General features: G+C 46.0%; 1 protein-coding gene across 3 annotated transcripts; it reads right to left on the bottom strand.

The window, feature by feature from the left end:
• Window positions 1-17,347: 17,347 nt before the first annotated feature.
• LPAR4 (lysophosphatidic acid receptor 4) lies at window positions 17,348-52,211 on the bottom strand. 3 transcript variants are annotated; one of them, XM_059824420.1, is made up of 2 exons: window positions 52,152-52,211; window positions 17,348-19,499 (listed from the first exon to the last, which is right to left on the bottom strand). In XM_059824420.1, the coding sequence occupies exon 2, from the start codon at window positions 19,344-19,346 to the stop codon at window positions 18,300-18,302; it is 1,047 nt and encodes a 348-aa protein (XP_059680403.1). In that variant the 5' UTR covers window positions 19,347-19,499; window positions 52,152-52,211; the 3' UTR covers window positions 17,348-18,299. The 3 variants fall into 3 exon arrangements, with proteins under 3 accessions (XP_059680403.1, XP_009812687.1, XP_059680402.1); XM_009814385.2 differs by lacking the exon at window positions 52,152-52,211 and adding an exon at window positions 31,629-31,943; XM_059824419.1 differs by lacking the exon at window positions 52,152-52,211 and adding an exon at window positions 30,590-30,703.
• Between the last annotated feature and the right edge of the window lie 19,026 nt (window positions 52,212-71,237).

The following is a 71,237-nucleotide window of genomic DNA, read 5'->3' as shown; positions in this document are numbered from 1 at the left end:
GCTATTTCCTCAGGCCCTTACTACCTTTACTAGCTTCATTAGACTAGGCTATAAAAAAAGTTGCTCATGCTGCTTTAACTTATCTTCCCATTCCATGCTTTATGTTCTGGACTTTTCTTTCCTGTCTGTCCTACATCACTGCTCTCTTCTGCCCCATTACATCTGCTCTCTAGCTAGCTCTCTCCTTCCCTCTAGTTCTTACAGGTGTCCTTCTACTCTACCTCTTTTTATTTGCCCAAGCCCATCTTGCCCCTTCATGCCTTTCTCCCAGCTGACTGCATGTCCCCTTTTCATCTCTGGCTGTTGTTCCTTGCATCCTCCACTCCCCTGGGGATGTGGGAGGACTTCAAGCTCTGCCTCCTCTACTTTTTAATTCAGTAGAAGCATTCAAGCCATCTAACCAACCTGTGTTAGCTGATCCTGACCTCAGCACTGATTCTTTCACGCAGGGTAACGCATTTAACTGGGAAAAATCAAGCTAAGGGATAGGTTGAGGAGAGATACGTTTGGGGGGCACCACTTCCCAGGCAATATCCAGGTGGCTTTCCAAAGGCAGGTAGAGGGTTGCCCTCTACTTTTCCTTTGGGAAAAAAAGAGCAGGAATTTGCACGTGTTCTGTACTGCTTTTGGGAGAGGCATCCCAAGTCCTGAAGACCCAAGGATGTTGGACGCAAGTCTCATCAAAGTGCTTTCAACCCTGAAGAGGTTAATTGAAGAGGCCTGAGTCCTAATGACAATAAGTGCAAAACTACAAGTGATTCCCAGACATTTCCTGTGGAGTGTATTGACACAGTGTTCCTGCAGCAGGATGATCAGCAGAGGAGACAAGTCGCTTGTGTGTTCTGGGAATTAAGTCAAACAAAGCACCAGTGCTCCCATGTAGCTTTGGCCAACTTCCAGGTCTCATTGGTGGGAAAGAAGTATTAATTGAAACTCATCAAAAACCTCTTACTGGCATTGCTAAAAGGGGTCTCAGAAACAGTCCTCCTCCTGAATTCTAGGGCTTGATATTAATCTTTCATCTAACTGTATAATCTGCAAAATAAATATGATGGTGGACACATATTAGAGAACATGAGCTTATGTGATTTGCAGTAAAGCACAAGATATATCCCTGAAAATCCCTCTTTGCCCAAATCTAGAATTGGTGGACATCTCATCTGAAGACTGCAGCACACACCCAGGGTGGGGAGTGGTGAAATCAGAATCTGATCTGTCTTCAAACAGTACTGGTGAAATTATGACTTGTCACCTACTGAAGCTTTGCTGAGCAAAGGTCAGAAGAAAGTCTTGGAGATAGGGATGGGCAGGAGCTAGGTGCTAGGGAGCAGCCCTCCCTCTATGCAAACAGCCCCCTGGGTGCTGCAGAGATCTAGGACAGCTGCAAGGAGGGTGCGGTTTGGGTGGGAGTGGGGGTGTCAAGTCACCCACCCATCTTCAGTCATCAGAGAATCTCCAGACAGATCCTGGATGGAGATGAGTTTGCACTTAGGGTACGGGGTGTGCTGCTGCACAGCAAACAGGTTCAAGCAAGTAGCTGGAAAAAGGCATTCTGCAGGAACTGGTGTTGGGTGCTGCTGCTCAGGGAGAGCTCAGGTGCTGAGCAAAGCAGGTGCCTTGGCCCTGTGTAATTTCTGAGCAACTCACATAGTAAATTAATAGTTGCCTTCCACAGCAACCTGTAAGCTCTGTGGAGCACACGCCACAGGGAGTCTGAGGCCTCAATCAGTTTGATGGAGAGGTGTCTTGAAATGTAAACTTGTAGTAATAACAGGTCAGTGATGTTCTGCTCAACAGAAAGCTGTCATGGGATCTCAACTGTCTTGTGCTTGGTAATTATTTAGGAATTATTGTATATGTGCATGTAGTGGTGGGGAGGCAATTGCCTGCCCTCTTAGTCCAATATCATTGTGGGGGCCCTCAGGAGAGCAACTGGGCCTTGCTGCCTTCCCTGGTACTAGCAATGAAGTGTTTATTCTTCCTGAGCTCTTACAGTAGCATATACAGTCATTTCTATAGAAGAAAATAGGATGAGCTGGTGGCATGGATCCTTTTTGAGCTGGGAAACTTTGGTGTAGGAGTTGATGACACCAGTGCTGCTGGGCCTAGGAGTCTCTACCCTTTTCTTTGTAGTGCCTCTGAGAGACAGTTTCAGTATGTGGTAGATGGGGACTATAAAAAAAAGTTGCTCATGCTGCTTTAACTTATCTTCCCATTCCATGCTTTATGTTCTGGGCTTTTCTTTTCTGTCTGTCCTACATCACTGCTCTCTTCTGCCCCATTACATCTGCTCTCTAGCTAGCTCTCTCCTTCCCTCTAGTTCTTACAGGTGTCCTTCTACTCTACCTCTTTATTTGCCCAAGCCCATCTTGCCCCTTCATGCCTTTCTCCCAGCTGACTGCATGTCCCCTTTTCATCTCTGGCTGTTGTTCCTTGCATCCTCCACTCCCCTGGGGATGTGGGAGGACTTCAAGCTCTGCCTCCTCTACTTTTTAATTCAGTAGAAGCATTCAAGCCATCTAACCAACCTGTGTTAGCTGATCCTGACCTCAGCACTGATTCTTTCACGCAGGGTAACGCATTTAACTGGGAAAAATCAAGCTAAGGGATAGGTTGAGGAGAGATGCGTTTGGGGGGCACCACTTCCCAGGCAATATCCAGGTGGATTTCCAAGGGCAGGTAGAGGGCTGCAAAGCTGGTACCAGGACTGATTTTACCTTCAAAAGTGGCATAAAACTCTGTAAGCAGGACCTGCCCAAGAGTGGGTGACATCTCTGTGCCTGCAATGTGGCAAGTGCACAACTGCAGGCCACTAAGGAATGTGTTCCTTTTCAGGGTCACCCTCCAGATGACAGGCACAAAAGTGTTGGATGGCCCTTGTACCTGATCCTGTCTCATCAATCCTGCAATGTGCAAGGAGAAGCATCTGCCCACAGATACCAGCCAGCATCACCCCCGTGATTACATCCCACTTCTTGCTGAGCATCGTGCCTTTGGATTAGAGGTAAGGAGTCTGCGCCCAGCTGCTGATTATGCAGATCTCCCTTTTGGGTGTACCACGTTTTGATTGTTCACAGAAGCTGAAAGGAAAAGATTTTTCATGTTCTAGAGTCTTACTTTGAGATGGCCTACTTGGTATTTTTATTTGCCATGGTGTCTAATGAGCCATGCCAATGACACTGAAGAGAACTGGGGAAGGCATGTGAGAGTATGCTTAGAAACAGCCCTGGGCCCTGCACCAGCCAGGTATCCTAACCTCGGTTCTCACTTGAAATGTGCACCAGAGCTTCAAAGACCAAAGAGAAATACTGACATTACCTATAAACTAAATTCTTGATATTTTGAAATAATTGCACAGCTGTTGTCTCGAGCTCTAACATGAAATCAAATGTGTCAGCAGTGGTTTAGCATCGTGTGGCCAGGCACATTGATGGCTGTGGTAGGATGACTGCCCACCTGAAGTGAAACCCAGCACACCTGGATATTCACAGCCAAATCATGCCCAGCTGCCTCCTTCCCACTGCTAGATTTGACTGAAGTGTTGGGTTTTTGGAGGGCAAGAGCAATGTTGTCAGCATTCAGCTCTGAAGGTGGAGGCCACGGAAGTGCTTGTGCATGAAGCCCCAGTGATGGTACAGGCAGTGGTTTGCTGCTTCAGGTGTCCAAACTGCAGGAGTTTGCAGACTCTGGACATTATGCCTTGTTTTGTTGGTTTGACTGTAGAATTCAGTGTCTGGGCTTTTTGTTGTTGTTTTAAGGAGAAACTGTCTGTCTCATTTCCATGGTTGAGGAAAAACATCCTATACAAACAACTCCAATTCTGATACAGAAATATAGTATGCAGGGAACAGGCATCTCAGCATGACCCCTGAGCTAGGGCTCACTTCTTCCAAGTCCGTAATAGCCCAGGGCCAGCTCAGCAGAGAGCTCTCTAAGGCTGATTTTTTCCACTTTGGTTTTGGGGGATGGCTTTGGGAAGGTCTGGACATAGGTCTCTGAAGGGTGTGTCAGGGGTGGGTCTGCATCAGTCCTACCTGCGTCACAGCTCTGTCTGCGCTGAAGCCACTGGTGGGGCTGCGCGTGTTCAGCAGCAACAAATGAAGGTGTGCAGCATGAGGAGCAGATTTTCCTCTCTTCTGTATATTTCTAAATAAACAGCATAAATGGCAGTCCTTCAGCTAATGGGGAAAATCTAGACTGTTTAAAGGGAGATTAGTTTCTGTGTCAGCAATCTGTCCTGCCTCTTCATCTGTCAATCAGTGTGACTATAAAAGATAACTGCTTCAACATTAGGGACTACAGCAGAGAAAATGAACTAAAAATGTTTCTGCAGAGTTCTCCAAAGTATACACCCCCGAAAATAAAGCCTCCTTTGCTGTCTTGCCCTACACCATCACCAGAAAGCTTGCCTCTTCCATTAAGAAACAGTGTTTTAAGGGATGTGTGGATATATAGGGCACACAGTGAGAGCAGACCAAGAATTTGCACATCCTAAAATGAAGGATTTTCACATTGGAGGAGTCTTTATTTTTAAATAGATCAAGCTTAAGAATAAACCCAGTTCTTGTGTGTTTGGCATCAGATTTCCTGCAGAAGTAATAGCAATAAGGTATTTAAATAACGACCTCTCCCCTTTGCCAGCTTTCTCTGCTATCCTGAAGCTAGCTTAAAAAGAGTTGCTATGGAAATTCAAACTTGCCAGGCCATATGCATAGGATTACAGTTTGACTATGAATCACGAAACAAAAGGAACTGGATGAAAAGTCTTTTTATCTGAATACACATCTTCAGCAGTGATCACTTGTAATCAAAATTCCTTCCCTGAGTTCCAGCTGGAGACACAAGACTGCAAGCCTGGCTGCAGTGCAAGAGGAGCTAACACAAACCTATTTTTTGCCGCTATGGCACTAGGAATAAATAACCTTTTTTAGGATGGTCTCCAGAATACCACTGGAGCTTGCTAGCTAACACAGTCATTCAACTTCTGAATTATCTGCGTCTTTCTGTATTTAAATTTATTCTGTGTTTCTTTAGTTAAAACATTGTTTTCCATTTGGGGATGGAGCTTCCTTTCTCACTGGCTTTTCATGTTCCCAGTGTGAGCAGAAGAGCATGAATTGGAAACCTGCTACCTACCACCAGCTTTTTTCCAGAGAAACTAAGTGGCAACCTGGCAATCTCTGTGATCGTTTGTTTTAGCCGAATGCTTCCTGAGGTCTGAAATTGTGTGAAAAGCTGTGACACTGAGCTTCATTACAGAAATGACTGGGGGGATGGAGGTTTTGGAAGAATTCTTTTCCTTAGTCCTGTGATAACTGAAACGGGAGGACTTTTTCCATGGTGTGAGGTTGCAATCCGACTGTTCTGTTCCGTGCAAAGTAAGATGTGACCTTGAGCTGCACAATCTGACTCGATTTGATAAGCACCTCGCAGTTCTGGCTTAGAGAGTGTTATAAAGCCGAGACGCGCAGCTTTCATCAGCTCTGTAAGGTGCCTGTAGGCCTCTTGCAGAGCCCCTGGCTCTGTATGTGGGGCCAAGCACGTTAAAAATCAGCTAGTTAAATTCTTCCTGTGAATGTGTCCTTTAACATATCTCTGGAACTTTGTGAAGTGGCTCAGCCCATCCAGTGCGATGTCAATGATACAGACAGATAACAGGCACTGTCTCTGGTCTTTATCTGGAGCAGTCATGCATAGGCTATTGCAAAAAGAAAAAAAAGTAAAAATATGCTTGATACGTTTTCATGAGAGAGCACTGTGGAATATGCTCTTTCACTTTAAACTCTGCAAGAGAAGGAAGTAAATTTGATCTCTGGTCCTTGCCTAGAGCCTTGGGTTTCTTTCTGTAGCAGTCAAGTGAGACAAAGCCAGTAAAAATATATCCTGTTCTAACCATTGGTCTCACCCTGCTCCAGCTGCAACTGTCTGCTTTAGCCTTCCCAGATGAAATTTTACTGCTGGAGCTTGGGCTATGAAACTGAGCAGGTTTTATGAGGAACTGCTTTAAATCTCCTGTGTTACCCATCTCTCTCCGGGTGAAATATTTAGCAGAAGAGCAAGGGAAAGAGCAGTCCAGGAGAGAGGTGTGAGAACACTACCAGCAACGGCTGCTGAAAAAGTCAGTGTTTGCTCACAGAGCCCCATGTGGTGTTTGCTTAGATTTCCTGTTTGAAGCACAGATGACTGTGGTGTTGATCACTGTTACCAGATAAAGATTGTTTTTAATGGTGACACAGTATAGCTAAGAAATACTGCATGAATCGGGGCAATTGTACTGTTTGTATATAGACTGGTTCTTCTACAGTGCTTAATGCTTCCCACATCCATTAGGAGCAGAGGCCATGTCCTTTCTTTTCCTTTCCTGCATCCAGAGAGCACCTTCGTCTGAGCCTGGGACCCTTAACAGCTCTTACTTCCCAAACAAATATCTCATCAGGATGGGAACTCTTGCCTTGGATTGTCCCTAAATACAGACAGAAAGATACAGAGATAGACCGGGCCTCCTCCTGAGAGCTCCCACGCATAAGAACAGTCATTCTTGAACGGAAGGGTAATTCCAGCTCTAGCTGTTAACTCCACACACAACAAGTTTCATTGTGTAATCAGGAACTTGTTCCATACATCTGCTATATAGATTCGCTTGTAGCATTTCCTTTTTTTACCGAGATGTCCTTTTTGTACTGTGATACTTCAGTATGTACTTTCCTGTAAGTTCTCCCTGTTGCTGTGTCTGTACTGCAGCACGTTTTCCCAGTGCCGGGGCTGGGCATTCGGTTCCCCGAAATCCCTGCCAATTCTCATCTGCGGCTCAAGTGACTTGCAGCGAATTTCTCACAAAGACCCTTGGTATCCTACACCTCTGTGCACGCCCCAAATACTTATATTTATCTTTGCCTGATTAGGGCTCATCTGCTGCAGAATTTCTGCAGATGTTTCTTTATTTAAACCATGCTTTATGAAGGGAAGGAAAGGAGAGACACATGCAGAGGAAGGAGGTGTGTTTCATAGCATCGCTTACTCTGAAGCGACTCCGATGCCAGGAAAATGTGCACATTGCTCATAATTTTTGTCTCATTTGTTCTTCTCTCCTACTCCCCCCTCAAAAAACAACAACAGGAATTCCTTGCTTCCTTACTTACTAATTAAATCTCTGTCTACAATAAACCAAGAAGGTCTATCACTGAGGCAGTATGTGGTCAAATGATGGTTGGAACTGCTCAGCAGGAAATTTGGTAGGAAAATACGACTTCAGCAGCTTAGCAGGCTTTATTTTTAGGGCGCGTGAGCTTGTTTAACTCTCAGATGCAAACTGCCAAGCTTCTATTGTTGTCAGATGGCTCATGTCCCACCAGGCTGAGTCAAACTGGTGACTCACGGGCAAGGAGGAATCGCTTTGGCAATGTGTTGCGATTTTCTTCCCTCCTCCAGCCTAAGATGTCGAAGATGATAAAACCTCCAGTCTAAGATGATAAAACTTGTTTGCAAAACTAGTTTCCAGCTTGTTCTGGTTAAAAAATCCTGTTTGTAATCAAAAAAACCACTGCATTGCAAAATTGTTTGAAAAGCACCTGACGTCTTGAAGTTGGGTGCTCGTGCAGTTGGCGTGGGCTGTCTCTGCTCGTGCTCTGGGCTGGCCAGGTGCAAGCCAAGCCCTGAACGGAAACAACGGGGCCGTGTTAGCTCAGCGTTGTTCCTCAGCCAGCAACCCCTGCCGAGAGCTGGGATTTATTAAACCTGGAGCACAGTGCTGTACTGAGGCAGGGACAGGGATTTCAGGTGCGAGCTGGCTGGCATGTAGCCAGCTCGGCAAGTGGATGTAAATCCTGTGGAAGATTCAAGTCCATATGTTATTTGGGGAAATTCATGTTCTAATTCCAGCACACAGCATCTCTCCCTCTTGCCTCTCCCTTAGCCCTGCTCCTCCCAAATCCTTACCCTCCTCTGTAGTACAAGCTACTCTTTCTAGAAATCACTAAATTGGTTCCTTGAGATGTATATACATGTGGGATTATCTTGGACTCCTTACTGCGCTTGCTTCTTACCCTTCTGCCCTTTTGGCATTGTGTGCAGTTGGATACCGGCTGGGATACAGCGAGGACGTGTTTTCAAGCCATCGCTCATAGAGATGAGAAAACCTTACGGCATTTCTGGTGGTTTTGTCTTACCATGTCCGCTGAAGCAGGTCGGGGGTCTGGTGCCTTGCAGCAGAGCAGCAGCTGAGCAGCGTGGGGGCATGCATCACTTCAAGTACTCCTATAGCTTACACCCGGGTGTGCAGTTACTCCTGGGTCAGTTTGTGTGAAGCAGCACCGGAAGGCAGTGAGTCTGACTGGGGCGGGGGGGTTAAGGTTGTTTCTTCAGGCTTACAGCACCTTGCAGAGATCTTGCCAATTCACCCAGAAGTTATTTGGAAGGAACCAGACATTTTTTCTGTTATCACAGTCACCAAGAGGTGTTTGGACCTAATGAGTTGTCGCCTTGCCCAGTGGGTGTGTCGTTGAGACCACTGGTTCCCCTACACATGAGCTTTCTCCTCTGCGTTAGTGTGCACTAGGCATTGCTGTCTGGCAGCGGTTCAGGCACTGAGGACGTGACCTGTCGCTGTCAGCGTTGAATTATGCTCAAGCATGCCCCTTAGAATAATTAACAAGTCTCTCTAATACAACATCTTGTTCTGTAGGCCTCGTCAACATGGAAAAAGATGGATGACCTTAGCAGAAGGTACAATTAAAAACTTATTTAGTAGCCTACTACAGTGTGACACTTCTGCTTAGAGCAGGCTTATATTGGTTTAACTTCCAGTGACTTGTGTACTGAAGGGTCTGTTATGAGTTCATAGTTTGGTAACTATAGAAGTTTGTTTTCTGTTTATTTTACTTATTGTGAGTTTCTTACTGTAGCATGTCCTTGAGCCCTTCACTAAAGTCTTAGAGCACACAAAGTCTGAGGTTTTGGTGTCAGACAAATCCACATGTGATTTTTAAAATCCCTAAATAGCCAAAGTGTCCAGTCCTGCAATTTTTACATCAAAGTCTGTCTCAAGGCCATGGCAGTCTGTCACATACAAGGACTCCTCAAGAACTCAGGCAATTGTTCTTGCTGCCTGACAGAGGTTATCCCGATTTTTTTTTCCTCTTTGGCCTTGTCACTGATACGCACACTCAAACTGTCCTGCTTTGTCTGACAGGAAAAAAAGTAGTAACTGTTCCGCCTCAGCTGCAAGCTTGCTGATAACTGCAAAGGATGCTTTTAACAGTATTGTTTTTCTTTTCCAAGGGTGTGTTGCTATATCAGCAGAAGGTACTCTGATGCTATGAGAGCTGGAGTACAAACCCAAACAGGTTAAGGTAACTAAATAAAAATGGAGTATGAGTCAGGCTCAAAGTAAGGAAGGCAATTGTTTGCTGGGGGATGTATGCAGCCAGTTAGGTTATGCACTGTAAATGATGTGTGCAATAGGTTCATCTCTGTTTTGAACTGTGAAATAGTGTTTGAATAAACTACAGGTATGCTGCCTATGTGCTGACCTCTAAGGATGCGATGGCTTCGGTGAGGTGCTAGTCTTATCAGCTAGGGAGTTTAAATGTTCCGGTGTTGTATTTAAGACTTCACATAGAAATCAAAATCCACCTCCACTGCACACCTACCCTTTATTCTGGGAGCAGGGCTCTGTGATGCACTGACCTGCAAAGCTGGCTTTAAAAGCTCCTGCCCTCCCCTCAGTTGTGCCGGCACAACTGTTGATGCAATAGAGCTGTTAACAGGAACCTGGTTAAATGATCCAGGTTAAATTTTTGAGGGGAGGTAGTGGAAATAAGAGTTATGTTTAAACCAATCATTGCAGTGATCTGGTAGACAATGTGACCTCCCAAGCAGTTGTTGCACAGCTCAAGGGTAGTGGAAGAGCCAGAGAGGGATGTGGGAAGAAAAGCAGGTGGCAGCCTCCAAAATCAGTTTCATTGTCCTCCACCCCCTCAAAAAAGATAAGGATAATTGAACTGTGAACCCTGGTTTCAGAGGGTATCAATTAACCAACATGAGATGTGTTTAAAGGGGGAATTGTAGAATAAATATTTGGGAATGAGTGACTGCTGCATGACAATGTCTTACATCTACCTCTCCCTTCCTCATTTCTACCTGTGGTTCCTAGCTGCTATGCTAGTTTGTGATGATGAGGTAATATATGGGAGCAAGACAGGAATCTGAACTGCCGAAGGGCAACCGTATTCACGGCTGTACCAACATCATGACAAACAGGTCTTACCAATATTCCCCTTTCTCTTGGGTTGAGATGGCTCTATTGCACAGGTATGTCGTCTTTCACTCACACAAGTGGGAGTAGGGTTGGAAAATGAAAAATTATTCTCATGAGCAATGCTGAAAGAAGATGCATTTCAAATTATATAACTTGCAATGCAAAATCTTTAGGTTAGTGGAGGAATTCTGGTAAGAACCCTTGGCCCCTTGCTCTGTGGCATCCTAGCTGTACACATGCCAAGCAACCACTGCCAGTGGTGAAAACAGCATAACCAAGGACCAGAAACAGAAAATGCCTTCTCCAGATATTACTGCGAGAAGAACATTTAGCAGGATGTGATTGTTGGACTTCAGAATTAAATCTGTTCTTTGATAAATCTGAACCCTTTTCCTGCACAAATCTGAAAGTGAATCAAGGTCTCCACAAAGTACTTCCTGGGTACGGTTGCAGTCAGGTAGTTACAGGCCTGGCTTTTTATACTGGTTTTAAGTCATTTCCCATACTTGATATTGCTCATGTGCAGGAAATCTTGTTTCTCTTCTGATAGCTCTACAGTTGCATGAGTGAATCTCAGCTCAGTTGTAACCTCAAGCTCTATATGAGTGGCATTGATCACACCATTTATACCAGAAAATAGTCTCTCACTAAAATGCCTTTACTGCCTTACCCAGAGCAGCATGGTCAGCATCTGACCTTGCCAAATCAAGCCCTATGCTTACACAAGACTTTGTCGCTGTGTTTTTTCAGTTCAGGTTGTGAGTGTGTTACTGCGCAGCTTCTGCACGAGGCTGTGATGGACAGTGACGGAACAGGCTAGAATTTGTAAGGTTAATAATGACAGGATGTCACTATTAGAACATAGGATAACTTTTTTAACTTGCATGACCTATGTAAAATTTGTAAAACTATTTCCCAGCCGAAGACTCTACACCTGTGCAGTAGAAGGCAATCCTCCCGGTGATACCTCAGTGTGCTGATCTGATGCTGTGCCATGGGATGCCTCTGTTTAAAGCACTTACCCCAGCTCCCTAATACAGCTAATATTGATTTAGCATATGAAATAACACCTCCACTGCCTGTCAGCTGCTAAATCAGCACTGTTGCAAGGTGCCATGTGGTTCTCAGTCTCCTTGTGTAAGATCTCAACACTTACTTTTGCTGAGATGGCTTTTCTGCCATCTCACTTCCAGAGATAATGCAGCTTGACACCAGCTTTGGAAACAGCACAGTCCTTCCAGTAGTCAAAAGATATTTCAAGATTAATTTTATTCTGTTAGTGTGAGGACACAAACTTTGTACTGTGGTTGAGTTTGAAATTAATGTGTAACAGCCAAAACACCAAGTCTAGAAAGACATTTTCCTTTTCCCTTAGAGAAGGTATCTACCCTCACTTTCTTTTTGGGTTGAGTATGCTGTGACAGTAAAACTCCTTCCAGCAGGGCATGAGGCGTAGGGAATGTGAGGATGAAAGCAGGACTGCAGACGGGCGTGCTGGCGAAGGGAGGGCGGCTGTGGGAGGCACAAGCAGGGACAGAAGGTGTTTTGGCAGCCCAGGCTCTGACTTCATCATCCTGTGCGGGAGAGAGAGAGATGGGAACTCAGGGAGACAAATTTATTAAAAGAGGTTCAGTGGCAACTGCGTCGGTCTTATCTGTCAGTTGTGGTCTTAGGATGCTGAGTCTTGGGAGTGATCTAGTGAATGAGTTCCAAGGAAGTGTTCCTTGACTGCAGAGACGATTGAGGTTGACGCTCTGCCCCAGAAGTTGGGGGATTTGTATAAAACAACAAATAGGAATGGCCAGTTTCCGATGCTTATGGTTTCCAGGAAATTCTCCATGTGTGCTGGATGTACTCAGAGTTTCTTAACAGGTCCACAGAAAAACGTAAATTTAAATATTATTCCAGTTAATATGTGTATTTATAGAAGTTAGAGTAAATGAGTGCACACACATACTGTTTTTCTGGAAAAAACTTTCCTTTTTCATTATGCACACAGATATGTGAAAGAGCAAACAGTGCAAAACATTGCTAAGTTCTATACAATATTTACATTGGTCAAAATCCCCCAGGCAGAGAAAAGCTAGCATAGGGTTTTCTTAGGTACTGGACAGTTAAGTGTTCTGGGAAAACATATGCACAGTGATCCTAAAGAGAAACCACCCGACTCCTTGCTTCTCCCAATGTTTTAGGTTTGTGTGTCCTGTTGTTTTTTCATGGAAGTTAGATTGAAGAATTAAAACCAAGAACAGCCAGCAGTGTTAAATGTTATTTTTAACTGAAGTGACATTTTCCGGAGAAAAAAACCAGGAATAGCACTATGCTTTACTTTGCTGTGAAGTGTCACTATTTTATAGAGGTTAAAATCACTGTCTTAAATGACAAGCTTAAGACTGTATATTTTCTGCCCTCCCTTTCCCCCACCCCAGCAGGCTCCAAAACTCGACCAGCCCTTTTCCCTGCGGGGAACCCCGGCAGGCACAGCCCTCTGCACACACCCACGTCTGCTCTATCTAGAGCTCTGTCTGCCAATCTTTTACACTTATGTTGGTGCAAGCTTGCTATGTTTCACATCTACAGCAAAAAGCACAGCAAGGGGCAGAACGAGCCCTTACTAATATACCCAGATGGTGACAGAACAAACATGAAAGGGAGAAGATTCCAGCAGCTGGAATTGGTACCTAGAGAAAAGGCTCTTTGGCCACTGCTGTGGGAAGTAGAAAAGGTGTTTTGAGTAGATCTTCCTCACTCTCTAGGTGCTTTGAGTGCATCGTCTTGAATCTCCCACAAAATTGATTTTCTAAACAAGACCTCTCTGTAGGACAGCATCTCAGGGGGTGATTTGAGTTACAGTCCTTAGGAGTGTGTCAGAGAGAGAATGCACAGCTCGTACCCGGACAGGACTCTCAGGGGTAACTTTGAGGTCAGCATTCAGAAGTTAAAATTACAGCATTTCTGGCATTAGGGGGGAAACAGGGCTTGGACTTCTAATCTTAAGAAAGAGGCAGAGCTAGTCTTCATAAATTAATGCTGAGCAACATAATCTGCTTACTGAAATGAGGACTGTTTTGTTTCTGTTCTTAAATCCTACCCAAAGAACCATTTGCAGTCCGTTCTTTCAGACACAGCAAAGCTTTGGGGTTATCCTGTGCTTAGGGTTATGTTTGCTCGGACGGCACAGCGAGAACCCAGCCTGGCTTTCGGTGTTTTCCTGACCCCCTCTGCAGCACGGTCACCTTCACGCAGCCAGCTGCCGAGCGGAGCTGGGGACATGCAGGAGCCTGGCAGGGCTGCTTCCAGCCCACATGCCTCTGCCTCTTTTGCTTGGACTTTGAAGCCTAGGTTGATGACAATTTGAGCATCTCCTTACTGTGCTCCAAGGTGTGCTGTGGAAAAAGCCTCGGCTGCTCCTCTTAGTTCCCTCCTATTTCTTCTTTCTCCAAATAAAGCACTGTGTAAATATGCTTTCACAGGCACCGTTGTTGTCTGTTGCTGTCCCTGTTGTGAGACAGCATTTCAGAGATAGTATTTCCTGCCCATTTTACAGCAAATCCACCCACTGGGAATGACATGGAGTGTTACTGGGGAGCAATTTAGGGATACCAGCCTTTGAGAAGGTCATCAGAGATGCCCTACAATCTTCTTGGTGCGATAGGTTCCCTTTTCCTTCACCAGCTGTTTGTCAGAGGGATATACAGCATGTGTTTGCTGGGTAGAGAGTGGAGAGGGAGAGCAGAGAGTCTCACTCCATCATTCATGCAGCACTAGAGGGAGAATTTCCTAAAAATGTCATGGGGATATTTTTAGAGAGACCTGGAGGCTGAATCCACATAGCAGGTCTGCAGTGGGCAAGCTTAGGAGGAACAGAGCCTTGCTCTGTGATGAGCAGCCATGTACCTTGCACATGCAGCACAGAACTTTTCATCCTTCTTACTTACCCAAGGAACCAGTACACGACTTACGTGACTTGTGCTGCCTCCTTGCCCTTGCATTTCATAACTTGAGCCCGGGTAGTTAGCACTGATTCTACAAAGCTGGTGGAGATTTATGCTGTCCCACGAACACTTGGCACCTTTCATCTGATGCAGAGCCTGTTGTGTTACTAAGAAAAGCCTGCTGTAAGAGGAGGGGCTTCCATGGTGAATGTAATACAAGGTCCTGCTTCCTCCTGTCATGACACCTACCATGAAAACTCAGACTGGCGTGGCATTTTGCATAGGTGTGCGAATGCAAAGGTGAGTTTGGGCAGAGAGGTTTTCGTATTGTTTTTCAGAGCTTTGGCTTTCCAGCAGGGCAATGAGCTGCAAAGTGTGTGGTGAACTGGTAGTGAATGAATCGCATACGGAGGACTGGGGAATAAGAAAAGTGAGCTCGCTGGGAGCAATGAAATCCTTGATTAATGCTGTGTGTTCAGCATCTGAGAGGATTGCTGGGCCCCGTCTCTCAGCTTCAGCTAGATAAAGGCATTGACTTCTAATTAATTTGATTTTTGCTTTTAAACTCACAGTTCTGGTGTATGCTTTTGCTGACAATAGCCCTTTGTCAGACAGGGGAGAAGGAACACTCAGCTGCACCTCAGCCAGAGAAACTGTGAATCCACTTTTCTTTTACCAGCATCGTTCCTTCCAGCTTGGCTTTACCAACATCTGAAAAATTACTTTTCCTCTCTCTGAATGCATAATTGGTTATTTATACACAAACCGTAGAGCATTTACTTGGTATACCTGACCTAGAAAAAAAGATTAGTCAAGAACTATCCTACCAGATGTGAGTGTCAGTCAACATATGATCTCCATATAATTTATAAGGTATTAAATTACAAAATAATGAATCTTTTCAGTTAGCGTTTTGGCACATGATGATAGTATTACATTTTATGTGAGAATATCGACCACAGCTCTTGCCCCATAAAACTGCAAACAGAAATTTGTAAGCATTGGCACTAGTTTCACTTAGAAAAAGACACCCATTATGCTCGGATTACAGTTAAGCTATGTATGTAGAGCCTGGAGGTTGTCCAGTCACACGCAGTTCTTTCCCCCCTCTCTTTTAACATTTCCTTAAGAAGGCTAGACAGTGGTTTCTAGGTTAGATTTTTTTTTTCCTTGGATTTAACTAGAGGAAGGCCTGCGAAGCACAGAGCAGAAGGTCTTCCAGGATTCTTGCAAACAAGATATTCCTCTGCTGTCAGCTCTGAGGTGCTGGGCCAAATCCTGCTCTTGCTCACCCTGGAGTGACTGAGCAGCCACCATGTGTGAGAACAGCCCTGTCCCACAAAGCTCCCAAACCCATGTAACTCGGGAATCTCATCTTTCTGCTGCTTGTGGCAAGTGGAAAGAAGCAGCTTTAAAATAAGACTTGCAAGCTGACCATTAAAAGGTTGGCCATTGACAGCAAGCTAGCATATAAACAGGTTTCTAGTCTCTTTGTAAAACTGAAATAATAAGGGGGTTTGTCTCGGAGAAGAGCACTTACTCATGTACCATATATTTTTTTTGCAAGTAGGAAGAGGGTTTGAAATGCACCCCCTCAGCTTTTTAGTGACTCCTTCCCACTCTCATTCCTCCTCTCTCCCATCCCTAAAAACAGAGCACTTGTCTCATTAAGTACAATTTTTAACAACCAGTTGATGGTAGGGCAGTGGAATGGGGGTGCCCCACCTCTCCCGCGCAGCTTAGGATGTGTCAGAGTTGTTGATGGTTTCACAACCCCCTCTTCTTCGCTTGACAGCGCTGCGGTGTGAAGGACGGTTTGCTGCATACGGAAAACCCTGCCTGTATCGAAGCCTGTAAAATCCCTCTTGGCTCACTTTGCATTTTGATCTGAAGTTATGGAAACAGCTTCTCTGAAATATATACATTTTATGGCAAGTGTTGAAACAGGCTCATCAGCCAAAGGAAATACAAATTTTAAAAAGCCCTCTAAACAGTTTGCTTCAGGCCTGCCCGGGAAGGAAAGGGGCATGGGAGTGGCTTTCACTTTGCATATGGTTAAATGGCAAATACTGATGCTTCTTAAAACACAGCTCATTCCTTCTGTTTGAGACAAACTTTCCCCAGCTGCTGACAAATCCACTGTAATTGGCTGTGCCCCTGTCCTGCCACATCCATCTCATTCCACCGCTGAGTCTGAATGATCTGTCCTTGTTTTTACATCTTGGTTCTGCTCCGAAGTGGTGTTGTCTGAGGGTTTGATGTACAGCAAAAATCTCCCAAGCCAGTCTTGTGTGCAAGTTTCTAGTAAATATAGCTGTAACTTAAACCTCTGAGGTATAATAGTTTGGCTGCTCTCATACTCCCTGCATAAATGAGTTGATCGTATGCTTTTCTGCAGTAAAAGCCAAGAGCCAGGGGCAGTACATTAGTGACAGTCATCTTAGGGCTAAAACAGAATGATCTCTGGGGTCTGTCTTAGCCTTGGTAAGCGACTGACTTTTCAAAGTGAATGTAGTGCTAAATAAATATTCCCTTCAAAGCATAACGTTTTTTGCAGCTGCATTCTCTTCACACTTTAAAACCTCTGATTGCTTTAAGGAGTAATCACACTTGATGTGTAGCTCTCAGTATCTCATGAGGTTTGATCTGAGAGACTTAAGGTAAACAGTTGAGTGGAAAACATCTGTTCAATTACTATTTTGTCTGTCTTTTTTTCGGCAACATAGTCCTAGAAGTAGCTTTATGCTGTACTGTGGAAAATGTAGATTACTGATCTAACAAGTAGTGACTTCATACTTTTTCAAGTTAAATTGGTTTTCTCATTTATGTGTCTTGCACTTAAGAACGAATCAGCCTTTAAGGTCAGTATAGCTTCAAATATGAAACAACGGCTGGAGAAATGAACTATCTAGCAAAATGCAAGGACATACAGGTAGTTAACTTTCTATGTATTTATATAATCTGTATCTACAAAAGGGAATGCGGGATATGTAATAAATTAATTGAAAAACAAGAAAACATTGCTGTAACCAACTAAGAGTGCAGTTAACTTGTTTTACTTACTCTTCTTTTAGAGTTACTCTGAGACCCTTTAGTTTAATTATTGACTGTATAACAAAAACCAGAAGCAATCACTTACAAGATCTTCTGTTAACTGGGTGCTCTGACACCAATTGTCTGTATCCAACCAAGCTCTTTGAGGTCAGCTCTCCGTGGTTCTTCAGCCCTTCTGCTGCACACAGTTTCCAAATAAGGGATTTGGCCTTGCAAGAACTCTGGGGTTTCAGGCCCTTTCTTTCAGCTGATGTTATAGTCTAGCCCTTACCAGAAATAGTCACATATAATCTCCTGGTACATAACAGCCTAGGGGCAACAGAGCAGGAATGAGCTCTTTACTTCTCCCTAGGGGTGGCATGTTGAATAACTTAAGAGACAGCTTAATCTGACAAAAACAAAGCTTCTTATTTCAAAACTGCATTATTAATTATTCTTTTATCTTATTTTCTCTTCTGTCACCAAGTAACTGTTTTGCCTATTTTCAAAACAATAATTTATGCTTCAAACCTCTCCATACAATAAATTCAACATGCCTGCATCTAGTAAAACCAAGATGTATACCCTTGCAGTGAAATAAGAAAAAGCCAAAAGTTTTTATTATGCCTTTTTAAGCAAACATACATACTGTGTGAAGTTATTGAGTTAACATATGATGATGCATCTCCAGAAGGCATGAAATATTGGCAGATATTTCTAAGAAAATTAAATTTCCTATTTCCCAACTGGTCCCACGTCAACTGCTGGGGAAAATAATACCAAATGTTGGCATCTTCTTTTTAAAGAAGCTGTTCTGTTCCCTCCTCAGTTGGTGCATACGTTGTCACCCATCCATAATCTCCAAAGGGAGATCCATTGGGATTTTTATACTTCATGTTTGCCTGTTGTATCTGATGGGCCCATCCCAGTATAAGGATTTGTCTACCTGTGTAGTTATCCCCCAGCAACTTTTCTTTATTAACACCATGTGTGAACCCACATATTCTGAAACAACTATTTCACACATGGTGTTAATCAAATGTTAATGGGGAATAACTCCATGTGTAAACATCTCACTAGAAATGTGATTCAGATGTTGGGTCTCCTCCATTCGTAATAGCCTGGTCACTTATTTCATCCTGTGGTGCTGGTAGCGCAGTCTTTGTTAGAGGTGTCTCTGTCTTGAAAAGAGAATCCATTTTTATCTGGGTTTTTATGTTGAAAGACTTCTGGAAGGACTCTGATGTAAAGTAATAGATGAATGGGTCAAAGCAGCAGTTCATTGTTGCAATGCACAATGTGATTGGGTACATTGTCCTTGCAAACCTCTCCAAGGAGCAATTTGCTATCGCTTGGGATCGCACAAGAGCATACAAGAAGAGTATGGAATTGTAAGGCACAAAGCACACAACAAAAATGGCCACGTGTACAATGATCATTTTCAATACTTTCTCTTTGTTTGTCCCAATCTGAGACAAGGTGGCAGGTTTCCGGAGAGTCCTGAGAACTAAAGATGAGCATGTGAGGTTGAGTAGTAAAGGAATTATGAATCCTACCACTTCAATAAATATAGTGATCTTGGACAGATAGGTTTTCCAGATACGTTTGGAAAAACCTTCAAAACAGGTTGTGCTGGTGTTGGAGATGTTGGTTGTGGAGAACAATGAAGCTGAAATTCCACCGCTGAGGACCAGTATCCAAACACCAGCACAGACGATGGCAGAATTTCTCCTGGTCCTAATGGTGCGAGATCGGAATGGATAGACGATAGCAAGGAAACGGTCAACACTGATGCAGGTGAGGAACAGCATGCTCCCGTAGATGTTAGTGAGAAATGCTGTACCAGAAATCTTGCACAGGCTATCTCCAAAAGGCCAATGCCTGTTGAAGTTATAAAAAATTTTAAAAGGCAAAGTGAACACAAAAAGCAAATCTGAAACAGCCAGGTTTGTCATGAAAATGGCTGTTTCACTTCGCATTTTCATCCGAAAGCAGAAAACAAAGAGGGAGGCACAGTTAGTAATCAAACCAAGGATGAAGACCACGCTGTACACGGCTCCATACAAGTTGTACTTAAAGGAATCATCTGTCAAACAGGTATGATTGTTGCTGTGGTTTCCCATGCCAAGTTTGTGATGTGCTTCCAAAGAACTTCAAAGTCTACTTCAGTGACATCCATAAAATAAGGCAGCAATCTGTCCTCTTCCTGAAGAAACACATTCCAGGAAGGTTGCTTGACACCTTGCTACCACATCTCCGTCATGAATCCTTTCATCCTAAAGGAGAGAGAAATAGATGCCATCAGTCTTGCAATCTGCTATCCCCTAAAGTGTCTGTGCAAGAGAGCACGTACTCTTTCCTTTCCAAATTGAATGGATGTGCAAACAAGACCAGTAATTAGTTTTCAAGGTAGTCTTTATAAATTCCACTGTTATTGGGATTTTTCAAAGTTGAACACAGCAGTTACTGTACTCAGCCTTCCCTTTCCTTCCCCCATTGCTCCCTCGTCCTCCTATTGGAACGAAGGAGAGTGATCCCCAAGTCCAACTTTCCGCTTGGAAAGGTTTTTCTTTAAAATTTGAGATGGAATTGGCCCAGTGTGTTTGGAAAGAAATTAAATCATGGACTGGCGATATTGCCCAGATATAGAATCAAATGGTCTGAAATGTTCACCTAAACTTGTGACAAAAGGAGAAATAAGTTGAAAGTTCTAGTGTTTGCTTTGAACTGTGCAGAAATGAAAGTTCTATGTTTTTTCAACCTTTTTTGATGTAAAAAGTATCTAAAAACCCCCAACCTTATATTGACAAAGTACTGCTTTATCTTTCTTCTGCTTGAAAATAGGAGCATCCTTACGCATGTTTTTCAAGGTGAAAAACTGAAATGTTGTAGTTCAGAAATGTTTTTCAAAGATACTTTCCGAAGTTATGCTGTCACTTTTGGAAACTGTTGTATTTTTTTTTCCTTAAATATTTCTGCAAAAATGGTATTACTTTCAAAAGGACTTTTTTGCAAATGTAAAATGCTTTGCAAAAAGGACTCCTCTAAGCTGTACTGTCGGCTTCATTTCATTTCTACCCTTTGTCAAGGGTCGGAACCTGAAATTTGGGAAATCTCATAAACTCTGCTCTCGTAAGAATTTGTCCCAATTCAGCAAGCTTTAGAGAAGTGTAGAGGTGAAGTAAACTCGCTGTTTGTTGGAAATCAGTGCTTTCTGAACTGTATTGATGTTCTCTTATTGCTATTCTAAGTAGTGTTTTTAAGGCCTGTGAGAATAAGCAGTTGGGAAGTCTCCCTCATTGGAGCAAGGAGGGTTTGTGCGTTAGAACGTGGGCAGGGCAGTCAGTACGTCTGGGAAATGTGGAGTAAAGTTGGACAACTAAAGGAAAGACCTTTACTTTGAAAAATTGGCAAACAAATATGAAACGAAGTTTGTAATCTTGTAATCTATGACACATCTTAGTAGCTACAACTGTGGGGTAATTTAGAGAGATTAAACCCTTGTGAAGAGTAGGATCCTTTCCAGAAAGTCATCCTCTGACAATGTAGTTTCAACAGCAAGCATGTAACTGAGCAAGCTTGTGTTAAAGGTTGAAATGGCAACATATAAACAAATAAACTGGGGAAGAAAGCATGGAATCAAGACAATTTGGGATGCAAACTGATCAAAAGCAAATATTTTCCATATGTTTTCCTCCTGGAAAAGCTCACGCTGACAATTGTTCTTGCACGCAGGCTGTCAGTGAGTCAGCTGGTAAAATGTCAAGTGTTGAGAAAGATGTAATAGCCATGACTTTGCCAGATGGAAGGTGCAAATTCTGCCCTCACCTGGGAGTGCCCAGACAGCTGCAGGCTTTACAAAAACCAGTGCTGTGACCCAGAGAGCAGGCAGCACCTCGCCTTTGCACCTTATAGATTAGTTGGACGTAAAGCAAACTAGCAGGAACGGAGGATCCCCAGAACTCACTTCCCAGAAAGATGACTTTCAAATGACTTGAACCTTTTGACATCCAAAAAGATGACTTTGAACTACTAGGTCTCTCCTGTTAGGGAGGGTTTGCGCTGGCTGCAGGCCGGGGCAGTGTCCAGACAGTGAAGTGGTGCTTCACGCTGGTTTGCTGTGCATGCCTTGAACTACCAGAATTCCCTGTGATTTTCATAGGCAGCTTCAGTACACATTCTTCACCCAATTCTTCCTTCACCCAGTAAATTCTTCCTTCGTTTTGGTTGCATTTTGAGTTGTACATTTGCTATGATATCCTGCATTAGCAAATGTTCAAACTAGGAGTAAATAATACCCTTATCTGATTGCTGTTGATTGTGTGGCCACAACACAGGAGACCAAAGCCCATGCTGGGGCTTTCTCTAGAGCACGTAGTAAGCAGACGCTTCATTATGCAAACTGTACAGGGCTTTGGGGACAGACGGACAGAGTAGGGAACGGGCTGTGTAGGGGAGCAAAATGTTCCTTGCGCCCCTTTGTGCTTTTGCAGTCATCTCGGTGGTTTTCCTACTAAATTCATGGCTAAATGAATGTTATTGTAAAATGACCTAAAGAGAAGCATTGAAACTTACAAAAAGGACAGTAGTAAAATCTCAAAGGTGCACTTTCTTTGACTATGTGGTAATCAAAATAAGCGAAGGTCTTACCTACAAGTCAAAATGCCTTTAAGCAAGAACTTAGTCAGATACAAAATCACACGTGAGCTCCAACAGGAATAGCTGCACCTCTTAGCTTAACCCTCAGCCTAATGTATTAAATTCTTGGCTTGTAACTCCCTTTCAGTAAAGAAAGAGACTGCATGTTATCTCCCTCAGGGGCAATTTTTGTTTATACTGACATGTAACCTCCATAAGTAGACCCTTTTCTTCTGCTGTGTGTAAAAACCAAGTGTGCCAGACTCTCCCGGTCCAGGCTTCACATCTGGGTCCTAACTGGGGAGGTTTGAGAGGGATTGAGTGTCCTGTGAAACCTTACATAGCCATGTGCCTGAGAGGTCGATGGAAACCCCGCTTTCCAATCTGTGCGCACAGTCCAGGATTTTGGCTATTCCTCAAAACGCAGCCTGACGCAGCAGGTTTGAAAGGCGGCTTTGAAATGCTTACCTTTACTACTGACACGTGTGGTTGTTGCCAGCAGCCTGACCCAGATACTCGTTACACAGGAGAAAAGATGCTCGATCACTTGATTCTTCTTTTCCTGCTCTACATCAGACAGCCACAAGGTCAAATACCAGTTTTTCTGGTGTATAAGTCTATGGGAATTGCCTGCCAGCAATTGTCTGGCTAAGTTATAGCCTTTAAAATATAGGCCTGTGCTGTTTACCAATCTAATGCCGAGGTGTTTAAACAAGCTGACAAGTTGCTTTGAAACTCAGACACGTGCTTTAAATTCTGCAGCGTGACTCTACAGATTTCGTTTTCTGAATGTAAAATTCACTTTCCTTCCTTTCCACTAAGGATTAAAGCAGTAGGATGCTCTTCACGTTCGCCACTGCTATTGCCTTGCTGGGGAAAAAAACCTTAGCAATACGTTTTAAAATGCTGAGTTAAGTGAATATAAAGAAAACCACTTCACTGTTCTGTATCTAAAGTGGGGGGCAGTACAGGAGGGGAGGAGTGTATCTAGCTGTTGTCAGAAGTGGTACCATAACAGAATACACAGCCTGTTTAATGTGGTAATGTTGAGAATATTCTCTCTCGAAGCGGGGATGGTACAAGCAAACCTGCAGCAGCTGTCGCTTACTCATGTAACCCTGTTATTCCTGGAGTTAGGAAGTGGGGTTCAGCAGAGAAGCTGATAGGGTTTGCTCCCATTTTCCTTTTATTGTAGAGATATCCCCCCACTTCCATGTGCTGAAAATAAAGGAAAACCTCTACGTATTACTTCCTATGGTGCACGAGTACCCTGTTTACAAGCCTTTTATTTCTTCCTCCTGGCACCTCAAGAAATCTTCACAACAGCCAGCGTGCAGCTTAATTCAGACCAATCATTTGTTAGTAGAGAAAATTACTGCAGGTAAAAAGCATGCTTTAAAATCAGATTCTGTAATTCCATTAAGCCCATTCTTTCTGCTTCGTCCATGTCCCATTCTCCACAAGTCCATCAAACTGAGGTCAGAAAAAACAGCATGAAGTTTGGGACTGACATTTTTGCATCTTCAAACTTTTTCTCATACAATGTGTAAGATGAATGTAACTTTATCAGTCTGAATATGTAGGACATCCTCTGTGTGTTCATTTAAATAACTAAACACTGCAAAGCCATTTCTTGTGAGGTCTGGTACAGATCAAATGTGAAAACCTTTCACATCTGGAGGATCTCTTTCTAGATTATCACCATGTGTACTCAGGTTATCTCTGTCTTGTGAGACAAAGGTTTTGTAGGTACAGAAGCCAAAAACTGATTGATCAAAAGGTGGGGATCCTGGGGTTTGGGGGGGTTTCTCCGGGTTTTGTCCAGAAATGTCTCTAGGTTATGGCAGCACTTGTTGTGTTTTGATATGCTGTCAGACCCTGACCTTGGAAATAAATAAGTATTTTCCTTGGGCACAGCATGCGCTTTATGCCTTCTCTCGACAAGAACTACATTCATTCAAGGATTTTCACCTCCCTGTTACTCACCCAGTCGGTACAATGATGGTATGATGTGTAACTTACTCCCACCACTGAGCCAAGGGTTACGGCTTTACAACTACAAACTCTATAATTTCTTCCATTTCTTGGGGTTTATTCCCCTCCTTCATTCCACTTTAATTATGCAGAAGGCTCAAAAAAGGTCGGGGGTGAGTTGTTTGGGTTTTTTGAAGATTTTTGCACAGATGATAATTCTGCATAAGGCTGTAGCACTGGGATTCTTCCAGACTAAGTACTATAGGTAAGGTGAGGCATGCTGCAGCTATTTGAATATGGACTTAATAGATAAACAAGAAGCTTTTTGTACCTGAAAAAGTAAACATTTCTGACAGTTCTGTGGCAGTGCTAACGTGGAATTGTAACACCACCAAACTATCATTTCTAAAGGCTTACAAATGTTCTCTTGAAAACCACGAAACGTGAATTCAGAGAAAGCAAAGCAGCGATGGCAAACACAACAAAACCGTCTCACCACCGAGTTCCCCTCTGCTTTGCCGCTCTTGCAACACCTCGGTGCCTGCAACGGGATCTCCACTTACTTTCTCTTTTCAATAAAAGTTTCACTAGCTATTTTTGGTTGCAAAGAACTTTGAGAGCATTAACTGAAAGCCGTTACAAGAACAAACCTCCAGTTTGGGGGAATCTGGTAGCTGGCTTTTCCTTTTTCGAGGCTGACAGAGCAGTAACTGTGATGCTGGCTCCATTTTCCCAGTGCCAGCGGTGAGGACTTCTGGAAAGCTGTACCTGCGAGAGCAGGCGTTGCTGGACCCGGCTGCTGTTCCAGGGAAATGGCTGGGGAAGGGAAGTGGCTTGGGACGCCAAGTTTGGGGTTGGCTTTTAAACCAACCAGCTTGCTGAGTTGCTGTGAGCTCTCCGTCCTCCCCAGAGCTTCTGGCAGTTTCATGGTAACCTTTGCCTACGTTTCTTCCCTGGTGTGGCAGGAGCAGGAGAAAGGGTGGGATTAGACAGTGGGAAACAAAGCAGCTGCCTGTAAACAAAGCACTATTGACTATATGAAGCGATGGAAAGTAGAAATGCTTTAATCTCTTTCATTTACTAATCCGAAGTGACGTATTTGAGAACAGTAGGAAAGAAGTAGACAGAAATGTGACTTTGAAGTCCAGTAAAGGTTTCTGTAGCTTCAAAGAGCCATTCTTCCCTGCGTTTTATCAGAGTGAACGCCTAGCCGGTATGCTGGGCAAAAGGGGGACATTTTCTGATGATTAGCATAAAAGATAGGAAGGCTTTTATTCATGGCTTTCCCACTTATTGTGCAAGGATCTTCAATATCATCAGTACCTTCATTTGCCACGAGTGTAATAATGTCTCCTGCACCTGGTGGGAAGGTGAAATGGTGAGTTATTCGTGATCATTTCAGTCAATCAGGTTTCACTGTCTGCTTCTCCAGTCTTCTTTGGTAGAAGAAAAACAATGCCTGTGGGGCATTTCCCTTTGCTCAGCCACCAAGAGTGATTCTGGGGACCCGCTGGGATTAGGTGGGAGTGTGCTGGCCACTCCTTTCCTCCCTGCCTGGAATGGCCTTGGCTCTCTAGGAACTGCACAGACCCTCCAAGTTCAACAGCTACTTTCTGTTCCCTGGAAGTCAGCAAACGAAATGTGGCAGGACCCCAATTTAATTCTTCTCCAAGACGGAGTGGGGAAGTGGAAACCTGAGCCTATCGGACCTAATCCTAAAGGCGATCTCCTCTTTTCTTTCCTTTTTTTTTTAATTGGTCAGCATTGCCGTTGTCTCCTAGCTGTCCCTTGAGACTTACAAAGCATTTCCTGCTCATGGTGACTTCTCTGTGCTGTATCTGTTTTGTATTGAGCTAATTAAAATGTTTCCTTCTGAAGAGAATAGTGAACTGACTTAGCCCATATTCAGACACTGATCCTCAGGGCATGACTCTCTTTTTGTTTTCACTGAGAATGTCTCTCTCCATTTACATCACCCCTTTAACCCTTGACGCGCTCTGGCCTTCCCCATCCACCTCTGCCTTCAGAGAGTCTGGTCCACAGCCCAGAAATGATGGAATTTACCCCAAACTACCCAGCAAAGTTTGCATTATTTTACTCTTGTTAAGAGGGACATTTTTGCTTGCAAAGGAACCTCAATCTGATGATGGAGGACTGTAGGAATGCTGCTTTTTTTGACCCTCAGGTCTCTCACTAAGGGAAGATTGCTTTATAAGAGCATTGCTAGATTCAATAGAGATCCTGATAAGAGAAGATTTAGATGCAAAGAAAAAAACCTGATGAACCGATGAAAAGCAGAATTGCACTGTTTGACCCAATACTTGAAGATTTACAGGTTGTTTTCACTCAGGAGTAGAAGTTGGTGATGGAGGTAGCTGTGTCTTTGATGTAGCCCTGTTTATTTACCAAGTGTGGTTAAGAAAAAAAAAAATATAAAATAAGAGAGTCCTGTTTCCCTGAACCACTGGGGAATCCAACAACAGGACTCGGTTTATTTGCTTACAGTTCCAAAACGCTTTCCAGTCAGCGTCCTGCCCAAAAAGCTTCCTTTCTTTGCTTTCTCTGACACAATTTCCAGTGGTTCCTTGGTGATTGCTTGGCTTTTTGGCTCCTTGTTGCCTTTACTCGGCTCCTCGCAAGGCGCCTGCAGCCGCATGAAGCCCTCCTTTCACCCAAGCCTCGTTTGACCACTCTCACCCAGGGCCATGGCTCCGGGCTGGTTCCTCTGCAGCCCTTTTGCTGAAGCAGGAGAGCTGAACTTTCACCTCTGTTTATCCAAAAATTATAGGCTTTTTTTTTTTCCTTGCATACATTAGCACCAACAAGCTTCCATCCAGCTGCCAGCACCACAGCACAAACGCCTATTTCAGCTTTTGCAAGCTAAACTGTGTGCAAGGAGGTGCAGCTGCTTTCCTTGGGGGGGTGCTGAGCACAGTCCTTCAGCAGTGCAGAAGGCAATCCCGTACCCTGCTCCAGCGCTCAGGACCTTGAAGGATCTATGCCCTGCATTTATTTACTGGAAGGATTTGATAAATTAGGGCTTTGTTTTCTCAAATTCATCTCACTACGATGATCTGTTCCACCAGGCTCAGGTCTTGTCATCTTACCTGCTTTCTGTCCACTTTCTCATGTTCTTTCCAGTTATTTTCTTCTTTTCTCCAATACTTCCAACCCAACTTCTCAAAATTACTATTTTTGGGACCCCTAAGCCATGAGAACATACAGCAAGGACAGATGCTAGGTGCCTTGGAGTCTGTATTTCCTCTGACCACTGTTACAAAAGGGACTAGAAGCGAAGATTTGGCTGTTTGGTAGTGGCGTGAATCCAGGAGACAGGTTTTTTGGGGGAAAATTGGCAGCTATTGCAAGGCTTGTGCTAAATCTCAAGGGTGAGAGACCTCATGTAATACTCTCAGTTGTGGCTTACAGTAAGTTCGGAGGGTGTCATTCATGGTGAAATAGGGTGTTGTGCTGGAAAATGTCTAATATTTATATGTGCTGGATTTTGTAGTAATTTAATATGAGCTGGAAGTATTTAAAAGATGTGTAGATGTGGTGCTTAGGCACATGGTTTAGTGGTGGGCTTGGCAGTGTTAGGTTTACGGTTGGACTTGATGATCTTAAAGGTCTTTTCCAACCTAAATGATTCTATGATTCTATGAAATTGCTTTATTCTGGGGGGAAAAGGGGAAGGTTTGAGAATTCTCCTCTGACAGCAGTACGGACTGGGTGGGTATTGTCAGCCTTAGTTTCATCTGCTCTGGTGGTCTGGCCTCGTGAGCGCTGGAGATGCTGCTGGGTTTCAGTTGGGTGAAGCCTCCAACCCCCCTGTTCTCCCTGGTGCACGTTTCTCAGCAAGATATTTTTGCTGATTTGGAGGCATGACTGAGGTTTTCATCTTGCCTCCCCTCTGGGGAAAAACATGGAGGTCTTGAGAAGTATTCAGTGGTGTTATAGTGAAAGGATGTGTGAAGAAGCACAGCACACATCTACGCTATTTTTCAGTAAGAACTATAGAGGGTAAATTTGTGCTAATGTGTTAAAATACATAAGAAATTACTTCACAATGCAAAAATATAAAATCTCAGCCAATGAGTGATGTTTCTGTAGTGAAGTTTCTTAGAAATCAGATTTCTAATGAGATGAGAGAAGGGCAATGACATTTTGGCATTGTATAGGGGATGCTGCTTTTACTGCTAAATATAGTAACTTCCATTTATCATGTAAAAGCAAAGGCATGCTGGGGCAGAAGATGGTGTGTTATCTGCAGGTTCAAGAAATTAAAATGGGAATATTATTAGATGAAAATAAGAGTTTCCGTTGTGGCTGTCTACTTACAGGCATAATAGGTATTCACAATATTATGAGGTCATGTTACGTACAGAGAAAGCGATCTGGTCTGTTGCTAGTGTGCACCTTCATCCCGGGGCTTAGGAACTGATGAATGTCCCTCAATTTCACTTGCCAAGATAAAGAGACTTTCCTTTTTCTACGAAACCATACCAAACCATTACAAATAATTCAGCAAACTTTCCTTGCAGCTGGGGTCAGCTAAGGCTAGTTTGGCTCCGAAGCGGTGTGGATCGTTACCCCCTTTTATGGGACTGAGCTGAGAAGATGGTGCATTAGAGGAAGTCTTGCAGAGCCACTCTCTGTTCTGAATAAAGAGCTCCTCTTTCCAAGGAAAGAATTTGCCTTTTGTGAAAGGTGGTGGCTCTCCTTCCCTGAAACTAAATCGGATCCTTATTTAGGGAGGAGGAGCAATGTGTGAAGGAGCAGAGTGAGTCTCTGCACGCACACTTGACCTGGAAAGACCTATTGAGGCTGGATGCATGCTCCAGAAGCCATCCTCACCCACCCCAGCCTGCCGATGGGACAGCTCACCGGCATCTCATTTGTGATCCTGGAGCCATCAGGCTGGGACCACCACGTCACCTGTGTACACCTGGCCAGCAACACTCCGACATTGGTAAACAGAGCCCCAATGCTCAAATATGCTTTAGCCAGAGTTAGCTGCAGCCTGCACAGATGCATCATAAACAGTATAAATACGTACGGCTGCAAGTGGCCATGCTGTAAGTGCCAAGGCAGTACCCTGATAACTGAGTCCCAAATTGGTTTGCCACGTAGTGCTCTCCTCAGGGAGCAATCTTCTCTCACCCTCTGTTCCCGAAGTAACATACCCTCCTACAGTGCACCCTTTCCCCAGGACCCGGCCCCACGTTTGGGTAAAATTGCCTTAATTCCTGCTCTTGTGCTCCAGCCGTGAGGTCACAGGCTGGAGAGGGGCAACCATCTTACAGCTGGGAGTGCATCCTCTCTCTGGCACAGGCTGCAGCGCTGAGGCACAGTGAATGTTTCGATCGCTGCTTCTCAGGGAGGCGCAGGTTTTCACATTTTTTGTCTCATTATGATACTCTGAATGAAAGTGAATGGGTAGTTGTGTTCAGGCATTAGTTCTGTTTGTCTGTGTAGAGCTGAGCTCCTAACTCCAGACTTTGAAAGACACTGATTTTTATCAACTGACCTAACCCCAGCTAAGGAGGAGTCTCTTTTTTAGTCCCAAAGGATTAAAGTGAAATGTATGCTCAGCCTTCCTCCCTCCCATGTTTTTCAGGACTTTCTTTTAAAACTCAGAGGCTTTGAACCCCCTAAACTAGTAAGGTTAGTTTTCTGCCTGTTTTATTTTGGCTTTCAGAATGCTAGAAAGGGAAAGACGCTGGAAAAGTGCTACGAGGGGGGAATATCCTTATCACCGACCTGTGAACTTTGCACTTCCCATCCTCCGGGTTTTACTGTTTTGTTCGTGTAGGGAAGCAATACAAAAACAGACAATTGTCTCCTCTCAAACAAAGATTAAGGAGTATCATTAAAAAACCTCAAACTTTTCTTGCAAATTCTTCTGCAGTGGGTTTATATTGTATTAAATCCTATTTCTTCCAAACAGCTGCACCTTTAGATTAAGAATGTTGTTCATCATTCATTTTACTTCTGACACCAGCTTTTCTATCTGATTAAAGCTGTATTTGAATTTTTTTCATGGACTTCTGGCACTGAGCTTAAAAGGTGTAGATTTTAGCCATAAATGAAAGCCAAAGCGAGACATAAAATTTTTAAGATTTGCAGTATAAAATATATAACTTATTTCCTAATTTTTAACGTAGTTTGTAGGAACCAGATCTCACATTACATGAAGCTGAAAGCATGTATCATTGTAAGCGGAAAGTCTAAGTTTATGCCACATTTATATACAATTCTTTCTTGAGCTCTTATATTAAAGTGTCTTTATGAGACTGACTTCGAGTACAAAAGAAAAGCCCTAAGCAAGGGATATTTTTCACAAAACTGAAACAAACAACAGGGATAGAAAAGTCCTTAACTTGTCATCTGCAGTGACACAATGAGAATTACGATGTGAATTATAATGATTTCCACAGCAACAGTTTGGAGGAGTAGCTCACATAGTAATTACTTTCCAAAAACTTGGAGATCGTCTTTCTCACTTTAAACAGAAACATTTGTTTCTCCCATCCCAACCATAGCATAGCATAGTAAGAGGAATGAGATCTGCCTGTATAGAAAAAACATTGCTAATCTCCATTGAGACGTACAACTCGAGCCCATCCCTGGCTAGTTTTATCCCACGGATTTGTCTGAGCCTTCAGATTTCAGAAAACACTACAATCCTTTTTTCAGAGCTGACATTAAGTCTGGATGCTTTTCCGAGTCAGAAAGTGAGGAAATAGAAACTCACCGCGGCGGAGCAGCCAGGGCTGAGATCGCGCCCGTGCCTCGGCAGATTTCAGCCCGATTCCTCCCTGACAGCCCACATTTATCCTTTTTCTGTGTGTGGAACGCAAGCCGAGTTAGTCCCACGTGGAAAATCTGCGTACGCGACTTTCTGAAGGTTTACCCATTCATCTTTAAAATCTAAAGCGACTGGCAGTTGTCTGCCTTCCTTTGTTCGGAGAGGAAACAAAACTGCTGGACGCTGCAGCCATCATGTCCTGGGAAACGGGACACAAGAATGGGCCCAATGTCTGGGCAGGGTCTGTGGGCAGGGGGAACTCTTGGGGGTCTCCATAGGAAACGCTTTCCATTGGGCAGGGCTGCATTATTAGTGCCTGAGCCCGCCCCGCGCCTGGCTCTCTGCCGGGTCCCTCTCGCGGGGCTGTCCTCCCTTCCCCAGCATTGCCCAGCTCCCGCTTCAGAATTAGCAGCTTAAGGACAGCCCGACAATGGGCACCGCGGATTTCCTCGGCGATTAGCTGGCGGACACAGCCTGCGAGAGCGTGCCCGTGCCTCCGCGCCGGGGATGGTAATGAGCAGGGGAAAAGCTCTTTAAATCTCGGATTTTCTTTTGCCCGGCTGTAATTGTTTTTCCTTCCAATTAAAAAATGCAAGGGGGGGGGGGGGGGGGAGCTGGGAATCGGGAAAGCATTGGGTAAGACTAGGAAGCTGCAAAGCAAAGCTGGCCATAAAAATAAAATATCTTCCTAAAGAGATTTAGAAAGCGGTTGTTCTTTAGGTTGGGATTGGTTGTTGGTTCGGGGTTTTTTTAATCTTCTCAAAGAAGCTGAGTAGAACAGTCTGGACCCTTGTCCCCCGGCAGCCTGCTCTGAAAGCCCAGGGTACCTGCTGGAAAACCTGTAGGCTTTCAAACGCTTGGGGACATAGTTCCACATGCCCCAGGGAAGTGCGGCTGCTTTTGCCTGTGTAGCTCACCCTGCGAGCTGCTGCTGCTGCCTTCCAGCAGAGCCACCAGCTAAAAGCTTTTTATTCTTATCTCTTACCTGTAATATCAGCCCTTCAGCTAGGGAAGAGAATCTTCTGGCAGCAGGAGTAATGCAGCGGACGGCTCATTTGCCTCAGCCTGTTTATGCCGTGGAGCAGCCGGTGCCCTTTTATTTCTTTTTCAGCCCTCTCCAGTTCCATAGGTTTGAAATCCCGAGTCTGCTTTCAAAGCCCAGCCTCCCACCTAACGCCTCTCGCTCGCATTGTGTTTGTCTCTCCTTTTCCTCCGCTCTTCTTGGCTGTTCCCACAGGCAGCCAAGGCCAGTAAACAACTCATTGTGAAGCTGGAACTAATGTTATTCCTTGGGCTGGTGGCTGATGCGGCGGTCTCTGACTCGCTTCTGCAGCACGCCCAGCTGCCACAGGCTTTTATCCAGTCGATGCAAATAACTTCCTGAATATCTCATGTAACAGCCTAACTCCAGTCTGCAAAACCTCATCCTCTGAGGGCTCACGGTTTAATAAAACATATAAAAACATGAGCGTGGATTTGGATTGAAAATGGTGAAGGTGCAGATGTTTCCTGCTCCTGATGGTCAAAGGTCCATTTCCCCTGTTTTAGCTGGTAAAGATGACAGGCGCTCTGGGTAAATTGGGAAGGGATGGCCAAAGACACGGGCCATCGTGGGCCATCGCCGCCACTGGTGTACAAATGGGGGTGAGCATGCCGGCCGGGAGAAGGCTGGAGATGCAAAAGCCACCAGTATCACCAGTAAACTCGCAGGCAGGAATCAGCTTTGGCCCTTCATGTCTTGGGGGCGTTTTCAGGTTGGCTGCATGGAAATCCTGCTCCCTCGGGTATAATGCAACTGCTTTTCACACCCCCGGGGCCATTCTTATGCAAGTGTGAGTGCTCTCAGTGGGGACCGATTAAACAGCATGTCTGCATTTGAAATCACCCTTTTTAGGGAAAGAAGCATGGTTTGGATGGTTTGAAGCTGGGTGTACTGATAGCGGTTAGAATGAGCACACTGAAAGGCTTTGCAGATTAACATCTTGTGTCTCAGCCTTCAAAACTGCCAGTCCCTGGGCAAACCTATTAGAGAGGAGACTTACTGCTCCTTGAAGATTAAATACAGCATAAATCTTGAAACAAAACTTCTGTGCTTCCTGCAGTATTTAGCCAGAATGTGGCAATTGTGCCAACTTTGGTGCTGTTGGAATATAACCAGGCAGCTGTACCTGCTTTTCTCCACACCAGTTTAAATAGGCCAAATGCTGTGCTATCAATGTACTCTGTATATTTTTTTAAATAAATAAAGTACAAACATTTCCAACAAAGTACCCCTAACATAGGTTTATTTGCCAAACATGAAAAAAGGAGGTGGCTGCCTCTCTTCTTGGTTACAGTTACAGCCAAGTGTTTTCTTTAAAATGGAAAAACAATGAATAGACTCCTCGGCTCTTCATCTCTCCTCTCTGCACAACTCCTTTGCTGTCCCCACCCTGGTCCCATGGTGTTCATCTTAGACTAGGGACAGGGTGGGATTTAGTGAGCACTCCTTGTTAAAACATTGGCAGTAATTCAATAATCTCTAGTTATTTTGGAAAACTAGGGAAACTGGACTGTTCTCTTATTGGAAACCATGGCTGCTGAGAAGGCACAACATGTTTAAGCAAAAGTTTTACCCCGTGTTTACAGTACTCAGATTTTCTGCTTATGCGTAGAAACCCTACTGATATGATAGCTCTGTTGTGTTTTTGGTTGTCTGTTGTGTCAGTGGTCTGGTGCGTTTTGGACTGGCGTATGAAATTGCCATTGATTTCAGCCAGGTAGGAATATCTGAATTTAAGGAAAAATTTTGCCCAGAAGACTAGCATATTACATTTCCGGATGATTAATGCTTAATTATTCCGCTGTCAAACATACTGACTATTTTCAGTCAATTGATGCTTTATTGTGCCAAGACTCCTACTTCAGGGTGCTTATGAGCACTCAAAAGGAGCCAAAGAGCAGAAACTAAATCAAAATTGCATTTTAAAGACTACTAGAATATATATGATAGAGACATTAGCTTTTCCTTTTCCTCCTCTATTCATTGGCAAGGCTTGTTTCCTTCCTTTGCTCTCCTACAACAGCAGACTTAATTTGTCATTTGGTAGCTAAATATTGCATGGCTTTAGTTCATCCTGGTACAGCAGCGCGTATCAGGTGTTCTGAGGCCCCGTGGAGCCCTCCCTCCGGTAGAGAAGAGTCTGTGAACATGCTGTGGTGATCAAAATGAACCATCCAGGAGGGGCTTCAGGGCACCAGAGTCGTTTGGGGACCCTGCTTGGGGAAGTGGGTGACCCCACGTTGCCAAAATACCTACTCTTTGAGCTTACAAACTTAGCTGTATTTAGAAATTTTCTATCTGCAATGCATCTGTATGATGTCCTGTATCATTTGCTCATCCTACGAGGCAGGCAGGTTCCTAAGGTCTCGCGCTTTTAAAGCACCAGCTTTAGGACTACAGCGGCTCCAGTGGAATAAGGTTAATGTCTGGGTGACCCCAAAGGAAACATTGGGATGATTAAACCAACAGGTTCAATTCCATTAGAACAGAGTATTTAATTTAGATGAACCTCAGGAAAGCTAAAGGAAAAAATCAGTAATACTGACATTTTCCTGGAAATCAAAAAAAAAAAAGTCACAGAAACTCCAGCCTCTGCTGGAAAAGATTTTGAAGGAAAATTCCTGAGCAGATGTAGCAGAACCCTTCAGGAGCTCACTAATGCTGCAGTGTTTACTAATGCTTAATGGTTTGTCAGTCCATTTGAAATCCTTTTTTGAAGAGTTTTATAACAAAGCCATAAAAAATCACTTCGGAATCAAATGGAAATGGAAAGCCTCATCCTGTTTGGGTTTTCCTTTAACATCTGCATTTGGAAGGACCTTGTTTAATCATTTTAAATGCTGTATAAAGATGGCAAAAAAAAAAAAAAGCAAGTGCCCATTTGAATCAGTATCCTTGCAATTTTAAGAAGGCTTCATTTGCAAACCCTGGTTTGTTAATTTACCAGCACTTAAAGATCCATTACTTTCCCATCCAACAGGACTTTTTACTAATAAATGACAGGATATTTCTTCTCCAAATGCTTAGTCAAATTGAAGCTTTTCAGGGGTGGGGGAAAGTGCTGCTCCTGCCAGCACAGTGACTGAGTGTCCAGAAAGTCCCCGCTGCTCTCAGTGCTGACAGTTTTCTAGTGAGCACAGTCTGCTGAAACAGGAATATGATCCATCCGGGTGAGGACTGGATCAACTGATTCACCTGTGATTTGTTTCTCTGATTTTTAGACCCATCCAATAGCAACTATTTGCATTCTCATGAGTCCTGAGGGCCTTTCTTTATTAAATGCAGTCAACTCAAAGCAAAGGCGTGAGACTAGAAGCTGCTGAAATGCATTTCATTGTGTGAGAAGTAAAACAAAAATTCGTACTGTTTGGTAGGTTGGGTGAATAGAAACCTCCGGTGGCACCAAGTATTCCTGAGTATTCCTCCAAACCATGCATTTTTCCCTAAACCTTTGCTTTTCTTTGCTACGTAACATCATCAATAAGATAGAAGAATGTCAGTCTTTCGGACAGTGTCCTCTCCGTGCCTTGAGGCACGCCTCTCCCTTTGCTTTCCGTGTTTTGCAGTAATTTAATGGGGCTCTTCCAAGCGTGTCTCAGTAGTTTCAGAGTCTTTCATTTTTCTTGTCAACGGGGAAGGGATTCATTTTGCAGACTCCCCACTCATTAGTCATTTTCCCCATAACGTGGAGCAATTTCCAATTTTGCACGACCAAATCTAGCCTTCAGAAACTGTGTCCAGGAGGTACTTCAAGCAAGAAAGACATACCTGATTATTTTCTCCTTCAGAAACTCACGCTGTCCTAATTTGGTGTGGGACCTGGGTTCGTTGATTCCTTTTACCCAGTTCAAAGGGACTGCTTTTCAGTTCTGTATGCTTTAGAGTCCCCGCTTTAATAAACACGCGGTAATGTATACCATTGTTTTGACAAGAGGCACCAGTTATGCCGAAATCTTATCCCCGGAGAACGGAGCAGGTGTTTTCCAGCGGAGCTGCTGGGCCGCCTGCCTGAGCCGCCGCCAGCACCAGCTGATGAGGAGCCTGATTTCAGAGTTAAGCAACATTGCTCCCGTCGTGGTGGAGGATGATGTTTGAACGTGTCCAAGGGGAAGCTGAAACGGCTGCCTTTGTCTTCCCATGGTGGGGAGCAGAGCCGGTTTTAACAAAAGGCAGCTGAAATAGAGTTGGTTTATTCTTTTTCTGAATCCCAGTGGTACCCAACCAGTGGCTCCGATTCCGGGCATGGCGGAGCCTGGTTTTTTTAGCAGGGATAGCCCTGTTTGACCGGTGTGACTGGACCTGCAGCAGCTGTTGGTGTCAGCAGGAGGTACCGTACCCATATTTCATACAGCACAGCTTCCCTGGGCTAAGGCTGTGGGGCGGCTGTAGTCAGATCGTAACACGGCATCGGTAAGTGCTGGTGTTTTACCGGAGGAAACTGAGTTTCACCAAATGAATTGGGAAGGATGAAGAGCTACCATGTCCGGAAGAGCCACTGCAGCGCAGTTAACGAAGCAAGCAGAGAACAACAGACGATGCGGGCCAGCGCTGGCTGAGTTCCCCATGCAGTAGCAGGGAGAGCATCTCGGAGCACGGCAGTGGAGGGGTATTAAGTTTCAACAAAACAAACCCAAAGGACATGAGAAGCTAGTGAATATAGTCTCTGTTCTGATGGCAAAAAATCAGAGTTTGAAAGGAGCCTGGAGCACCTAAAACAATTGAAGGCGCAACCGGGCAGGAGCTTGCAATTCTGCTGTGCATGAATAGAAGGAAGAAGCAGCTGAATATCAGGAAACGTTTTCTAACAATGCGGACTATTAGGCTTCGGCAGAGACTCCCGAGGGAAGTGGTAAAAGCCCACATGGGCTGAATAATAGAAAACTAGACAAAACCATAGCGTACTGGAAAGAAATCCTTCAGTGCAGTGATACACAATTCACAATACCTAGTGAACATAGCGTTCCTATTATTAATAACATCTTTAAGATGGGTTTTTTGATACACAGCAAACGAGGGGGCTGTGAGCTTTCGGTGCCGGTCCTCTCACTGTGAGGTGGGTGGTAGAGAAGGGGGAGAGAGGACGCGCTGCCTGTCACAGCCCCGCATTTCCCAACAATGCAAAGCGGTTGCCTCGGCTATCCCTGTCCCTAGGAGGAAGCCTATTTTCTGTATTTTCATAAGAAATCTCAATTAACCCAGGTCCCGCTCCCTCTAGAGGGCAGCTGCTTCCCTTAGAACTGCTTGGGAGAGTGATCTCCCCACCAGTGTGGTCTGGTTCCTACTTTACGTGCAGGGAGTTTTCGGGGCTTGCAGGATTTTGGCTGTGATGTAGATCACAGGGTCATGCCGGACGATTCACAGCCCCATGGGGCTGCCCCCACCTTCGGCACTGCACCAGCCTCCATGGCTGTATCACCGACTGAGAACAGAAACAGAGCTAAATTAGTAAAATTCATCATGCTCTGTAGCTTCACTGTCTTGGGAGCCTCTTGCAGCATCACAACATACAACAGCATAGAATTTATTGATGAAAAAAATATGCTAGTATGGATGAAAAATTAAGTATTTCCAATTTTCATTAGCATCTAAGCCATTGCAGTACGTAGGAGTTGGTACAGCCTGCGGTTCCTCCCTGCCTTCTCAGTGGATGACCCTTTTGAGTATCTTAACCCAAAAGATGACTGTTTGGGGCATGACTAATGCCTGGCTCCACAGTGAGGTGTGTGCCATTGCGCAGGGCTACACCGCACGCCGAGGTCCAAACCTGCGTCCTGTACTTCTCTCCTAGGGACTGTGTTAGTAAAGCGTATTAACGGAGCTAATCTTGCCAAGCCGTGTGCTTTTCTGTTGCGCAAACTTACAGTCGGACAGTGTTATGCAAATCAAAGCGGTACTATTCGTGTTGCACCACCACTTAACTCCTGCTCTCTACCAGCCCATTGTTGATAGTACTTTGGCATCACGTCAATCTGATTGCAATTAAGCTTTTTACAAAGCATCGTTCAAGGCTGTCTGCTCTGGTTTTGATTGTTCGTGCTCTGAAAGGTTCTCCACAACGGATGTTGTAGGGAATGTGCTACCAGCTGTGTTGGTAATGCCCTCGTCTGATAGTTTTGATAATTTTTTTGTGACTCATGGAGGCTATTTTGGTACTAACTTGTTTGTTTTTCTGATTGAAAAGTGGTTTCTGAGGAAAGAAAAATACATATTTAATGCCCGGGGGTTATGCTTTTTTTTTTCTGAAGACTTTTTCTATCCACAAAAGACTTTCTTAAGGTTTTTTCTACCAGAGGCTCCAAAAAAATGCCTGCGTTCCTAACGAAAGCAGGATGCTCTGTGTAGAACAGCAGTAAAGAGGAAAGATTCTGATACAGACATCAAGGCCTAAGTGTGTTGCCAATACATAAATGTAAAAATAAAATAGAGCCTGTGTTTCATTTTGGAAATAGACTGTATTTCCAGCTGAAACTTGCTGCCTTGGTTCAGCAGAGTCTGCAATAAAGCAGTTATGACCGTGTACTGAGAAGGAGCAAACAGTCTCTCTCAGCTTGTGAGCAAACGTGGGCAGGCAGCAGCATCCAGCCAGGGACTGTCTTATTTGGGGAAGGTCTGTACCTTGGGATCCCCTGTGCCCATGGAGAGGTGGCCAGTTTCTTAGGTTTAGACTTGGGATGCTTATTTTCCATTACATTCTTTTATCCTCTTCTGCCTCAGGACATTATTTTGGCATTTGGGGTGTGTGTGTGTTTTTTTCTCCAAACGAGCTCAATGTGCAGGAATTAGGCTGGTCAAGTCTCTATTTTACATCAGCTTATAGAGAACACAGAAACTTTCTCTCTGCCGTTCTCTGTGCTTCTGACGTCCTCCCCTACTTGCAGTCCACCTAACCCAGAAACGATAGGAAAAAGATACTTCTTTAATGTTTGACTGTTTGACCTAGTGCAGGAATTGCCTAGTCCGGGCTCTCTCCAGCGTTTCTTGTTTCTCTCCACTTTGCCCTGGACCACTGTATTTCAGCCCATAAGTCTATGAACTGCTATTTGCATCTGTGCTAAAGCAACATAAAATAAACATCAGGTATGAAAACATAAGCATTGGCCAGTTCCCTTTTATTTTAAACTAAAAGCAACTTGCACTAATTTAGTGTGAGTTGAGCATATCAAGGTTTCCCTGATGTGAGAGAAGATCCCTCCTCCATTTGATTGGAAAGCCTCATGTACAGAGGGACAGGACCCATCTGAGAGCACATGTATCTCCTTGGTAGCTTGAAATGAAACGTTTCCTTGTGGATGGCCCCAAAATGCCCCCAAAGTGCCCATCAGGGAGCTCTCAGAAACCCCTCCTGGTGCACCAGACCTTCTTCCTACCGACTCTCCCTTTCTCCAGGACTACAATAGCCTACAGCAGACAACTGGCATCCACTGGAAGTCCAGCCTGAAGTTACAAATTAATCCCAAAGCTTCTAGTTCACAACCCAAAATTCACTCCCAGGCTAATGCTGAAGAACTGTGGCTGATGGAAGACATACTGCATGCTGTACATTGCTGGGTGTCCTCTAGAAAGTGAATTCAATCAGTTTTTCATGGAGTCACCTGGAGAGAAGTTATTAATGGGCCAAACACACTCCTCAGTGATAGCTTGCACCAGCAAGGAGGCAACGGCAAATATCTAATTACATATCCCAGTGGCATATTGGTCAAGGCTTAGCTTAACAGTCTGTCACTGATATGGGACAAGCTGTGCAGCTTGTGAGGTTCAGAAATACGGATGAGTCCTAACGACAGAGTTTTGAACTGAATTTTCCCGCAGACGTGGGGAGCTCAGGGCACGCATCTCAGCCCGAGGCACCTTGAAAACAGTATCGCCAGTGCTATGATTTAAAGTACAGAGGGGTGCTGTTAGCAGATAACAACAGATGGTCTCTGTTTGCTTCCCTGGAGTGCCCAAGGAGGGCTGCAGAGGCTCAGGGTGTGACACCTGGACACTGCTCGGCTGCTGCCAACAGGTTGTGGTACAGAGAACGCAGATGTCACGTCCTAGCCCCTGCCATGCTCTGAGGTCTGAGGGTACAGCGACAGCAGTGCCTTGGGATGCCTGTCATGATGAATATTTCAATTTCTGGTACAAGGCTGCCATGGGGCACTTCAGCACAAGTGGAGAATTTGTTCCAATACTGATGACTTTCTGAGATACATTTGCAGCTCTCAGCTGTTCCTCACATGGAAAGACCCAGTGCCCAAGTCATGCTGTGATTGGGACCCAGTGGTCCTTTTAGAGGAGATGGGAGTTTCTGCAGTGCCATCAGGTTGAATAAAGAGCACCAAGACAAATAAATACAGAAGATATACTGAATAAAAGCTGTTTTTCTAAAAATGTTTTTACTCCTGAAGGAGCTTGGAGAGGCAGCCTGCCATGCCAGGGGAAAGGCCACCCTGTCTAGGAGCTCCCTAGATAAGAATGGAAATCCTTGTATAATGTTTCCCTTTGTTATCAGAGGGGAAGAAACGCTTTTAAAAGTATTGTTTTTACAGAGGAAAGCAACACCAACAAGGCAATGACTTTTTTTCTTTAACCTTTTCTCTGTTGACTCGTGATGGCCTTCTAAGCCAAGTCTTCAAACCACCCACCACCGCTGTCCTTTGCCCATCTCTGCTGTGGGCTCTCCCAGGGCTCTCTTTGGATTTCATCAGTTCCTGGTGCAACTCTTCAAATCTAGGAGAGGTTTTTGCTTTCATGCTCTCCTCCCTCCCTGGCCTGAGCCTACTCATCTGCCCATGGCACCATGTCCTCGTCCCCTGCCCATTGCTTCCCATCACCGTGGCCATCTCGCACACTCTTCCCTCTGCTCTCAGGGCACTGGGTCCCTTGCTTCCCTGAATGCACCCTGTGCACAGGTTGCGTCACGGGACAGGCTGGCACTTTGTTACCGTGGCTGAATGTTAGTTAATTTGTTCCCTCAGGAGGGCTGGTGCTCTGCCGGCTCTGGATCAGGACAGGGTTCACACCAGACTGCGTGTCTCCTGCCATCAGATGCTCAGCATTTTGAGTAAAGTTTTCGTGCCATTCAGTACCCTGGGATTTATTGCCAAAGTGTCAGAGCCCTTGTGAAACCAGCTGCTCCTCTGAGATTTAACCATATTCAGGTGATCCCTTCCCTTCTGGTTTTACGCATTATCTGGTACCACAACAACAGGGGTTACACATAAAACTTGGGAAGGCTGAGGAGTATCTGGATTTGAATTTGCCATTTTGTTTTTCCTTTGTCCAAAAGCCATTTTTAATGTGGAATTTCTCAGATTCAAAATTCAAATAGCATTCTCATCCAAATGACATCCTGATAGTTTGCACCAATGCAGAGATTTTCATCTTCTAAAATTGCCCATGGCTGATCCCTTCCCGGTGACCAGAGCCACTGCCGCCAGCTCAGCTCCCGCAGGAGCGTGAGGCACCGCAGCCCCGTTGCACACCCACCACCCTGCTCTAGAGAACAGCTCTCCATGAAATGTGAGACCCTCACTCATAATTCATGGACTTCGTATTTTATCCCCACTAAGTGAACAGGGAAGGACAAATGTATTTCCTGTGACTTGGAGCAAAATGCAGGCCTTATTCCTGGGTTCACGTCTTCCCTCCTTTACCATCCTTCTCCTGCGGGAGAGGATTTACTTAAAGGAAGGATTTTACTTAATATTTAACAGCGAGTGTTATTGACTGAAGCGAATAGACCGAAACAAATAAACCCCTCTAGTTTTGCATAGTCTGATTAAAAGTCTTTCCTGCTGGTTGCTAAGTAGTCTCTTGTTTCTCGTGATGTAATTTCACTAATTAGTAATCATCAGGGACTCCTCCAAAGGCAAAGTGGCTGTGAAATGGGGAAAGATGGGATGCTTTTTTGTTTATAATAGCACCTGAGCAACTGCTGCTGAGCTGCGTCGGCACCCACTGCCCTCGGGTGCGGTGCTGTGGGCTTGAGGATTATTTCATCTGTCCTGTCCCTGTTGCTGCCTTTGTCAGAGCCACAGATGTGATGTTCAGCAAAAGGAAAGCTGGGAAGATTTTAATCTAATTCAGCTAGGGAGTGACACCGCCACGGCTGGCAGGTTTGCTAAGGCTTCGATGGAGCTATTCTGTATTTGGTGAAAATGGCTTTTATTAACTTTGCGCAACCAAAAAGCTTCCAAATGGCCCAGTTCCAGACTCCTCCGCTCCTGGGCCTGACTCTGCACTGCCTGTCCCAGGGAGGGCTGGGAATGTCAGGGAGCAGAGCGCTCAGTGGGCTACAAGAGGCTGCGGTACCCAGTTTGACTGCAACGTACGTTCAGAGTAGGACCACCCGTCAGGGCCACCACTGCGGGCTGTCCTGGCTCCCCTGGCAGAGGGACCTCTCCTCTGCTGCAAATCGCCCTTTCTGAGCTCTGGCCTGTCAGCGCAGCTCTGGCTGTTCAGGGATTTGGCCACTGGCATGTGAGCTGCGGCTGTGCACGCCTGCCTGCAAGGCTGGGGGAGGCTGGGGAGCGCATTGCTGCTGCCGTGGCATGCTGTCCACGGCAAAGGCCGGGAGGAGAGGCTGTGCCACCAGCAGTGTCACCCAGGCCTGCAGCAGCAGCCCTGCCAGCCTCCGCATATCCTTCTGCACAGGACAGCCCTTTCCTCACCGATCACCTCTGCATGCACATCGTCCTACCCATTTCATTGCATTGCAGATTATCATCATGTGGGAGACAAAAGGCCTAATCCTCCTCCCTTTTCTGTAGGCTTGGTGTGTGCCATTTCCCCGCTTGCAGTGAAGTTGCCTTCGCTGTGCAGTGGTCAGCTGGGCTGCAAGGAGCAGAGCTGCAAGGCAGACCCCAGCGCTGGGGAGAGGCAGCTCTTCTGCAGGAGCTGCAGATGCAGTTTCCTTGCAGGACTGGAAAACAATGAGTTTTCAATCAAGCCAGCATCTTCTAGCAGGCTCCCAGCTCCGTGCCTGGGGGGATCCGGCTCCAGCTGCACTGTGCTGTGATTCAGGGCAGGAAGCAGAAAACAGCACGCCCAAAGGGAAGCGCCGGAGGAATTCAGGGAGACAGAAAGCAATTAAATAGCCTGGAATTTGTCCAGGTCCTTGGGGTTGTCACCCCATCTCCTGCAAAACTTTTAACGACCGCACATGGCCTGAGTTCTCCACGTTATGTCTCCTCTGAGAGGCAGTGTCCCTGGCAGTGGGACCGGAGCAGTGTGAAGCGTTTCCTCGGTACCGGTTTCAGACTGAGCTCCAGCTCCAGCCGTTGCAGTGCAGTTTTCTGCAGCGGCACAGGGAGGTTCTGCTTTGGGAGCTCTCGCTGCGGCAGCGGCATGGCTGGACTCTGCTGGAGCTTGTGTGATATATTCTCATGTGAATTTGCAGTGACTTGTCGGACCATTGCTAGCGGATGCTATGTTTATCCTAATGCTGACACATCTTTAAATAGCACGGTTACATTACAAGGTCCCTGTTTAAAGAGTTTACCACTATCACTTTCACTGAGTGTAGTTCATTTAAAGCAGTTTGAAAAGGAGCAGAGCCTCCCTAAGCACCTCTTTGATCCTACTAACATTTTTCTGACCAGAAATAGTTGCCAGAGACTCTCCCTTCTCTGTCAAGTCGTTGTTACACCTCTTCTGTAAACGTTTTTTCCTCACTTTCTGTTTTCTTTAGCTTTCCCAAACCACCTCTCCTACCATCTTCCAAATCCTGCTGAACTGCTTCCAAACTCCTCATCACCCCCCTTTCTGAACACAGCTTTTTGGTACATGCTGCCCTCGACTGCCAAGCACGTGGTCCTCCTCCTCACCTTGGAATAAATGACTTATTTCTAAACATCCCTGGAGAAGTATGATTTCACCTCTTTGGCTGGGGTGCCCTGCTCCAGCATTGATGGGACATCTGTTTGCAATGTGAGTGATAGAACACTGTAGCCTGGTTTTTTTCCCCTTCTCCTTCTTGTTGGCTCTTCACACTTAAACTTGGCTTCTGCTAATTTATAACGGTGACGGATGCATCTTTAATCACATGAGCACTCTGCACGTCCCTCTGGCAGCTTCTGTCCCTGATACCATGCCCGCGGTCGGGGAGCCGCTGCCAAGGCAGAGCAGCGTCTGCTGGCCTGGCTGGCGGTGAGCACAGCCCAGGGTTCAACGCACTGCTCGTGTTTCCTAATATCTTTCTTTTTCATGTGCTTTTATTTATTTTTTGACTGCATTATCTTTTAATGAGGACAGTGTCGCCAAATGACAGTTCAGTCTAAGCTTTCAGCAGCACCAACAAAATACCATCTGTGGGAAATGAACCAGAATCGAGGCCTTTTTGGGTGGTAAGCAGTGGTTGCAGCAGATTTACAACCATTTTTAATAATGGTCCTTTATCTGGAGAAGGAGGGAAGAATCTTAATAAAGCTATCTGATGGAAGGAAAAACTTACCCAGTGCACGGGCTTGGCTTCGCTACCACTGCAGTTGGTTTGGGTTGCGTGAGGGTCATGTAAGAGCAAGCTGACTTTAAAGTCCTGTGTTTCTCATCCTCAGACCCCTTTATAGGCAACAGAACTTTCCGTTTGTTAAACATGATGCTACAGCACAGCTGGCAGTGGAGAAGGGGAGTATGCAGCCAGCCCTGCGGCTATGGCTCGCTTCCTAAGGGAGAGAAGGGGAAAGGAGCCGCTGAAATGGCCCCTGCTTCATTTTTTGAGATACTGCCGCACCTGAACTCACGGGAAGCAACGGAACTTCTCGTCGCTGAACAAGCTCATGATTATATACCCTGTTCTTCACCCTACATTGCCATGGGTGTATTTGTCGTCAGGTGGAGGTGTTCTCTCCACCCCCGGCAAGGGCTGTAACCCACCTTTTGCTTCTCTTCCAAGCTGCGGCTCAGTCTTTGCTCTTCTCCTCTCTGGGACCCTTTCGCTTGGCCCTTTTCAGTTTAGTTTTGCTACGAGCACAAGTTACAACCATAACTCTCTCTTTGCGCAGTGTTGGAGTTAAACTTTCCCCTTGTTTTAGAAGAACACATGGTTTTGCTTAGCACTAGCTAAGGAATTACAAGCCGTATGTCTTGAATATGTATCTGCCAAGGTAAGTAATCTCTGCTGTGAACTTGAACAATCAAAGCTCATGGTTATTTGTTTTCCTATGTATAGATTTACCAGCTGCTGGTCTCTAACATTTATTGATGTTTTCTTTTTTCTAATCAAGACGTCATTGCCATGTTTAACTAGGCAGCCTGTCATCTGACATGCAGTGGGTAGCTGGGCATACTGCGAGGCCCTTCCACCGCCCGGGGCAGCACAGCCCTCCTGCATGCTGGGGCAGGATCTGGCAAGGAATCCCAATTTTCTGTCTCTACCAAATCTGCTGGGGGGGAACAGGTACAAGCAGTGTTTTACACATCCAGACGGCTCCAAGTAGTCAGCCCCCAGAAAAGGACTTACAGAAATCCTAATACAGGCTGTTCAAAATGCCGTGGGATCCTGAAAGAAGTGACTGGATATTTTATATCAACTTTTCTGAAACGTGCAGCATATGTTTGCTTAAAGAAAATAAGGGAAAGCCTGACTTTAAAGGTGTGTATCGTATCTTGTGAGATTCCTGAATGTTTTTTGTGATTCATTTTGATTTATGTGTTAGTTATGTTCTGAGGAAAAGCTTTGCAGAAAGAGTATATCCTGGAGCCATCACAACTAGATCTTGAATCTTGTCGTTCACAGGTGAGCATTTCTGTTCACAAAACTCATGCTAAGTCTCAAAGGCTTCCTTGCTTGCTGTGTGTCGCTTAGCCCCGCCAGCAGATTGCATAGCTTTATCCACACCAACGTCCGTGGGTTAGACATGCTGGATGAGGACAACTGGAAACTCTTTGTGCTGTTTATGATTCAAATCAACAGTCCTCCGTGCACCTTACACTGAAAAATTTTAAGTGTTTTGAGCCATGACTATCAGATTTACAAAGCCTGTGCAGAAGGAGTTTCAGTTATGGAAGGAACTCCTCAGTAAAGGTTGAGGAAGGGTTTACGGTAAAAATTGGTTGTGTTTTGCAGAACTGCCTTGGCAGCATTGACGCAGACAAGGTTTTGAGGCCATTTTGTTGGCTCGTACAAGTTGCTTTTACAAATAAAAGCAATTTCTCACACTGTCATTTAGAATTTGCTTCCTACCTAGTGTCTTAACCTCAAAGAGATGTGGAGAGAGCAGTGGTATCAATTCAGACTGCAAGCGGAGCATTCCAAAGTTAAGAAATGCCACTATTTCAGTTATCTGCACATTTTTTGTACCAGCAAGTATGCTGTTTTCTCCACAAGCTGCCACGCCATTTTGGTGCACAGGCTGATAAACAGCAGGTTTCAGAACTTGAGAAATTGGCTAAGTCTTTGTAAAGAAAGAGTTTACCTAGCTCAGAGGGTTTTTTCCTTGCCAGATTTCAAAGGCTTCCTCAAACAATGACAGCAACAGAGATTCTTGGGACGGTTTTTGAGAAAATTTTAAAATGCAGTTTGGGAGCTGTTATCACTTGCCTTTATAGTACAGATTTGAAACGTGGGTACTCTCTCATAATCTACTGACTTCAATGACCATTTGTTTTACTCCTGGAGTTACTTGATGTGCGTACAGGCATAGAGCACTTTCAAGATCTCTCTAGCCCCAGGGAAACAGTGGGAGCAGCCCGAGGCTCAGCCTGCCCGGCAGCCTGGCTGGACCCAACACCTCGCCTGGAAAACCTCAACCTGTGTTCCTGGCACGGGCTGCACGTGTCTTATTTTGGTTCAGAGAGCCACAGGCAAAAAATCAACTGGAACAGAGCCTGGCGTAGCTGCACATGCGAAAGCAGGGCCAGAACCCAGCAAAAGCACCTTCAGGGAGCAGAGCTGGGGTGAGCGGTCTCCGGTCTGCGGGGAGGGAACGGGCTGTGCTTCCATTCAGAGAGGCACAGAGAACGTAATACCGCTTTTCCTGGCCGCGGGCAGAACTGTCTTCAGTCTGGCAGAAGCACAGAGTGCGATGCCTGTGTCCCATTTCTCTGAAGGGAAGTTTGAAATTGGGAAGGGAGAAAGGACGGCAAGTTTCTGGTCCCTTCTCCACCAGGGAGGAGCTGGTGCTCCCGGGGAAGGAGCAGGAGGGAATGCTGCACGAACCTGCTACACAAACCGGGACAAACAATATAAAAAACCCATCAAGTGCCACAAAACGAGCCCTGGAACATAGATACAGCAAATCTCTGCTCACCAAAGCTCCACACGCCATGACCCGTGGGTGGTCTCCAGCTCAGCCGGGGAGCAGCCAGGAGTCTGGCTTTCACCCATCTGTCCCGAGGCTTTCCGTCAGTCGGTGCCGCACTTGCCGTTTGGTTTTGTTTATTTGGGTGGGTTTTTCTTAATCTACCTGAGAGGATTTCCTGAGCTGCATCGATTCTGAGCATGCTCTGAGCTATTGACCAAGGACACTATATTGAGCACTGAGGTTGCTCTGGCTCTCAGCTGAGCAGGTCTCCGTAAACATGCAGGGCACGGCGATCCCGGCGGCAGCTCTGCCCAGGCACAGCGCTTGAACCTCACGTTTAAAAATAGCCCAAATGGAGGCTGAGAGATGAAAGGAGCCCACAGCGTGTCCGCCAAACACAAACCCTTTAACGAAGCCCAGGGACTGGGGCTGGACTAACAACTTTGTGAGCGGAGGGAGATCTAGTAGCCAGTGTCACTATGAATAGACCACTTGTAAAAAGGCTTACGTGCAATTTGCACAAGCGGGGAGACTGCGCAAGGAAAAACAACATTCAATGAAATCTTTTTAAAAGCTCTACTTTTTCAGTGCACATTTAACATTTAAACTGGTACGAATTTGATACCTCCAGATTCAAACTCGTTCCATTACAGAAGCACACAGAAGGAGGGAGAGAAAAACTTGTTTGGCTTGATTTTCAGGTAAACTTAGACTTCTTCATGAGCTTTCTTCCTGGCTCTCTGTATTAGCGGAAAGCAAGTAATTCAACACATTCTTACAGCCTCACAACAGTATCAGTATTTTGGCTAACAGCGGTTCTGTGAATAACTCGGAGAATCAACCCCATTTTCTATGCGTTGAAGAAGCTGCCACCTCTGTCATAAAGAAACCCACATTTGTGATTCAGAACAGGATATTCTGCAGAGCACAAAGTTCGCAGAAGAGCTGCGGGGGAGTTCCCACCCGCGGGGTTTCAGGCTGTCTTATGCACCCACCGCTAGCCCCCTCCCATAGCTGAGCACGGCGAGAGAATAGAATAGAATATTTCAGTTGGAAGGAACCTAGAACGATCATCTAGTCCAATGCCTGAGCCACAGCTCCGTGTGTTTACCTCTGTTAGGATGGAATTCCTTGAGGTGGCTTTAATGACAGCCAATCTGTTAGTTTAGTAAGATGATGTCTACATTTTCCAGTGGACCCAATTAAACTGCTGGATGTCAGGCTGAGCTACCACATTTCTGTGAAACTGATGTAAAGTTGAGAGATTTTTTTCCTAAAAGCAAACAAATTGGGCTTCTGGAAAAGGTACCTGAAACTAGTGCCAAGCACAAGCAGGTACAAATACTAAGAGATGTAGTCTGAGCAAGAGCATGAGATCCATAGCCATAAACTCGGCAGAAGCTCAGCTCTGGGTTTTATGGCTCCGAAATGACTGCAAAACTTGACTGGTTGACTTTAACTCTTTGGGGACCTGCAGCCATCTACCACGACAGCACGGAGCTCCACGCAGCCACCGAGCCTGCCGGGGGGTGGGGGTAAAGATCGGAGGGGTTTGACGCAGACTTAAATCCAAGACTTTCTGGACACAGCCTTGCCTCCAGGTTACTCACACCCTTGGGCTCATCTCTAACATGCAGTTCTTCCAGCTGCTCAGAATAAACCACAAAACACCAAACCATAAAAACCATTATTTTTCTCCCTTTCAGTATTAGAGAAACTCATCTGAGAAATGCCCACAGCCTTCCTCTTGTTGCCGTTGCTGATTAACTCCTCAGCCCTTGAGGCAGCAAATATCATCTCCCTTAGAGGATTGAGTCAGATATTCCTGTTCTCTTCTTCAAATCTGCTTATTCCCTCAAAGGAAGGATCCAGCATGGCTGACGTTAGATTTTTAGGATGCTATTCTTGCTGCTTTCTCTGTGACCCTGCACACGCGTACTGTCACACAGGAAAGTCTCTGTTCCTCCTGCCTCTAATGATCAAAAATAAGTAACCTGATATTTTGTGTTCCTCTGCCTGATTGCTTCCCTTGTACAAATAAGGCAGAAGCAGCAGTGTCAGGGTCTGCTCAGGTGTGTGTGTTTGGATTTTGGGTGGTTGATTACCTGAAATCAGTATCTAGGACATTCACCAGGAGGTTGCGAGTGCTGCGGAGACCTTATTTTCAGAAAGCGGGTGCTCAGCACCTGAAGGTCAGCTCTTTTGTCAGAGTGTGTGCCCCAAAACATGATGAACCTTTTCAATATCTCCATGAGTGTTTCTGCGGTGTCTTCCTAGCGGTTTTGCGTGCATTTGCAAACACATCCTTGCATTAGAAACAAATACTCCAGATATACCTACTTTTACTGCTGTGATGGGGGGTCCTGGATCTATCAGCATATGACTGTATTACAAGGTAGCGCTGTGCAGAGACTTGAGCTACTGCTGAAGAGGCAGCTCATCCTGTGCTAATTAACTCTGTCGAGAAACGAAGCCAGGGAGGACGGGCCTGCTGACAGCCCTGCACTGTTCCTAGGACTGAGGGACTTTGTTCAGCTCAGGTGTCCCCGCACGAAGCCCAGCGGGCTGAGCTGCCGGGGAGCAGCAGGCACCGTTCGAACTTGCACAGAAACCCAGGTCACGTAGTGCAAATCAGTTCACTCCCGCAGACTGCTGGCAGACGCCCTGACTCCCAGAGTTTGCTGGGTGTTACCATGGAGAGCATTAGCTATTTCTGTTTTGCTGCTTGTTGCTTTTACAGCAGTGGTGCTGAGGGCAGGGAGCAAAAACCGTGTGGTCAGATAAGGTGGCCTCTCTGAACGCACAGGAGAGAGAATAGTCTTACTTGTACTGCCCGTCCTCAGCTGCCGGCTGAGATACCAGCATTTGTCAACCAGCTACAGCCCCCAGATGCATTTGTAAAAATAAGTTCCCTGTGATAATTCAAGCCTCACTTACCAGCTACATGGTGAATGTGCCCAGTTGTCTCAGCTCTGCAACGAGCAGCGTAGAGCCTGTGAATGAATAGCTATTTTGCGTGCAGCCATCCCGCGGTGTAGCTGAGAGGGGCAGTGGAGGTAATGCTAACTGCATTGCATTCGATAAACTGTTGTCACCTGAGAAAAAGTCACATTGGGCCTACAATGTTGTGTTGATGCTCAGATAAAATTCCACGTTGCTGGGGCCAGGGGAAGGAAAGGAAGATGCCACCCACTCTTGCTTGCAAGTGTGGAAATTTCAGCTGCTACAATAAGCAGGTGAAATGAATGTGTAATCCTCCCTGCAGAGCTGGCTGTGGAGTTCTGCCGCTTTATTTCAGTCCCAGACAACAAGGTCAAGCAGGAGCTTGGTTAAGGAAGGGCTGAAGCCAGGTGTAACTGCAGCACTGAGGGAGCATCATTAAGCCTAACACTGCAGGGACCGGGATTCGCCCCAGCCTGAGAGGGGCTCGGGCAGGTGCGGGTCTGCAAACACGTGGGGAAATTTAGGAATGACGGAGCCAGCAAGTGATGGGATGGTGGGGAGACAGCCCTTCTCTGCCCCCGCTCCAAAGAAAGTCCAAGTCCATGGAGAAGAGACTTAAATCAAGAGCTCTGATAATTAATTTCCTATTTTATTTTTTAAATTAGTTTTGTGATTTAAGATTGCTAATGCAAAACAAAATGGTCAAATTTTGGAGAGCGAGGGCAGTGTTTGGTTTCTGAGAAGCCAGCAGCCTCTGGCGCTAAGGCTTCCTGAACGGGCCACCGAAGCGCCCAGGCAGTTCGCGGAACAAGAGCAGCAGAGCGCTGAGCGCCGGCTGGGGGGGAAGCAGGCAGTGCTGCAGAGCTGCGAGCAGCCATTTGGTGCTCAGGTATGAGCCTCTTTTGAGAGAGATCTTATTTCTAACTACCGTTCACATGCAAACTTGACGTAGGAAGAGAGGGATGAAGTAGAGCAGGGCTGATTTGTCAGAAGATGAAAGAACTACGAGGTTTTTCCTAGTAACAGTTTCATGCTTCCATTCCACCTTGCAGTGGCGCAGACCTTTGAAACCAAAGTACAGCTTGTTTAAGTGGATGTGTTTTGCCTGCGTTCGGAGCTGTGCCTATTTACATCCGTGGCAAAGCTGGCCCTAGAGATTTGCGGCAGCGTGCATGTGAGCAGGATGCAGCCCTTACTCCTTTATCCCAAGCCGAGGAGCTCTTGCCGCTCTGTCGGCAGCTGCCTCCTCGATCATGTTTTTATGAAGTGCTGTTTCAGCTGCGGTTGGGGCTCACCTGCGCTTTATAAATACCCGCTCTCTGTCAGTGCAGGGCTTGGGCTCTGAGTCAGCAAAACATTTCAGCACGTGCTCAATCATACCCCAGCCCATTACAGAAGTTAAGCATCTGCTTATTTTTAAGCTTGCGCTTATATATTTGGCGGGGGGCTAGAGTGGTATTGCCAAGTGATGGCCAAGACGGGGTGCCGGTAGCGGTGGCTCTTGCTGCCTAACCTGGAGCTCCAGGTGAGCCCTGCCCAAGCTGCCTTCTGCTCTAATGCTTTTAAAGAATGAAAAATAGTCCAAAACTGTAAGTATGGGAATAAACATTCCCACAAGTCATCTGCTGTTAATTTACAGTTGAATCAATTCATTTTAATCCAAAAACAGCAGAGCAGTTTTCAGTCTCTGAAGACCATTGAATATTATACTAGATATCATAAGCAAAAGGATTTCAGGGCATGTCTTTCCCCCAACTGTTTTATTTCACGAAGAGCATTTAGTGCTTTGCCAAATTCTGTCTCTGAGGGTCACTGCAAATGTGTTCTCCTTCTGCTTTTCATATAATAGTGAAAAGTGAGCTGCGGTTGTGTAACTCGTTAACTATTCTTGCAATTTTAGCTTGGAGGCTTCTCTTTTTTAATGTACACATACAACTTGCTCTCACAGACTTATCTCCCCCTAAAAAAATAGTATATGAGCAACCTGTGCTGTGCTGCCACAGCAGATTGTTACCTGAAATAACATGAATTATTTCTCTCGGAAGCCAGAGCGAACAAAACAGACAGATTCTTTGATGTCTTGACTTGGAGAGGCTGCTTGTGGCAAGTGGTCAGCCTCCCAGCTGTCACCATGGTCAGCTTTAAATTTGAAACCTTTTTTCCAGATCACCTTCCGATATGTTGCTTCCTATCTGCAATATCTCGTACTCCGGGTGATCATTTCTCTGAGTGTCAGTAATGGGAAGCAGTTGCTTAGCAGCAGAGGAGAAGGTACAGACAAAGGGAACGAGCTTACCCAAATCGCTCTTGCACTGGAAGTTATTCAGTCGTCAGACAGTGATTCCTCCATCTCGGTGCTCCTCCAACCCACTGTAACAGATGGCCCCAGGCACCATGTCCCTTTGTCTGATTTTATCGGCTCTTTGACAAGAATTTTCGCTCACGGGCTATAGGACGTGTCCACGACAGTGGTCAGGGGCTGCACTCGGGCTGAAGGGTTTTGAAGAGCTGTGCAGAAAGAGGTGTAGCCATACGCAGGGTGAAATCCCGATGCATCTCCCTGCCGAGCTGGCAGGGACCGAGGCTGTGCAGGCGCTGCGCTCGCAGCCCGCTCAGCTGCTCCGGTGTGCGCAGCTCGTGTCCCGTTCCCCAACAAGTGCTCCCAACACGCAGGGCTGCTCCGATCCCCCGGAAAAAACATCTCAGGCATTGCTTGACTCCGCTTAGACAAGTTAGACTGCGCAAGGCATGCTTCACATTAAAATTATAACAGAAAAGAGCAAATGAATGTTGCCTGATTTATGTCTTCACTTTTTTTTTCTTTTGCTTAATGTCGAGGAAAGAGCTTGGTAGGAAACAGTAATGTTATGCATCTGGCTATAAGCACTGCTGGGTTCAGTGTCTTTTGCCGTGTTTGATTCCTTGCAGCTGCTCAGGGTTAGTTAATTATCTCCTTAAAAGAGGAATTCCTATTTTTACAGGATGACTAGAAGGCTGATGGAAACGTGCAAGAGAGCAGAAACCCAAATATTTAGGCAGACCCATAAAACACTTCCCATAGCCAACACTGCAGCTGCAGCTAACGCCAAACACTCTCTGTTTGCTTTCTGGGTGATACATTTTTCTTAAGGGATAAGTTGCTGGAACAGCTTGAAGTGAGCATTGCCTTGCACTAGCACAGCCTCAGTCACACCTCGGTACGGAGCTGCACTGAAAAACAGCAATGGTGCGTTTTTGCTTCACAGAATTGTTTCCGTTCCATTGTTATTGTCCTGGTGTTGGGTAAGTCTTACTCTGCATTACTGCTGCCTTGGTCCCCGTTGTAAAGAAGGATGCTGCGAACCGTGCCACAGTGACTGTCCTTACAGGCACAGGCAGAGCCGTGCCGGAGCGCAACAGGTTGTCTGGGACAAGGGACAACTTCCTGGGTGCAGAAAACTCATGTAGCTTGGGTGGCTGTAAGTCTCACCCCGGCTTTCCTTACTCTGTGAGTGTGCTCCAGGGCTGGGGAGGGTTTCACGCAGCCTTTGCCAGTGCGTGGATGCTCACACCCCCACGGTGAGTGGCGTGGGGCCTCAGTGCGTGGCAGCACAACTCACGCACTCAGGATTTAAAAAACATCTATACTGTTGTTGCTGAAAAGTATGAAACGAAGTCTAGTCTCACTTGATCTTTCCCTTCCTTTTAGCCTGTTTAACTAATAATAGGCACATGTAAGTGATTAACGCAACCGCGTGCGACTGTTTCTTGTTGTTTGTGCAATCCTCAACATGTGCTTTATCTTCCAAGTACGAGGTGGACGTGTTTGGCATTTCGTACACGAGGGACTTTGCCAGCCCGGCGGGACGTCGCTCAGCCGCGCTGTTGTCACACCACCGCAGCTGCGGCAATAGCTCCCGGCTCCTCCCCACGCTCTCCCCGGACCCCTGGAACGTTACACTGGGCTCACTGTTGGAGGGGATCACTTATTTTATTCTGGTAATAAATGCTTTTTTAATTTGTGGCCTTAACATTCAAGATAAGCTAGTTCTTTGCCTGTGCTATACAGATAGAGTCTTTGCTTCTCTTCTCCTTCATTAACAGCGATGCCTGACAGCTGCTGGGGCGGGTTTTGTCTTCAGCACACTCTTTTGACCCCGTATGTCCCTATCATCCATCAGCAAGTCTGGGTGGATCCATGTCAGATGCCAAAACTGAGGATAGAGGGGAAAATAAATTAAAATATTAGAAAAACTTTCCATATCCCTAAAGAGATCTTGTTTTCTTTGAAAAACATTAACTAGAAAGTTGGATGTAGGTTCCACATTCTGTCCAGCTGGCAACCAGTTCACAAAGTCATCCAAAAAATTGTTTTGAAACCACATTATTGATAATACTAACCATTTAACACACCAAGTGAGTTAAAGAATAATGCAAATATTGCAGAAAATAAATGCACGTGTACATTTTATGAAAATTAAGGCAAATGAAGATGAAAAATGTGTAAGTATGAAGATGGTGAGTAATGCTGCCAGGTGCTCAGGTGAGTTTCACCCAGATTTCTAGTCTTGAATCGCAAAGAAAAGGGGCCGTATTGCACTCGCCACGGGCAGCCTTGGTGTGCAGGAGCTCAGGTGCATGTGCCTAATTCCTCCCATCTCTAGGCAGGTTGCACAAAACTGAACAAATCTGAGCTTTACGACATGGCCAGTTCCGGAGGCTGTGGACGAGCCGCCCGCTGCTTGGCTGACTCTTAGCTTGATTACTTTCTACGTACCTTTTCCCTTGATACGTCTTTTTGACCAAACTTACGCAAAACGCTTCTGTCTGTTAAGGCATGCTGTGGCTCAGCAGAGGCCCTGTGAAGTCTGGTGGCATTGCTGGATCTCCTTGGGGTTGTTTGCATAACTTTCTACGTGCTCTTTAGGTTCGGAATGCTTGTTTTGATCTTTGTTTGAATAATACTTAGAAGTGTTGATCCATGACGTGGTTTCCTACAGCCTCCTAAGAGGTACAAGATAATTAAAAAAATGTTGTTGGTTTTAGAGTTTTCTTTTTTTCCTCAAAAAGGCTATTTTGGGGAAAAAACCTACTAGGTTTATGCTGTATCCGGGAGGAAGGCTGGTTCTAGGTCTATAAAAACTAAGCACGGATGCAAGCTTGAGCAGTGCTACAGCAGCAGCGTGGTAACATAGGTTCTGCTGAAGCAGGGAGCTCCTGCAAGTGGAGCAGAAATGCTGTAGCGTAGCAGGGCATTTAGTGGAAAATGTACCGTAACTTAAATGATTTGGTTTATCTTTGTTTGTGGCTGGAAGTCTGGAAGCTTTTTGGCGTTTCCCTCTGTTAACCTATGGGAGCGATCACTGAGCAATTGGGAGCTGGGGAAGATCCACTAAATGTGAAAAGCCGTGGCCAAAACTAAATGCATAGACTGAAACAAACTGTCTTGCACTGGCAAAACTGAGATGGTTATGGTTTCCTTTCTAATTTCTGTGCTCCTGGGACATGAATAAGCAGCTGACAGTCCGTAGTCTGTAAAAAGGCAGATAAGCACTAGCAGAGGTTAAAGCATGGAGGACCCCAAAACACAGAGGACCCCAGCATACCTATCTGGCCTCGAGTACCATGGACCATCACATTTGCCCTCTTACCCTGGTCGGAGCTTTCCAAGTTAGAGACACCCACATTTCTTTGCAGTTTGACCCAAAGCACATCTGCACGCTGCTTCCTAGGGCTGCCGTGTGGGTTCTCTCTCTAGGGCTACACCTGCTAAGAAATACAAGGAAATCTGGCAGGCCCCATAAATATGGGAAAAAGAAGTCACACCACTTCGCAGCATTAAAGAGGGCCACACGTTAACTAGCCAACGACACTGGCTGCAAGGACAAATAGGATCTCCCTACCCCAAAAAGCTCCTCTTCCTGTCTGTTGGACCACAAAACTCATGCTCAAGAAACACAGAGCAACACCTGGTGCTCCAGGGGTTGTTTTTCAGGTTGCCAGAAGAAGAAACACAGTTTTAATACATAGGCAACGTTCATAGCAGCATGCAGGTCACTACACACCTATTAAATTAAAATCTTTGTACGAAATATGCCTTAAAATGTGCTGAAGTTGCGCTTATGTTTAGAAACAATAAGTGGCAAAGAGATGCACACTGCAAATACAAAGTAGAAGCACTTGTAGTTTAATGGCAGGAAGGCATGGTGATGGGGCCTGAACTGTCTGTGCCCAAAGCCCAGAGAACAGGGACCCAAGAGTGACGTGAGCCCCCTTCTCCCACCTCCATCCCCACCCAGGTGGCCCTGTGGTGCCCGGTTTAACTGGCCAGGGAAGTGGCTTTCTGCTCCTCTTAGCAAAGAGACCCCCTCTATGGCATGGTCGTGGGTAGGATAAATGAGGCTTGATACGTGCATATATACCCCTAGTGCCCTGCCTGGGTCCTACACTGCTGGTGCTCTCCGAGAGCACATTGTCAATGGCAGAGAGCTTTGGTCTCGTCCTTTGGGCTTCTCCACGTGCCCTGCCCTCGCCCAGAAGGTGCAGAAGCCAATGCCTGTGGTATCAGGTTGGAAAAGACCTGTAAGATCATCAAGTCCAACCACCAACCCAACCCCACCATGCCCACTAAACCATGTCCCACAATGCCACGTCCACACGTTCCTTGAACACCTCCAGTGATGGTGACTCCACCACCTCCCTGGGCAGTTTATTCCAGTGTCTCACCACTCTCTCAGTAAAGAAATTTTTCCTAATATCCAGCCTAAACCTCCCCTGGTGCAACTTGCAGCCGTTTCCCCTTGTCCTGTCACTTGGGAGAAGAGCCCAACACCCACCTCTCTGCAACCCCCTTTCAGGTAGCTATAGAGAGCGATAAGGTCTCCCCTCCGCCTCCTCTTCTCCAGACTGGTATATTCACCTGGGAGCTTTGCCTTGAGTGGTCTTGTCTAAGGCAAATTCATGGCTCGTTTACTCTGCCAGCTGGACCTGCCATAAATGCAATGAGCCACAAATATCCTTTTCATAAATAAATAAAATTTCCACTTCAGCATCAACGTAAGGTCTAGTCACTAACTCTCCTTGCTCTGAGCAACCGTTTGACTCTTTGGAATGAAATGATCAGGTATTCTGGAAATTAAATTATTTTCCAAATACATGCAGGGTCACAGAGTAATTCTAAGGCAAGGAATTAAACTTATTTCCTTTTCTTTTCTATTTAAGCACATTTTCATTGTGCACAGAGCATATCTGAGATAAGCTTTGCAGTAAACAAGCATTAGTACCAGATTTTGCAAGGAAACATATTTTTGTCTTTTTTTTTTCCTTAAACTAGGGTTTTAAATGGATCCTTCTATAATTCTCAAGGTCATTGTTAAATATTTTAAATAGTTGGTCAAATGCCAAACTATTTTCATTGCCTGAATTTCTCTCCTTGGAGAATTATTGCAGACAATGAAATGTGGCATCTTCAACATTTGTGTCAAAGAGAAACCTACCATGACAAGCAGTTTTGTAACTCAGGAACTTGACTAAAGTTTTATATTGTATTGAGTAGGACAAAGAGTCTCACGGTGTATTTAATCACCAGATCTCTGCGGCATCCTGTACTGCAATTATTATAGCTTTTGTTTATCAGGGAAAAATAGATCCCATTTCTGCATTTTGTATTAAATTTGGGCTGAAACCATCTGCAGTCCTTAGAAATACCTGGAAGGAGCAATTGCACGCAGCGGGGAGGCTTGATTGCCCGTGGTGCTTTCAGTGTTAGAGCACGCTCTCCAGGAACATCCACTGGGCTGGGGAAGGCAAAATGGCCAAATCAAAAGGAAAATTAATTTTTCCTTTCTTCAGTTCCCAAGCATGGCATATCGATTTGCAGTGAAAGCCTATTCAGGACAGCGGGGAGGACTCCTCGGTAGTTTGGATCAAGCTTTAATCTGCAGAGGAACACATGAGCAAGCCTCAACGTTGCCATATGGTTTGGTTTTGTTTTCTCAATTTTATACTGGAAACAAACTAATTAAGCACTTTCCATGATACACTTTTCACCATCAGTTTTCTTACGGACGGAGTTGAGGGGACTTAAATGAGGCTGACAGATGCACAGCAGTGGAAAAGCTTGTACCAGGCAGATACCATAGCTACACCGCATATGGAGATTGACCAAAAATGTTCAAATGACTAATATGTTGTTTGCCTGATTGGGAACTCTTATTTGCTCGGAGTAAGAAGTAGCGGAATTTTCTGAAGTTGGATTATGAACAGATTAGGCATTTGTCTTCCTTTTGTGAGAACAAGCGAGCATTATTAGCCATAAAACAGATGAACCTGTACTTGACCGAGTGAAACGCAGTAATTTTTATTTCCTTCAAAGTCCTAACTTTGATTTCTGCACTTGATTGACACCGATACTCCAAAGTCTCTGGAAGGAATTGGGCATTTATCCCTGTTACAAATCTGCGGGCTGGGCTGGTATTCATTTCCCTTAGCTTACCCCTAAGCGTCTGGGCTGGGGTTTAGCGGGTAACGTGCCCCATGCTAATCGGCTGCTTCCCGCGGGAGTGGCGCGTGCTGGTGTGGAAGCTCCTGCTCGCCAAGGCAGGGATGGAAGGAGGTCTTGCAGCAGGACACGGTGTGGTTCTGACATCTGCAGGGGACACGCACCATGACCACCGGAGTGGCCTCTGACAGTGGGAAGGAAAAGGCTGCATGGAGACGTCTGCCCATAATTTAATTAGCGACAGCAATGATCTTGAAGGATTTAATGAAAAAGATTATGAAAGGCATTTTACTTTGTAGGGGAAACAAAGAACTTTTATTTTGCAACTAGTTAATCCTTTTTTTTCCCCTCTTTAAGGGAAGGAGAGAGTAGTTGTTGTGATTAATTTCTCCTTTCATTTCCTTGCTTTTAATGAAAATTAAGGTAGACCGTAATTCAAGCAAGCGCATCCCATGGATGGAGGGGAGAATAGTCCTTCTGGCAAAGTGGGGCAACTTAGAAATTTGTGTGTGATTGCTTTCGGGTCAGCCAAGTTTCTGAAACACCGTGGTGCACGGGCAGTATGGAAACAGCCCACATATGAGTGTGTTGAGCTGCAGCAGAACAAATTGTGCATTTATTTGTTTTGGCACTGAAGGCAGGTGGGCAATGTTGCCCTTTGCTTTTCAGATGCTCCTTCTGTAGCTTGAAAATGAGTTTTAAAGTTGGAAATTAAGATTCTTGGGAAAAAAAGATACTATGGTTTTAATACGGTCTTAACCTTTTTAACCTCACAGCTTTAGCTGTGCATTTACCTGATGAGTTTATATCTGACTGTGTGTGTTTGGAGGCAGCATATTTTGGCTCCCTAGATACTATCCTACAACAAGGATCAACATTTCTAAGCATGTATTTCTACGACCAGTAAATAATGCGGTGGAGACGGTAAGGTTCACAGGATTTATCAGATGGTTGCACGGAGCCATCACCCAGCCCCAGAGGAGGCTGGAGCGATGCCTCTTCAGTGCTCTCTGCAGTTTTGGGATGTTGTCATGGCTACAAACTGGCACAGCTTTAGCAGGGAGGCAAAAGGTGGTGTCTACAAACCCAGCTAGCTGAAAACCTGGCTGCTATAAACAGTAATGCAGAGATGGCGCTCGAGAAGCATGTTGCTAGGGATGTTATTTCTTTACGATCTCTCTTCTGGCCTACTCAGTATTTGTTTTACACAGCTGCCTCCAACATCTGCTTTTCATCTCTGCTCTTTATCCATGTAGGTATTCAAAAATGCCTTTCTTCTTTCAGCTGCTTTATGTGTCTCCTGTCTTGTCAATAAAACATGCAGCTAATTGAATTCAAAAATAATTTAAAAATAGGCTATTGCATATTTTACACACAAATGATTAAAGGAGTGATGTCAACTGCCTTCCACATAAAGGAAGACGGGGAAAAATAGCAAGATGAGCCTGAAATTTCTCAGAAATCTGAAAGGAGCCTGAGCCCATCCTGTAGTTTGAAATTGAGGTCTTTTCCCACCTTTCTACCTGAAGGCTTTTAAGTGGCTTTCCCAGCCTCCAACCTCTCCCTTCTTCACTTGGGGCAATTAGGACCCAAGCTGTGGTTCAGCCTCTTAGCCCAGGATCCGCCTCCAGAGCACTGGGCTTCCCGGGTGAGCAGCTTCTTCTGGTTAAGCATCTAGCCATAATGTCAGAAATAGCTGATTCTTTGGCTTTTGTCGTCGGTTGGCATGAAAACGTTGCTGAGCAGCACCACTGCCCTGCGACGGCGTGTCTTGGCAGTTCTGCTTTACCCAGCTGCGATTATGATTTTTGCACGTGTTGGGGGGCCATGTTTAAGCAGCTATTCCATATCAGTTCAGCCTGCAATCATCTTCCCTTCTCTCCTCCTGCCCAATAAATGTGGGGTTGTTGCTTTTGGATAAAGGAGGCCGCAGCTCTGAGGCATTTCTCAAAAAGAAAATAAAACTTTTGACCTCAGCAAGGAGCATAGTTTTGCCTGGATTGAAGGTCAGCAGCTCCACAACCCAAACGGGCTAGAGACACCAATGTCTCCTCCCTCTGATACTACAGCCTCCTCAGAGAAAAGCCCTTTTTCTTCTCAGAAAATCCCTCTCCTTTTGATCTTTTTTCCCATTCTTTGTTATCTCCTTGGACAAAGCTTGCCCTTTGAATAACATCCCTCCACGCCACAGCATCTCTATATTTCTGTGGCTGAGCTTCTCTTGCATCTTGAATCAGCCATGGAACAGGCAAATCTGCATTTTCTCATGTAGATGATCAACAGTGAGAGTAGCCACTAAGCCTCACGACTGACTTTTATCAGGCAGAAATCACTCCCACGCTCAGGTGGGGTAGTCTGAAGCATAACCGACCCTTCCAGCCTGCAAATGGGGTTGGCATCCCCCTCTCCTCATCACCTTCCTCTTGAGCTACCTGGGCAAACAGCCCATCATACGGGAAGGAGATCGGAAAAAAGCGGCCGGGTCACAGCTCCATCTGATGTCTAAAAGGCGTAGGGGGTTTCAGGGAGAGAAACACGGAGCAGAATTGGGGCAGGGTGGGACTGGGGTCTGCAAGCCCTGGAGGTCCCAAAACCAGCCCTGCCGCAGAGCAGCACCCAGGTCGGTGTCAGCCTGGATTCACGTCCACTGTTTTTCTTTAGTAGGCAAAGGAAAATTGGATGTGTTTTTGCATGTTTGTAGATCTGAAAATGTAAACTATGGTAAAGTATCTGCTTATAGGGTGACCTCTTAACCCATGGGGTTTTTTCTGTTCTGGGGTGAATTCCAGCAAACCACTGAGCATCTGTGTTTACCAGGAAAATGCCTGCTTTCTGCGTTCTCAGGGCCACAGCATGTCTCATTAAAAATCCTCTTTGAGAAAAGCAGACTAGTTAGCATTGCTCACCCCACTAAAGTTGCAGTGAATAAATATTCCTATCCACTATTTTAAAAAAAAGAAGAAATGAACTAAAATCAGATTTAAATAATCGTTTGCTACTTCCTCTGGTTATGCATCTGTTCTGAGTTTTAACACATCGAGGCGCTTCGTTACTCTACCCAAAACCAGCCTTAACCCCAGGGCTCAGGGCGGGCGGCGGGGTGAGTGCCCCTTGCAGCCGGAGCCCCGGATCATCAGTTCTAAAGGCCAGGAGGGATTTAGCCCATCTGGGGACTCGCCTGTGCAGGCTGGCAGCCAGACAGACAAACCACCCTTCCAGAAGGATGCTGGCTCCCCACCGTGGCAACAAGCGCGATTTTAGCTGGCGAGCGTGTCGGTGGAGGCAGCCCAGCCGTGACTGAGGTGGAAGCAGGATGGAAAGGCGATGGATGGATGGCCGTAGGGTGCCGGCACCCCCAGCCCCCCGCGAGCTCCATCGCCCCTTTAGCAGCTGCTGTTACAGGAGCTGTCTCAGCAAAGGGCCGGGGTAAATTACGGTTCCTGTAAATGACAGGCAGGGTCCCACACTTCCCGATGGTTACCCGGCTCTGTAAACAGGCTTCTGTGTGCCTGGCGGCAGATCAGAGCCACGCTAATCAGTCCGTCCAGTTCTGCAGCAAAGCTCCACAGCAGACCCAAAGAAGAGCCAAAAACAATATGTTTATGAAATCAAAACATCACAAATACACTTTATTTACACTGCTGACACTGAAAGGAGAAACAGATGCTTCTGGTTTGGGTGCCTGTCCAGTGTAATTTCAGAAAAACATGGAGATCAGAGGGAGGAAAAAAAAGGAATCGAAATGTACAGTCTGTCCCATCTCCAGTTTTAAATATTACAAATCATTCGTGTGCTGCTACAGCAAAAGGAGATGGGCTCAGCTTTGCCTAACGCCGGGCTGTGTCCCTCTGTGGATTGATGCCGTGGGTTAAATTGTCGGTAAGCGCTAATCCTGTGAAATAGCCCCACTGGCACCGCTGCAGCGGCTCCCTTGCACGCCCTCTGACAGCACGGCGTTACCCGGAGAGCAGGAGTAATCTCGGCCCAGGCCCAGCCAGCCAGGCGCTTTGTAAGCTGCTCAAGGGCTATCGCTGCAGTTTAGCCACGGCCAGCGATGGAAATTGTGTTGGAGCTGTGTGGCAGCGAGGGCAGCCCAGAGCCTGCTCCCGGCGGCATGAAGACTGCAACCGGGAGGGTGCTGGGAGGTGCAGAAGCGTCGTACATAGCTCAGATGGGCCCTTGGCACAGGGACTTTTGTTGGATAATTGTCTTTATTGCCATAAAAAGTAAAAATAAACCATGAAGGAATATATTAAGCAGTGCTGCTGACACGCCGACTGTCTGACTGCACAGTGCCTGGAGAGACAGTGTCCAAAAAAAGGATCGGGGAAGAGCCAGCCTCTTCATAGCCCTGTCACTTTTTAGAATAGACAAATGGCAGGATTTATATCATGAAACACATGTCATTAAAAATTCTCCCCAGAGTGCTGGTGAGTTTGCCTGTGTCTCGCAGGCACATTGCTGCTGAGTGGCACCAGCACTCTCCCATGTGTGACGGTCCTCGGCTCGGATGCTCTCACATCCACAGCGGGTCAGTCCTGCACAGCTCCGGGCAGCACTCGCCTGTCTTTCCTTCCTGATAAGCTGCAGTGAGGATGTGAAATGTTTGACGTGGACTCAAACATTGTATTGTTTCATATGCGCTATTTATTTTAATACGCATTCTACCGCCATGTAAAATTTGACAGGAACAAGTACACAGTGTCCCCATCTTTGGGAATTATCGTAAGGCTCTGAGTTAAGTCTTAATTACGTCTCATTCCCCTCAGCCAAATAGGTGGACAAGGCAAACAAATAATGTATTATAAAGCTGTCCCGCTTTCTGTCTGGGATGAAAATATGTTTTCATTGTGACGGGGACGGGGATAGGAGCCTGGGTGCCGCTGGGTCTTGGGGTGGCCAAACTTCTTTCTCCTCTAAGAGGCAGGACCCAAAAGCGCAGCTGAGCTGCGTCACAGCCTCCCTGCCCCGGCTGGCACAGGCGCTGCGAGGGGAGAAGCTTGTTCGAGCAGAGCTGTGCCTGGACCTGCCTCTAAACCTGCCCCTGCCACCCAGGGCAAGCCTGGAAGACACGTCGGTGAGGGCCCTTTCATCAGCATTGTTTATACGTCGTGGCATGATTGCCATTGACAGAAATGGGTGAAACGCAGGACCTCTTCCTGTGCTCTTCCCCAGCCTCCAGCCCCAGGACTAACCCTGGGCTGCAAGGGAAAGTAAAACCAGAGGAGTTATCGATCGGGAGACATTAAGGAAGTTCTCCTGTCAGTTCCTCTGTTTCAGGGTTTTCGGGCTTGCTTGGAGGTCCTTTAAGCTGTGGTAGTGCAGTTCAGCGTGTTGCGGGGTTGTGAGCTTCCTGGAGAGCATGTGCCGGGTTAAGGGCGTCCCTAAAGAGCTGCTTTTTGGCATGTTCAATCGTTCAGACTTTCCAGTAAGTTCTGGCTAGCTATTCATTATCAGAGTGTGTCTAAAAATAAATACATGAAGAAAGAGATGATTTTTCTAGATTAAATCATCTGTGCTTCCTAGTGAAAAGGATATTTAATGAGGGAATTGGCTGAACCTTCTACACTGTGGTTAATGTGGAGGGAGTTTACACGAATTCACCAGCTTATACCTGTCTTGGGGGAACAAGCAGACATGCCCACAGGGCTTACACCTGCTGAGGCACTGTAGCACCGGGAAGCACATAGTGCCCTGAGAGAAAGCCACGATCGGGCCACGTGCGGAGCCGCAGAGCCGGCTGGACGTCAGAAGTGTTGCTCACTAAACCCCTAACAGGGACAGCAATGCCTGCGCCTCCCCTCCAGCCATCCACACTGGCACCAGCCTCAACGAGTAGCTGCTTTGTTGTGTGGCTGAGCCTGCAGCAAGCAGGATCAAAACACAAACACAGATAGTGCTAAACATGAAACAAATCCCAAAATGTCAGGAAATTAAGTCATCTGCTGTATGAGGTAAGAAGCTGTTACCTCCACGCAGTGGCCGGAGGGGACCGGTGCTAGCAGCAGTGAGAAAAGCTCATCCCCACTCTGCTCCAATGGGTTGTGGTCCTTCCCCATCCTTGTTGCATCCTCACAGCCTCATGTGCCCGAATGCACCACTCAGTTCTCTGGGTACAGCCTCCTCGTGCCACATCTGTAGCTGCAATCTGGTTTTCCCCTAATTATATTGTAAGATACATGTCCAGGACACCGGGAGTGCTGGGTCATGCAGCTGGAATCAAGCACTTTTTCTTGCAAACGTCAAGCTGCGGGGTGACTTCCAAGTCACAGTGTCATCTGATACCCTGGTAAGCTCCTGTTAAATTGAAAACCATATGTCACAGAGGGAGCTTTGCACGGGCTGTGCCCTGGCTGTGCGACCCATGTTGCGCGCGGGTTTGCTTGCAGCAGCATGCCTTGCAAAAGCGCAGCACAGGTCTGCGGGGTGCGGGCAGGAGCCCCGTTCTGACCCCTGCCAGCACGGGCTCACTGTTTGCGTGCAGAGTATTCACTTCTCTTTTTCAGGTGTGAATGCATTGTCACACTGTTATGACAAATGGGCAGCTCCTGGCTGCCCACAGGCACCTCCAGCAGGGCCAGATCCTGAGCAAGAGGGTTGCAGAGCAGTGCAGGACTCTTGGATACCAGCAGCCCCCTGCTACTCCTGGTTGTCCCGTGTCGACTGCCCAGAAAATTGTTAGGTGAGGATTCACACAAATGTGGTGTACGAACCTGCTACAAACCAGTTACGTCTGTCCCGTGGCTGACCACTTGCTCTGACTTAAGACACAGTGTTTGCACACCTACGCTTTGAGATGAGCTACCTGCCACTGCTTGGCGTGGTCTCCTTGGGTGAGCGAAGCTGGACAGGATGCTCCTGTCTTCCCTGTTGCATGTAATGTTCAATAATCACAAGCGATCTAAACTCTGGGCTTTATTTTTTTCCTGCAAACACCTGTTACTGATCATTTCCCCCAGCACTAATATTCTGAGGTGGTTTGGTGCGGTTTCGGCGGTGCTGATGGCTTTGGCAGAAGGCTGTGTGCAGGAAGGTAGTTAATCACGGTCCTGGAGGTCACCTTTATGGGAGCGAAGTGGGACGTTTTTCCCTGTGGAAAAGACATTTTGAGAAAATTAGTCTGATGAGAGAGAATTTTTGGCAACTAGAAAGTTTCTTTTTTTAGGTGTCAACTTTTGTTTTCAGTTTCCAGATGAAAAATGAATTTTTAAACTGTGCATGGCTTTATTTAGTTGAAAATGCAGCTTTTCGCGCAAAAGAAAACTCCAGAGAAGTTGCAGCCAGCCATGGTATTGCATAGGCCTTAATAGTTAAACGTAAGCTCATGCATCACGAAGCAGAGGATGTGTATTTTTGAACTACAAAACTTTTCATTATTTAGGTCTTTTCCAAGCAATGCACGTATAATAACACAACTTGATTTGCAGATATTTCCTATATATTAATTTCCTAATCATTTGAACACCCTGTCATTTGGAGGGGGAGCTGGAGGGGCGGTGTTAGGGCAGGGGGCTGCATTAAAGACAGCGGTGCCGGGGAGAAGGCTGAATGCCCGTGCAGCCCCGCCGGAGAGCTGCGCTGCTTCCGGGCCCTCCTCCAGCTGCCGGTAGCCAAGGCGTCTTCCTCAAGCCTCCCTCTCCCAGCCCCGCACAGCAAGGTCATCTCGGCCTCTCCTCCCTCCTTAATCTTATGTCCTGACATGTGTCCACCAACTAATGAGCCACAGCATCCCCGAGCCCTGGAGCCTGCTGTCACCTCCAGCATCCCACCCTGGTCACCTGGCTGCCACAAGTCAGGCACATGAGCACAGCAGTTATAAAATGCAGGGAATGATAGAAAATGGCCTGTTTATGTCATGTTTCTCCAGTAGCCTTCTTGATACCAGAGCCACAAGCACAATTTAGAGAGTAAACCAAAAACATGCTGCATTTAAGAGCCCTTTGAAGGATGGAAATTGAACCTCTCCTGCTTTTATAATACTCTCACCCAATATTAAATTATGGGGGTTGTATAAAATGCAGGTTTTAAGAAACAAGTTCCTAATGCTTTTGCTTGAAAAACAGCTTTCTTCTGTAAAAGCTGTAGGTGACTCGTTGTCCCTCCCCTTTCCCCTTGGGGTTATAGCGGTGGTGCGTTGTGTTTAAACTAAATGCAATGAATCACTGTGGTTTGTTGCTCATTTGTTTTGGATAGTGTTGGGAGACGTGATCAGCAGTAATACTTACTTCTCCCCATTTAGGCAGGATTGCCAGACCTGATGGCAACAGAAGGGAGAAAGTGTTTTTCCCTGCATTTTAGTGTGTTTAACTTGTGAATTGGAAAGACTCTGCCAGTGGTTTCTGCTGCCCACCCGAGCAGCACAGCTAGCAGAGCATCTCTCAGCCGCCTCCACGTGACAGTGCTGCCCCGGGCTGGGGGTGCTGCTCCACTGAGCTCACACTGGAGCAGATGCAGAGGTCTCAGCATCCCTCCCACCTGCACCCACCCCGCAGTGGGATAACACTGCAACACCGCATCCTCATTCAGCTGTCAACAGCTGATCCAAGTCTACTGGTCTTAATGGTTTCTCCTATAGTGGCTTATTGGTGGTGGACTGGATGCTGAAGGATTTTTAAAAATATACTCTGAGCATGGACACGTCTCATTTTTGAAAATCCACCTTCTGCATGGATCAGTTTTGTTCTTTATGACCAGGCAAAGACGGTACCCCACTGACATGAGCACAGGCTCCTCAGGGTGAGGGGATCAGCACCTCTACAGCGATTGAGAAATGTCGCTGGGAGCCCTGTCCTGCAGCGTGCTCAGGTCCAGGCATTTCACAGGCCTGGCTTCTCGGGGCAGCAAAAGGCTTCGTAATCTCCGACAGCAGCAGAAGCATGTTCTGGTCACGGCCGGAACTGGTCACTGTGTGCAACCAAGAAAGATGTGCTATTTTTCAGCTTCTGCTTTCGTTCTCTGGAAGTAACATGCTCACAAATATCAAAAGTCAGAATGCAAATGTAAGTGGTGGACAACAAGCCCACATTTGGGCTAGAAGTTTAAAAAAGGAGTAGTCTTAGACAAAACTATACATCTATCCATGTTAAATAATAATTTCCAGGAGTATCAATGTTTATTTGCCACAGCCTAAGTGGGACAGATTTATTCTTCAGCATTGGCTGTATAGCAACGTAGTTACTTGCCCTAACTCAAATAATCCTTGGGGCAAAGGAGTGGATAATCAGCCCCAGTGGGATTCATTTGGCATAGTTGCAGCATGCAAGGGAGGGCTCCCAAAACCAGGTCTGAATAAATGGGCATCGTGTGGCAGAGGAGTGAGGTGGCAGGTGAAAGGTGCTGTTGTGGGACCAGGTCTGGAGCTGGCCGTGACTTGCTGCCTCCTCCCAGCATCGCACTGAGCATCTGCCAGAGCAAACCAGGAAGATTTTCTTCTTGGCTGGCCTAAACCATTGCTTTCCCAGCAGAGGGCACGATGTGCAAACAAGAACGGTGATTACCCCTCCCAGAAGTGATTTCAGATGATGCAGCAAATGATGCAGCAAAAAGGAACAAGCGTGCAGAGCCAGAAACCCTGAAGGCAGGATGCGTCGGGGCACAGCACGCCCTTCATGCGGCCAGGGCTGCTCAGAGCCTTGCAAAGGGTCTGGCTGCCTCTCGAGCGAGCACCCCGTGCTGCTGGCTGCTCCCAGCCCAGAACCGCAGTGGCCAAATATCTTCCGCACTTTCAAAAGCACTCGGTTTCATTATAAAACACCTTCAAAGCTATTTTAAATGTAATTTGGAGAAATTTCTGTGAATTAAAGAAAATGGAGCCAGTATCTGTTAGAAGCAACCCAATTGCTCCTCATTTTCCAGAATTTTGGAGCATTGATGTCAAAATAGCAACATTTTCCAAGACAACTCAATGTCTTCTAGCAACGTATTTTATTGCAGGGAGCAGAACCGTCTTTTCAGTTCAATCTGTTCATGTGGCTTGTGTGAGGTCTAAATTAAAGTCCTTTGTCTGGATTATCAGTGCTTAAGAAAATAGATCTCTGAAATACGACCTAGTTGTAGAAAAATACTTTCCTGTCTGACTGTTTGCTTCTCAGAAATGGCTCCCTGGATTATTATCAAGCTTTCTTTGAAAGAGGCTTCCCAGCAAAGGCATGGGAAAGGTTCAGTTCTTGCCTTAATAATTAAGTGAGGCAAACTTGTTGTTTAGCCTTGGCCGTATATTTTAACTGTTCTGGTCATTCCCATGACCTGGAAATTTCCCTCTTTGTGCATCGTCATGTATCTATTCCAAAATTTATTTTATATCAACTTTCTGCCTATATAGTACTACCGTAGTCATGTGATTCCTGACTGACACACACTTAAAAGCATTGAAACGTAAACCAATTTTCTTCCAAGAAGCAAAGTTTACACGCACCCTAGATCAGTGCAGTGACCAGTTGGGCTGAATGGACAAAAATCGCCTGCTCTGAGCAACTCCCACACGGCGAGAAGGGAAGAATCACAAGCGCAAGGTCTCCTTGGTGCTGCTACATGAGAAAGAGGGCTGTGCTGCACCGCTCCCTTGGGAGCTGTGGGCTAGAATTACTTATCTGCTCATGGTTTTATGAACACTGTTGTTTCTTAGTATTATGAGACAAAGTGACTGGGCCACGAAGCTTCAGGGTGTTCAAAGGGCAGATAATGAAAGGCTCGGCAAGAATTTCACACCCCTGCCCACTGGGGCTGATGTGTGTTTTACAATTTATTTTATGCTGCTTGGCAGGTGTTGAAAAAGAGAACTTGCACCAAAGATAGTCACGTGGATTGCTCAGCAATGCAAAGCTCTCGGCACAACCCAGGTTGGTTAGGGTTTTGTTTCACCCCTGCCCTGCTTTTAGGATATTCTCCCGATAAACAGCAGCCTGGCTGGTTTTCCCAGTTGTCCCATTATCTGGTAGCCAAGGATTTTTTCCAGCTTTGGTGAGATTTGTCTAAGGTTACCAAAGCCTAAACAAAAGACAGACTGCAGATGTGCACTTGGCCTGCCTTCCTGGCTTTCTCCATCACCACCAGCTTGCGCTCACCCCGTGATGGTTGCTTTTGTTGTCAGCTCCTTCCCAGTCCCACCACTGACTGCACCCCTGGCCACCTTTTGGTGGTTTCTAGCAGATCTCCCATGGACTTTCTGCCATTCCCTGTGGACCCCTGGGCCTCACATCACATGGCAAAGCCCTTAAAAGTGCTGCCTGATCTGCACAGCAGGTCTTACTCTTCTTTAAAGCTCTGGGAGGAATTTAGGTTGGCCCGAAAATGTTGGTTTCTGTTGTATCTTCCAGTCTCAGTATACACCGTCTCCACTGAACACAAACCGAAGGTCTGGTACCCACAGGTACACGTGCAGCAGTTGGAGGTAAAAGCATTTACAGGCGGCCTCTGAGGGGGAGATCAGAGCATGCCCTGAGCCATCACTGTTTAGCGGAGGTGTCTCCTTGCCAGGGCTCGGTGCCCCCTCGCTCACCCCAGCCGCAGGATTCCCCTCTTGCTCACGCAGGGGCTGTGCGAAGCGCGGGACACAGCTAATGCGAGATGCAAAAGCCTGCCTGCAGCTGCCCGCGCCGGGCTGCATCCTGCCCATCAGTGCCTTCCGCTGCCCATCCCCGGCGGTTTGCAACCCCACTGCAGAGGGATGGATTCCTCTCCCTGCACCCCAGAAAAGGCTTCTGCGGTCAGGGAGAGGACGGACCAGGCTTCCTCGGTCACCCAAAGGAACAGCAGTGTCTGCAGTGCCCATGACGCCAGGTGTGTGTAGTTTTTCGGTGCAGAAAATAGCTCCAAGCTCTTGTTCACAGACAGATGAGTCCGTGAACCTTTAGCAGAGAGTGACCTGACCTTGCAGCCACAGCTTCGCAAACTGACATGAACCAGCCCAAGCTGCTTAGGGAATCATACTTCAAGTGAAAAAAAAAATAGCCCATGTCTCTTAGTAGAGCTGTAGAGAAATCCCCTCTTTTAATGATTTTGAAATTTCATATGCGGATGCAAACAAAGGGAATAGAGGGTCTGTCACCGACCGCAAAGCGCTTTGGGGATTCCAGCTATGCAAATCTCTCGGTAACCCAGTCTGCTGCCCCAGCTGTGGGCCCGGAGCACAAAGCTTCCTTGTGGAGCATCTCCTTCCCTTTCAGCCTGACCGCAGCCCAGAAAGCCTGCCTGGTCGCCGGAGGGATGCCGGCGGTGGGTCCTGCGCAGGGGCGAGCTGTTGTGTGCACAAAGCTCATGTCAGCACAGGGAAGAGCTAAAGGCTGCTCAGCCTCTTGGGGACTTAGTTCAACCCGTCGCTGCAGGGCGTGCACAGAGCAGCTCTTCAGCCCTGGGGAGAGGAAGAGGGTCTCCCCTCCGCAGCACCCACGGGCTGCGTGCTGAAACCGCAAGTAGACCCTGGATCTTCAAGCTCCCTGGTGGCTTTCTGCTGACAGGGGAAAGGAAACGCTTTCTCTTTATCAGTTTTATCATCCTGTGTAAGGTTTGTTTCCTTTACATTTGAGAAGGTGATCAGAAGTGGGGGTGATGGGGACAGACTGTTGGTAGGCGTGCAACAGCAAAAATGTCAATTTGCTCTCTGCTGCTTAGATTTAGGACAGGAGATACAAGTGCGCAGCAGCGTCTCTCTGTCATTTGGGTTTTCTCTGTGTCTGTGCCACCTAAGGAATCAAATGTGGTCTAAATAGTAACTAATAAAAATCTTGCTAATTTTGGCTATGATAAGATAATCATCTAATCTGTAGGTCTCAGCTAAGTGAATCCAATACCCAACATCTTGTTTTACTCCTGTCTTAGCTTTGGTGAGCGTATGATGTGACTTGGGAACCTCTGTTCCTCAAACCGAGTCAGATGGGGGAAGTTTTAAGCTCCACTCCAGACCTG

This window comes from Gavia stellata, chromosome 14, assembly GCF_030936135.1.
Source record: "Gavia stellata isolate bGavSte3 chromosome 14, bGavSte3.hap2, whole genome shotgun sequence".
In the NCBI taxonomy this organism is placed as follows: Eukaryota; Metazoa; Chordata; class Aves; order Gaviiformes; family Gaviidae; genus Gavia; species Gavia stellata.
This window is presented reverse-complemented; position numbering and strand designations above follow the sequence as displayed.

Coding starts and splice junctions, on each gene's coding strand:
- LPAR4 (XM_059824420.1), bottom strand. CDS start 19,346: ATGGGAAACCACAGCAACAATCATACCTGTTTGACAGATGATTCCTTT.